This window comes from Barbus barbus (assembly GCF_936440315.1).
Source record: "Barbus barbus genome assembly, chromosome: 1".
NCBI lineage: Eukaryota > Metazoa > Chordata > Actinopteri > Cypriniformes > Cyprinidae > Barbus > Barbus barbus.
In genome coordinates this window covers 4,339,619-4,402,500 of record NC_136729.1, presented here as the reverse complement: position 1 = coordinate 4,402,500, position 62,882 = coordinate 4,339,619, and the positions used below count along the sequence as shown (strand labels likewise).

Here is a 62,882-nt window from a genome sequence, read left to right as displayed (position 1 = left end):
TCCCTAAACTCTGGACTTTTGGTAGTACCTCGGATAGCAAAGTCCACTAAAGGAGGTAGAGCTTTTTCATATTCGGCTCCCAAACTCTGGAATAGCCTTCCTGATAACATTCGGGGTTCAGACACACTCTCTCTGTTTAAATCTAGATTAAAGACACATCTCTTTAGCCAAGCATTCACATAATGCATCTTATAATCTTGCACTGCAGTTATATCTGATCAAATGTACTTTAGCTTGGGTTGAACAAATCATTTTTGCTTAGATGGAACAGCAGCTACGCTAATTATGTCTCTATTTCTGGTGACAGTCGTCACTGATAAGATACTCTGAATATAATGTAGAAACTTTCATTTTCAGTGAAGCTGATTTGCAATGAATTGTATCATGAAAAACACAAGTATTCAAAAAGACCAAATGATTTAAATGACCACCATCCATCTTTACATATGAATATTCAAAAGTGAAAACCACGAACCCTTCGATCCCTCGTTTTAAATAATGATATTATTGTAGAGTTGGTGCAAACCAATATCGGTCTATAAAAGTGAAAGTAGCCTACTTTCTATTACAAAACACACTGCATCATTACAATGAATCCCATCCTCATCTGAAAATAATCTGCTCAGATACTCAGAAATCTCTCTGTCTTTCTCGTATCCTTCTGTATCCTGGAGTATCAATGATGGTCAGAGATGATGGGTTTTCTTCAGCAAACTCCTCATAAACAGCAATACCACATGTCTGTTCATCTTCTGCTTCTTCTGTGATTTGATAAAACTCTTCATCCTCAAACTTGACTCCCAGTAAGTACTCGATCATGGTGTTGAGGATGTGTTTCTCCCACCATCAGTACGACTGTGTTCTGCTTGTTTCTGTCTCTTCTTCCATAGGTCCATCGTCTGAAGTTTCTCTCAGTCCCAGCGATATCTGTTCTTTCTGTGTTCAGATGGTAAACTGCTGGAGGACCTGGACTCATGAGGTGAGCTACAAAAGAGAAATTTAAGTTTAGAATCAACATTATATGATCTCAGATATTCATTAATCTGAAGTGCAACCATGTGCTGTTGAGTGGATCTTTTAAGTGAACATGCAATTTTTGCTAATTTCTAAATCTACAGGTACATCTAAAAAAATTTGAATATCATGAAAAAGGACAATATTTTTTGTCACTCATTTCAGAAAGTGAAACCCATATATTATATAGATTCATTACACAGAGTGAAATATTTCAAGCCTTTATTTCTTGAAATGTTGATGATTATGGCTTACAGATAATGAAAACCCAAAATTCAGTGTCTCAGAAAATTAGAATATTACATAAGATCAATAAAAAAAGGATATTTTAAACAGAAATGTCAAGCTTCTGAAAAGTATGTTCACTTCTATGAACTCAATACTTGGTAGGGCCTCCTTTTGCATGAATTACTGCATCAATGCGGCGTGGCATGGAGGCGATCAGCCTGTGGCACTGCTCAGGTGTAACGGAAGCTCAGGCTGCTTTGATAGCGGTCTTCAGGTCATCTGCATTGTTGGGTCTGGTGTCTCTCATCTTCAATAATACCTCATAGATTCTCTGTGGGGTTCAGGTCAGGCGAGTTTACTGGCCAATCAAGCACAGTAACACCATGGTCGTTGAACCAGCTTTTGGTACCTTTGGCAGTGTGGGCGGGTGCCAAGTCCAGCTGGAAAATGAAATCTGCATCTCCATAAAGCTTGTCAGCAGAAGGAAGCATGAAGTGCTCTAAAATCTCCTGGTAGATGGCTGCGTTGACTGTGGACTTCAGAAAACACAGTGGACCAACACCAGCAGATGACATGGCAGCCCAAATCATCACTGACTGTGGAAACTTCACACTGGACTTCAAGCAACATGGATTCTGTGCCTCTCCACTCTTCCTCCAGACTCTGGGACCTTGATTTCCAAATGAAATGCAAAATTTACTTTCATCTGAAAAGAGGACTTTGGACCACTGAGCAACAGTCCAGTTCTTTTTCTCCACAGCCCAGGTAAGATGCTTCTGACGATGTCTCGGGTTCAGAAGTGGCTTGGTAGCCCTTTTCCTGAAGACGTCTGAGCGTGGAGACTCTTGATGCACTGACTCCAGCTTCAGTTCACTCCTTGTGAAGCTCTCACAAGTGTTTGAATCAGCTTTGCTTCACAGTTTTCTCAAGCTTGCGGTCATCCCTGTTGCTTGTGCACCTTTTCCTGCCCAAATTCTTCCTTCCAGTCAACTTTGCATTTAATATGCTTTGATACAGCACTCTGTGAACAGCCACACCTTTCAGTAATGACCCTCTGTCACTTACCCTCTTTGTGGAGGACGTCAATGTTCGTCTTCTGGATCATTGCCAAGTCAGCAGTCTTCTCCATTATTAGTGAAGACGATATGAATTGCTCATTCGACTGTTATTGCACATATGCAGTGCTAGTGATATGATCAAACCTCTGATAGTTTGTACTGAAGTTCAGTGTGTTTGTCGTCCCACAGTGTTTGTGCTGCAGAAGTAAAAGATTCATCAAATCATGTCTTGTTGAGGAGAGTTGTGCCGTTTTACTTTTGTACTGTTTCATGATCCAGTAAACATCTAGACATCTAGTAATAATAATAATAAATATAGCTGGGTTCAAGCGCTTTAGGTATTTAAACACATCAGGAAAATACATTACATATTATTTAGCAAGCCTGTAACCACCTAAATCAATTATTAAAAAAGCATTTTTGGCAAACCCAGGTGATTGACCATAGAAATGTTATGTTAGTAAAGGGGTCATATGATGCGATTTCATGTTTTCTTTTCTTTAAAGACCGTGCACAAAGATGTTCATGTTGATAGGACAAACGGTTGCCTAATTACAGCCTTTTTGTTTTTTGTTCTTCTCGCTCTTATAGCGCCACCAAGTGGCCAATATCCGTAATTTTTCAGATCGGGCGAAAAACCTAGGGCTAGTTCGCAAAATTAGGTTTTGCAAAAAATGCGAAATACCCCAAAATTTAGCTCGGCTCACAATCGAATTGACGCGTTTGATCCGACATGAGCCAAGGATTCCAACAACATCAGACACTTGAGCCTGCGACTAAAGGTTTAGGAGATATGAGCGATTTCATACTTTCGATCGCTGTAGGCCGATTGGGGCGAGCCTTGGTCATGTTGTATCAGAATCAGATTCAGAATGAGCTTTATTGGCCAAGTATTTGTTGTAGTGACGAGCTCCACAGTGCAACAGAAAGACAGCAACAGGACAGGACACAGATAATAAAAGAATAACAACAAATAACCAAAAGGCAATGTACAAAGCAGCAAAAACACAATATATAATATAGACAACTATGTATGTACAGGTCAAGTATGTGCAAATTAGAAATGAGAAAATAAATATAAAATTAGTGAGTGTGGTGAATGGATAATGTATTATAGTTGTGTGTTCCACGTTTAGTGTCAAGTGTTCATGAGATGGATTGACTGAGGGAAGAAACTGTTTCTGTGTCTGGTCGTTCTGCTGCACAGAGCTCTGTAGCGTCGACCAGACGGTAACAGTTCAAGAGGTTGTGTGCTGGATGTGAGGGGTCCAGAGTGATTTTACCAACCCTTTTGCTCACTCTGGATGAGTACAGTTCTTGGAGAGTGGGGAGGGTTGTACCAATGATTCGCTCAGCAGTCCGGACTACCCTCCGTAGTCTTCTGAGGTCAGATTTGGTAGCTGAGCTGAACCAGACAGTTATAGAAGTGCAGAGGATGGATTCAATGATGGCGGAGTAGAACGGTTTCAGCAGCTCCTGTGGCAGATTGAACTTCCTCAGCTGGCGAAGAAAGTACAACCTCTGCTGGGCCTTCCTGACAATGGAGTCTATGTGAATATCCCACTTCAGGTCCTGAGAGATGGTGGTGCCCAGGAATCTGAATGACTCCACTGCAGCCACAGTGCTGTTCATGATGGTGAGTGGGGGGAGAGCAGGGGGGTTTCTCCTGAAGTCCACAATCATCTCCACCGTTTTGAGCGTGTTAAGACTTGTTGAGACTGCACCAGACAGCCAGCTCCTTAACCTCCTGTCTGTAAGCAGACTCGTCACCATCCTGGATGAGGCCGATCAGTGTGGCGTCGTCTGCAAACTTCAGGAGCTTGACAGAGGGGTCTTTAGATGTGCAGTCGTTGGTGTAGAGGGAGAAGAGCAGTGGGGAGAGAACGCAGCCCTGAGGAGCTCCAGTGCTGATGGTTCGAGTGCTGGATGTGAATTTACCAAGCCTTACTAACTGCTGTCTGTCTGTCAGGAAGCTGTTGATCCACTGGCAGACGGAGGTGGGGACGGAGAGCTGGGTTAGTTATTCTAAAGGGTTTCCGTGATGATGGTGTTAAAAGCGGAGCTGAAGTCCACAAACAGGATCCTCACATAAGTCCCTGGTCTGTCCAGATGCTGCAGGATGAAGTGCAGTCCCATGTTGACTGCATCATCCACAGACCTGTTTGCTCTGTAGGCACAGCTCCAGTGATCTATTGAAGATCTGTGTGAAGATGGGGGCCAGCTGATCAGCACAGGTTTTTAGGCAGGCTGGTGACACACCATCTGGACCAGGTGCTGTCCTTCTTTTGTTTTTCCTGAAGACCTGGCCCACATCATCTTCGCTGATTTGAATCGTAGATGTGGGGGAGAGAGGGGTTGCTGGAGGTGTTAATGGTTGTGTGGAGGGGTGTTCTGGGCGGGTGTGGGGTGATCTTTCAAAACGACAAAAGAACTTGTTTAAGTCGTCTGCCAGGTGTTGATTCTCCAGAGTGCTGGGGGTGGTGTCTTGTAACTGGTGATATCCTTCATACATTATTACATTATTCATTATCCACTGTAACCCGAAAGCACAATGCGTAATTTAAAATGCAATGCAGGTAAAAATCAATACGGAAAATTCTTTCATATTAACATAGAAGATTTTGCTCTATTTTTTACAGATTTTTCTTCAGAGTGTAGCATACTAACTAATACACTGCTTAAAGCATAATTGTTGAGAATGTGTAGTATTAGTTTACTAGCTATTTTTTTGTTGAGATTGGTGTGACAAGTTTGTGTCATGATTACGCAATGAGACTAAAGTGTTTATGAAGCGCTATTTGCAATGAAAAAAGTGAGAAAATACACTTACTGTACAACCTACAGTGCCCTGCGAAACTATTCATACCCCTGGTAAAAAAAAAAAAAGGTTTTTAACATCTTTGCAAATGTATTAAAAATAAAAAACTTAAATGATTCCATTGCATAAGTATTCATACCCTTATCTAGGACAGTTGGAATTGAGCTCAGGAGCATTCATAGTGCTTGTAGGCGTTACTAGACTTTGAGTGAAGGTAACCTGTGGCAAGACTCAATCCTCTCCTCAGTGTAGACACATGAAAACACACTTGGAATTTGTAAAAAAGCACCTAAAAGACCCTCAAGGCTATGATAAATAATATTCTCTGGTCTGATGAACCTCAATTCTAATCATCATGTTTGAAGGGAACCAGCTGCTCATCACCTGCAGAGTACCATCCCAAAAGTAAAGTGTGCTGGTAGCAGCCTCATGCTGTGGAGCTGTTTTTCAGCGGCAGGGACTCATCAGAATAGAAGAAAAGCTCAGTGCACCAAAATATTGAGATAGCCTTAATGAAAACCCAGTCCAGAGCATTCAGAACCTCAGACTGGGCAGAAGGTTTACCTTCCAACAGGACAGTGACCCTAAACACACAGCAAGAGTGGCTTATAGACAACGCTGTGAATGTCTTTGAGTGGCCCAGCCACAGCCTGGACTTGAACCCAATCAAATATTTCTGAAGAAACCTGGAAATGTGCGTCTGCCCCATTCAACCTGAAAGAACTTGAGAGGTGAAGAGGTGAGGAGAAGAATGGCAGATAATTGCCAAATGTTGATGAGAAAAGCTTGTCGCATCAAACAAAAAAGACTTGAGGCTGTAAAGGTGCTTCAGATAAATATTTAGTTAAGGGTATGAATACTTATGCAATGTACTTATTTGAGATTTTTATTTGTAATTAATTTACAAAGTTGTGACAATTCTGTTTTTGCTTTGTCAATAGCAAAGACATATTTAAAAAACAAAAAAGACACTCAACAAAATTACTAAAACTTTAAAATTATGATGAAAATATAATAACGTATCAAAATATGAATAAAATAGTATCTCAATCATACTAAAATAACATTAATGTGACGGCATTTTACTAATTTATGAATATGATTTAAGAACATTTTTGGAATTATAATGAATTCCCCAGAAAAACACAATGTTTGCATGTTTAAAAGAGATTTATTACTGTCATTTTATTATTTCAGGTGATATAAAAAGCAGATAACACTTTCAAAAATGACCAAACAAATTCACAATCCCTGCACATAAAGATATAAGCAACTGATGATAAAAAAACATTGCACTCTGCTAAGAGCTGAGTGAAGACTGGCTGCACAAATAAAGCTGAGGGACTGATGCTGAGAGAATATTTCCACCCAGATCACAGACGCAGAGCGCGGAGCAACGTATTGCTGTGATGAAGAAGAGCTGCTTTCACCAAACTGACTGATTCACGCAGAGAGAGTGTGCAGCACAAACACACACAGTGCAAACATCAGGCTTTATCAGCATTGACTCGCTCCGGAGTAATAAATGAGTGACTCCAAAAACACAGCTCAGGTCATCAGAGACCAGTACTGTCATTACATCTTTGGAGTTCGTCAGAATCAGATCAATCAACTTCTGCTGATGAAAACAGAAGATCCTTTAGTTTTTCACTGAAGAAAGACGAGTGCATGTCTGGAAGCCTGTTTCCAGAACAAAAGAAAAAAAGAAAAAAGCTAATTTTATCTTAAAATTCTGTGAAAAAACAATAGCAAGATGTAAACTCTGAACTGCAAAAAAATATATATTTCTGTAAATCTGAGTTTATATCTTAATATTAATTTTCTCAGAGCTGAGATAAAAAGTTGCAATTACCTCTGATTTTTTTTTTTATGTAAACTTAAAATTCAGAGAAAAAAGGATGAAAAAAGGTAATAATTGCAACTTTTTCCTCACCATTTCGAGAAAAAAAAATGACCAGTTTATATCTCACAAGTTTATATCAGAATTTTCACAAACCCAGAATTCTGATATTTTATTTTACCCCTTTTTATCTTGCAATTCTTAATGGTGAGATAATCATAATTAATTTTATATAAAAGTTAAGAAAATAAAAAAAAAGGTAATTGCAACTTTTTCAATAATAAACTGAACTGCAAAATATAAATTTCAATTCTATGAACAAAACAGAACTGCAAGATGCAAACTCAGAACTGCCAAAAAGTCAGAATTTATATTGCAATTCTGTCAGATAAAGGTACTTTTTTCCTTTTTTATGACTTGACATCTTGCCAATCTGACTTTTTTCTCTAAATTCTGGGTTTACATCTTACAGTAATGCTTTTTTGCTTCCGTCATGAAATAAAAAGTAAAAGGAAAAGTGTTTGTGACATTTTATCTCAGAATTCTGTCTTTTTTCTTACTTTATACCTCCCAAATTGCTCAGGATTGTGACTGTATATCTCGTAATTACAGCAGAATTATGAGTTATGAACTCTCAATTCTAAAAATAAAGATTTGAAAAAAAAGGCTTTTTTTTATAATTCTGAGTTAACACCTGTCAGTTCTGACTTCTCTCAGAATTGTGAGGAAAAAGTTCAAATTATGACATTAAAATGTGCTTATTGCTGATTTTTTGATGCTGTGGAGGAAAAAGGAGAGCGAGAAACTGCTGATAAGATTATCATTTCTAGCTCAAATATTCTTTCACTTCCTATTTAAGCTTCAACAGAACAGCTCTTGACACTTTTTTCAGTGCACAAACACACACACACGTGTCTGAAAGACACACACACTAGGTCCAGTATGAATGGCTGTAGCCCTGAGTCAGTCTGAGGAACACACTCTGCTCCCGCGTGACGCTCCGTCACACACTCACACACACACAGACACACAGACACACACACACACACACACACACACACACACACTAGATCAAACACTGCTGTTGGCTCGACGGGATGATCAGAGTCGCTGGCAGATGGATGAAGATCAGAAACGCTCCATCAGGAGTAGATGGTGATGACCTCACTTCCTCCTCCCCGCACCAGCAGGACCCTCTCCAGACCCTCGGTCAGCACCTCCAGAAACTCCATGTCTGAGAGATCCGTCAAGGAGCCATCAGAGACAAGCTCATTATTCCAGATTACTCAACACAATGTTTATTTATGCGCTATATAAATGCATCATTCATTCATTCATTTATACGCACCAAAAGGGTCTGAAACTAACACTGGAATGCATTTTAAAAACATGCATGCAGAAATGCATCATAAATCCTCGTAACGTGAAATGCAACACAAGCAGAATGTTTACAATGTCGCTACATTTTCAATAAAATATGCATTTATTGTAAATATGTGAGGCATCAGTCCGAGGATACAGTTCTCGTCTCCATCCGGGTTCGTGGGCGGCCCAGGCATGTTGAGGAGGACCAGCCGGGCGTCATGGGATTTATTGACAATTACCTCGTTGAGTTTGACGGCGGTGTGCATCCGCCGCACGTTGGAATGATCTCTGTGACAAAAACACGACAGACATGAGTAACAAACTAATAATAACATAATTTATTCAGCAATTCTTCTCCCCGAGTTACTGTCTTCTGCCATTACGTTTTCCAGAACGTAATCAATGTAATCAGCATTGTTTTTGTTCAGCGAAAGCACGTACATCGTTGAACACCTGATGTCACATGGACTGTTTTACCGATGTCCTTGCTACGTTTCTGGACCTGGGAACATTGCAGTAGTGTTGCTGTCTACAGAGGGGCAGAGATTCCATCAGTAATAACTTAATTTGTGTTCTGAAGATGAACACGTAAGGTCTTACGTGTTTGGAACGACACGAGGGCGAGTGATCTTTAATCCTTGATAAATTTCAGTCTGGCTTTCGTAAAAACCATTCAACTGAACCTGCCCTCCTTAGGGTCTCCAATGAGATTTTGATGGCTGCTGATGCAGATGAATGTTCTGTGCTGGTCTTGTTAGATCTCAGCTCAGCGTTTGATGCTGTTGGTCACTGTATTCTGATTAATGTAGTAAGGTCTGACTGTAGGCTGTATTCTCTAGTGGGCATTTCTGGGTCAGCTTTGGATATCTTCTCTTCAAGTTTTTCGAGGAGCATCTCGCTGCAGCCCACAAGATCCAGGGGGCATGGTTGGATCCAGATCCAACTCCTCCCGCCTTACACATACCTAAACCTACCCATCTCCACCCCCTGATCCCTAAACCCACCCATCTCCACCCCTAAACCCACCCATCTCCACCCCTAAACCCACCCATCTCCACCCCTAAACCTACCAATCTCCACCTCCTAGATGTGGATCCAACCACACCCTCTGGATCTTGTGGACTGCAGCGAGCCCTACTTGAGTTTTTCCTGTGTCCTTAGGATCTTACATGTCAGACTCCTTTGTCCTGTGGTGTGCCACAAGGTGCTGTGCTTGGCCCTCTGCTGTTTAGTCTGTACATCCTGGTAAGATTAGTAGTTTTAAAATAATATCTTATCATTGTTATAACGATTGTATTGTATATTTTATATTTCTTTTAGTCCTGATAGACTAGACAAACTGTCCCTTTTGCAAAATTGTTTAGTTTCCTATTAACAAATGGATGACAGACACTTTTTTGTAACTTAAAACGGATAAAACTGAGGTGATGATTATTGCCCCTGACAACATTACCCCTAAGATTAGGCAGGCTAATAGGGGTCTATCATCCTCTGACTGCAGTGACATAAGAAATTCGGGTGTTATTTTTGACAGATCTTTGTTTTAACAGTCATGTTATGTTTGTAGTTCGCTCATGTTTTTTCCATCTCAGGAACACTGCTAAGAGTAGACCTATGGTTTAAAAAAAAAGAGATGGAAATGCTCGTTCATGCCTTTATCTCTTTACGACTGGACTGTTGCAATGTTCTGTACACTTGTTTGAACAAATCTACCATGGATCGACTACAAGTTGTACAGAATGCAGCTGCAAGGCTTTTGACTAGGACCAGCAGGAGGTCCCATATTACTCCCTTGCTTAAGGCCCTTCATTGGCTTCCTATTAATTTAAGAGTGCATTTTAAAATTTTGGTAATTACTTCTAGAGTTTTGCATGGTCAGGCACCCTCTTATATCCAGGATCTACTACATGCACACTCCCCTGACCGGTCTCTGAGGTCCTCTAGCCTAGATCTTTTAACTATGGATACACCGAATGTTCGGCAACCGAAATTGTTCAGCCAAAAATAGCAAAAAAGCCTCTTTCGGTCTTCAGCCGAATAAGCGAAAAGACGAATAAATTGTACCGAACAATGTCGTGACGCGATCAAATAGAGGCGTGCACTAATGCAGCAAACACGTCTGCAGTGTTAAAGTATTTAAAACTGTCAGAGAAAGACGCAAAAATCATTACAAGCACGAAGCACCGACAGCAAGAGACTGCTTAGTGCTGCATCTCATTTCTCTGATGAGAAGAGGAAGGAGTGGTTGTTGCTGGTTACTATGATGATTGAAATCGCGAAATGGCCTCAAAAGATTAGTAAATAAACTGTAGAATGTTATGTTTTCTAATACACGCACGAATTGCATGTAGCCGCACTGCGCAAGCTCACGGTGCCAGGGTTCAAAGTCCAAAGCGTGAGAAAAATCTGCGCTAAAACATTTTTATAATTCATTCAAAGCCATGTGACAATGTGATACGTGCGACAAACATCTTCCTAAATTCATAATGAGAATTATTTAAAATATAGCATCTGCATGCTGTTGTCAACAAAAAGAAGCACTAAGATCTTCCTGCGGGTTTCTGCCAAAATAAAATCTTAGAAAGTCTGCATTTATCCCATCCAAAGTGCACACACACACACACACACATACCGTGAACACACACCCGGAGCAGTGGGCAGCCATTTATGCTGCGGCACCCGGGGAAAAAAGCAACAACTACATCAACATTCATAAATGTTAGAATTGTAATTTTACTGTTGTTCTGTAAAATAAAATAAAAAATAAGACAATAATAGTGAAAATAATAATTACCCTGCAACTTATTATAACATTCACACATAGTGTTCAAACTGGGATCCAGTTCTCACTGTAATAAACAGACACTTTATCAACTTCAAAATGGTTTGTTTGTGGTTGTTTTCCAGAACATGTTCAGTGTTTTGATGTTGCACCCCTTATTGTCCAGAGACTTAAAAGGGTTTGTAACGGTGTGTGTGTGTGTGTGTGTGTGTGCCTGCGTGCGTGTGAGTGAGTGTGTGTGTGCATGCATGAGTGTGTGTGTGTGTGCCTGCGTGCGTGTGAGTGTGTGTGTGCATGCATGAGTGTGTGTGTGTGTGTATGTGTGTGAGACTCACGGCTGGATGTTGAGCATGTCTCTGAACCCCTCCGGAGTGCTGCAGCTGGAGGCTGTGTGTGTGTTGCTGCGCAGCTGCAGGGTCTTGTCTTTGGTCCAGGTCATGTGGACTCTCCGATACTCTGCGCTGCGGTCTCCTGCGCCGTCGGTGTCCTCGTCCTCGTCCGAGCCGATGCTGGTCAGACGCAGCATCGAGTTCCTGTCTTTGACCAGCTGCGCCTGCGGACACACCGCACAAACACGGTCAGACTGCACAGCCTCAGCCAATCAGAGCACAGACTTCAGTCAGAGCTATGTGCAGTGGGATTCTGGGCCAATGGGATTCGGCTGAAGGCGGGGCTTTCCCGTTACAAACAAACCAGCTCATTACCGCAGAGATTCATCTGCTCGTTTTTCTGAGACTGGACAAAACTACAGCAAAAAAAACTGTTTTGTTGAAGTCCAAAATGACCAATGAATCTAGTCAAGCAGGAACTGACACTAAAATGAACACAAAATTTTTTTTATTTTTTTTGTACATTTTTTGTACTTCAACTTTAACTTATTTCTTTTAATATATTTATTTCTTTTAATTTTTTTATTCAAAATGTTAAAAAATTATTTTATATTTTAGTTTTATACAACTTAGGTTTAATCATTTTAATACTTCAACTCAAATTAAAAGAAAATAAGAAATGATTCTTTGGCAACTAGAAGAAATAATATACTTTTATATTTTATTTCAGTTAATGTTTCATTTATTTTTATTTCAATTATCAAAACTTTTTATAACAGTTCAGTTAGCTATAATAACCCTGCACAATCAAAAACCTAATAACACAATCTCTCTAAAGCTTGTATCGAAGTATAAACTATTCCGCTGCTGCTAACTTTGTCTTGTTTGTAGTTTGTGAGGAGTTTTACTGTGTTTTTAGGGTGTAAGGGACAGCAACACCTACAAGCAGACAAAATACTCACTAAACACAAACACAAACTCTCTAAAACACAGAAAGCCAGAGCCAGACGTTCCAGCGCTATGACTGCCTATGTCTGAAGTGCACTAGATTTGCGAGGAGTGAAGTGTGCACTTATGTCATCGAAACTCCAGCGCACTCGCTTGAGAGAGAGAGGAAATGAGGCGTGAGCGGATGAAGCGAGAGAGTTTGTCCGGTGGAAACGTCTCTTTCTCTGCGCACTCACCTCTTTCTCGTGGTCAGACTTGGAGAGACGCATCTGCCGCAGCATCTGAGACCTCTGCTCCATCATCAGCGTCCGCTCGTAAGTGTACGCGCTGATGTCACTGTTGTGCTGAAACACACAAACACACCCACACACCATCAACACTGCTGACTGAAACTACTGCACAATCAAAACACCAGTCATATCCAGAAATAAATATTACATGCATAATGTTTGACTTTTAACTATAAACAAGCCCAAAATGCACTGGGACTCTTATTTTTATTTTATTTTTTTGTCATTTTATCACATGTTGTTGTAATTTTTGTTAGTTTAAGTTTAGATTTGTTTTTGTCAAGGTTATTTTCGTAAACTAAAACGAAGACGAAAACGATTGATGAAAAAACTATTTCGTAAACTGAAATAAAATAAAAATGTCAAAATATTTGAAAAACTAAACAACGAAACTAACAACAGTTTTTGAAAAACTGAAATAAAATAATTTGTTGTTTTGTTTTTGTGTTTTATGTCAGATTTCATTTGAATTTTTTCAGTAATTTTATGTGCTTTTGTCATTTTTATTATTTATTTTATTTCTATTTAGCTTTAATTTTTTTTCAGCTTTAGTTGTATTCCTTTACCTTTAACTTATTTCAGTTCATTGCCAAAGTAACATTTCAAATTTGCATTATATTTTTTTTAAGTTTAAGCGCACATCTAAGCATTTATTATTCAATTTAATTTTAAGTGTTATTATAATATCATTGAGGTACTATTATAGCTTTCATTGAAACTTTGAATAAGTTATATATTTACACTTTTAGTATTTTTTTATTTTAAATAATTGCCTACTTAGCTTTTACTAATTATCTCAGTTTTAGTTTGAGCTATTTTAGTACATCAAGTTAAACTAAATTGAGAAATGTTGCTGAAATGTAAAAGAAAAAAGTGTTTGTTATATATATATATATTTTTTTTTTTTTTTTTTTTTTTTTTTTCTGTTAACGTTTATTCTATTTCAAATGTAACTTTTTTTCCTGACCCTAGATGCAATTAAATGTAGATCTATTTTGAGCCTGAGGTTGTGCGGGGATCCTGCAGGCATTTATAGGTGGAGGACAGGCTAATCTGTGAGCGTTAGCAGGATGATATTAGCAGGCATATGGATGATCGGGATCAGATGATGGATCAGAACAGGACTTGAGTGTCATGTGAAGCACAGTGGCGGTACAGAGAGAGCTTTACCATCTCCACCACCTCCACGTCTGCATCGATGCGCAGGTGATACAGGAACGTGGCCAGGTCCTTCTTCATCTGGATGGAGTTGTCTTCCATCTGCGCCACGGTGAAGATCCGCATGGCACACTTCCGCCACACCTGAGACAGCACACAGCGTTAGCGTTAGCGCAGCGGTATAGGAGCACGGTGGGATGTGAACGCACCTTGTGCTGCCGCAGCAGGAAAGGCAGCAGCATCAGCATCCCGCCGTCGTGAACGATCCACCACACGTCGATGAAGCCGTCCGCACACAGCTCGCTATTGCTGGGGAACAGAGAGATGTTCTTGGGCACCAGCAGAGCCAGATGAGCCGTGGTGGTGACGCGAACTGTGTCTGAACAACACAGAGAAGCCAGTCAGAGCTGAGAAAACACCAGTGTCTGATAAATCACATACACACGACCTGCCTCGTTTACACTTCAGTCTGATCCTCAACAAATCACTGTCTGGTCTGAGAATGAATCACTCCTGAGTCTGATTCTAAACGAATCATTGTCTGATCTGAGAATGAATCATGCCTGAGTCTGATTCTAAACGAATCACTGTTTGATCTGAGAATGACTCACTCTTGAGTCTGATTCTAAACGAATCACTGTTTGATCTGAGAATGACTCACTCTTGAGTCTGATTCTAAACGAATCATTGTCTGGTCTGAGAATGAATCACTCTTGAGTCTGATCCTCAACAAATCACTGTCTGGTCTGAGAATGATTCACTCCTGAGTCTAATTCTAAACGAATCACTGTTTGATCTGAGAATGAATCACTCTTGAGTCTGATTCTAAACGAATCACTGTCTGGTCTGAGAATGACTCACTCCTGAGTCTGATTCTAAACGAATCACTGTTTGGTCTGAGAATGACTCACTCCTGAGTCTGATTCTAAACGAATCACTGTTTGATCTGAGAATGAATCACTCCTGAGTCTAATTCTAAACGAATCACTGTTTGATATGAGAATGAATCACTCTTGAGTCTGATCCTCAACGAATCACTGTCTGATCTGAGAATGAATCACTCCTGAGTCTGATTCTAAACGAATCACTGTTTGATCTGAGAATGAATCATGCCTGAGTCTGATTCTAAACGAATCACTGTTTGATCTGAGAATGAATCACTCCTGAGTCTGATTCTAAACAAATCACTGTTTGATCTGAGAATGACTCACTCCTGAGTCTGATTCTAAACGAATCATTGTCTGGTCTGAGAATGATTCACTCCTGAGTCTAATTCTAAACGAATCACTGTTTGATCTGAGAATGAATCACTCTTGAGTCTGATTCTAAACGAATCACTGTCTGGTCTGAGAATGACTCACTCCTGAGTCTGATTCTAAACGAATCACTGTCTGGTCTGAGAATGACTCACTCCTGAGTCTGATTCTAAACGAATCACTGTCTGGTCTGAGAATGACTCACTCCTGAGTCTGATTCTAAACTAATCATTGTCTGGTCTGAGAATGAATCACTCCTGAGTCTAATTCTAAACGAATCACTGTTTGATATGAGAATGAATCACTCTTGAGTCTGATCCTCAACGAATCACTGTCTGATCTGAGAATGAATCACTCCTGAGTCTGATTCTAAACTAATCATTGTCTGGTCTGAGAATGAATCACTCCTGAGTCTAATTCTAAACGAATCACTGTTTGATATGAGAATGAATCACTCTTGAGTCTGATCCTCAACGAATCACTGTCTGATCTGAGAATGAATCACTCCTGAGTCTGATTCTAAACGAATCACTGTCTGGTCTGAGAATGACTCACTCCTGAGTCTGATTCTAAACGAATCACTGTCTGGTCTGAGAATGACTCACTCCTGAGTCTGATTCTAAATGAATCATTAGGTGCGTTCGACTTGAAGCACGGCTACAGACGGTGGTCAACGAGAGTAGCCGCTTGCAGTCAGGGGCGGAGTTGAAAACGGAGTCGTCAAGTCGGACACTTCGGGGGGTCTCGTAGTTTGCTGCATCTACCTCAGTCATGGCAGATCACGTGGCGTTTGCTTGCTTTATTGCAGACGAACTGGAAGCTATAGAAATGCCGTTATTGTTGTATGAAATTGAGCACAATGAGCAACGAAAGTGAGTAAAGGTTTAATGTAATAAGTATTGTTTTTATATATCCAAAGGGACATGGGACCATACCCAACACCAGTGTGACTCGTTATTTCTAATACTAACCAATCAATGCAATTACACTTAATTTTCATTAGAAGTGATTCTTTTTTTATTACTATGTTGGTTTATGTTTTAATAAACCTTTAAGATGTATCTAATATTTTGAAAGGGTGTCATCACGACAGAAACAAGTAAATAAACAGAACATATTGAAAATTTGACTTGTGCAGTATGATTCATTGTGTTTTTGCTACTGCAATTTAATAAAAATAATCTATGAAGATAATAATTGTATGTACTAAATGTGGTTTTCATTACAGATAAAATAATTAGGATGTTACATATTTGTTTACTTATTTTACTATTTCTCCAGTTAGGTAAGCACATTTTAGTAAGATAAAACACCATGAACATTCATACGTGAACACCATGAACAGGCCTACGGATAAGCCCAATTTATTTGCCTTTCTATTATGATTTATACCAGCTTATGAAAGTGATCTGAATGTTGTATTAAGTTGACATCCAGCCAGAGTTGTTGGCAGTAATCACATGCAAGTGAAGATGGATGAACCCAGCAACTAGACAATTAGTATCAATCAGAATCCATGATGACCACATTATATTAAAAGTCTGTAAGATTGACATTTGATTTATTCCATAAAAAAAGATTATCTAAATAGGTTATGCAGCTTAATACTGTAAAGGGTCTGTATGAAAAAGGTCCAAAATAAACCTATGCACAAAACCTATATAAACGAATTAACAAAAAAGTGATTGCAGTAAAAAAATAATTGTAATCTTTTAATAAACATGATTTACGAGATGAAGATGACATGAAAAGTTAATTTATTTTAATTTTTTTGAAAGTTCGTATATGAGCATTAGTGGGACTGAAGTTGTCAGAATAAACCCGAAATACACGTCGTTGTTGTCATGTGGTGAATTTGGCCAATCGTGAAACAGCTGTGTCGTCATCAGCGCTCCCGCAGTTGCTCTGGAGAAATTGCGCCGACTGAGTCAGCCGGCTGCTCTCGAAACGCTATCGCGGTACTTTGATGCCACACGTGACAGTGACGTGTGGTCGGCGCCGGTTCAAGTCGGACTAAATTTCTAACCGGCATGCACTGCTTCAAGTCAGCCACCGATCGGTCTGCTAAGTGCTGCATGAAGTCGAACGCACCTATTGTCTGGTCTGAGAATGAATCACTCTTGAGTCTGATTCTAAACGAATCACTGTCTGATCTGAGAATGAATCACTCTTGAGTCTGATTCTAAACGAATCACTGTCTGATCTGAGAATGAATCACTCCTGAGTCTGATTCTAAACGAATCACTGTCTGATCTGAGAATGAATCACTCTTGAGTCTGATTCTAAACGAATCACTGTCTGATCTGAGAATGAATCACTCTTGAGTCTGATTCTAAACGAATCACTGTCTGATCTGAGAATGAATCACTCCTGAGTCTGATTCTAAACGAATCACTGTCTGATCTGAGAATGAATCACTCTTGAGTCTGATTCTAAACGAATCAATGTCTGATCTGACTCACTGATGAAGGTCTTCCAGCTCTGCGGGTCTTCGCTCTGTCTCCAGGCGTGTGGCCAGCCCATGACCACGGTGTTGTGTCTCATGCCGCCCAAGCCGCTGGACTGGATCATGTGACTGATGCCCTCGCGCGGTTTCTGCGCTACGATGCAGTGCACGAAGCCCTTGATGCGCTCCTTCTCCATCAGGTGCCTGAGCGTCTGAGACACAGAGACAGTTAACCCCCCAATAAACTAGCCAGTACACCCCCCTAATTTACCCCCGTATTTACACCATGGCTAATGGAATCTTAGAATCACGCTATTAATCAATTATTTCAATCTTGCGCCTTTGGTGTTTTTATAAGCGCTAACTTCACAAACGAACCAAACTTATCAGCACAATATGACTGTTTATTATCAGCACACTCAAAAAATGTGGTAAGATTTGCGCGAGGCATTCCTATCATGAAGCTGAGGGTAAGATATGCGATCTATTTGAATTCTATCGAGAAACTGCCACCTTAAAATGCTATGGGGAAAGCCACACATTATATAAAAAGGCACATAAACTAAAAGAGACGAAAACATAATCTTACACCAGCACTAACTTATATTTAGTATGTTATATGATGAGAACCGAGAACAAAGCCATAAGTGATTTGCAATGCTCAGGTGAAATGCTATAGTAATATTATAAATCTGTGGAAGCATCTGACATCACGCATTAGGCGCCATGATTTCAGCAATGAATGAATGAATGGATGGCGGTTTTGTTTATTACACACATACTAAAGCGCAGACGACGCTCGTGGTGTTTTCAGCTTCTGCCGTCTCACTATTTGACGATAAAACACAAGAATATAATCTCCAGCTGCTATGACAGTCACTTAATTTGCATTGTACCGTTTAACTTGAGAAATCTACCATCATATCACATACACAGCAGCTGCAAGTTCCTCACGGCAACCCGTCAAAATAAAAGTTTAGTTTATCGTGCAGAAACTGTCAGAAATATTAGTATTTAGCAGTCTTAAGACTCAATGTCACAACAATGCTACTACTACTACTAATAAATATTAATAAATCTTTTATTTTTAATCTTATTTTTTATTTTAACAGTAAACCTCTGTTGTGCAGCACTAAAAGGGGTTTAATTTTTAGGATAAATGATGATAAATCTGATTTGGATAAATTAAATTAATGTTTTATGCCTTCATCTGATTACCATAAAAATTAAGAAGAGCATTTCATAGGGACCTATTTTTGTTTTTTTTAAAAAAGGACCTTATATAAAAAAAAGAATAAGTTTAAAATACAGGCCTGTCGCTCTTAATATCTTTATATTAATTCACCATTTGTAAACTGAAAATTATTTTTTTTAGAAATATCAATTGCATTTGTATTAAAACTATAGTCACTGAATGTAATAAAACAAATTGAGAATCGAATCGAATCGGGACATCTGAATCGATACCTAGACCTAATGTACATATTTCAGAAAAATATGTTAGGTTTATATATTAAAATATATTAAATATATTTATATACATTACAAATTTTATAATATATATACACACACATGTAAATATTTTCAAAATATATACTGGTAAATTTAGTCTAACTTGTAGAATTTATAATAGATAATCTGTTAAGGGGATTGATTTTTCCCTATAGATTAATATTATGACTGTGGCATGTTGTAGCTATTGTTTTTAAATGTGCAGGCTGTTTTTTAGCCTAACAAATGCTATATAGAAGTAATTATTGGCATGGTAATGTTTAATAGGCTAGGCTTATTACAACAAATGCAGCAGCTAAAAGTCAGAATCGAGAGCCGTGTGTAAATTGAGTTCTAATGATGAGTGATGGAAAACCAAGAGATGGCATAGATTCCATCATTAAGAGCCTGATGAACTGTTAAGGAGTAAGAAATAAACAATATCAATATATGAAAATGTAAAGTTAGATTGGCTTCCCATGGCATGTTGAATTAGAACATTCTGTCAAACTATAAAGTGTCTAAATAATATAAAATACATCTTATGTAAATCATGTAATTGTTAAATAAGCAAGTATTTTATTGCAGTTATGTTATCAACCAACTTTGCATGTGTTACCTTTTTACAAAAACAAACAAACAAATAAATAAAGCTTATGAGTGAGCATGACCCAGGACTCCACTAAAACTGAAAAAACTAGGCCATAGATAGAGACCTGCTCGGCCGCCAGAGCCTCGCCGTACGTCTGCAGGAAGTTCCCTGGGATGACGGTTCCCACGATGGTCAAACCCTTCCCTGCTTTCAGCTGAGAGGCGAAGGTCAGCAGACGAGGGGATTTGACGTGAGCGTCTTCATCCAGCTTCAGCAGAACCAGCAGCTGAGGCCTGGACACCCACAGAAAAACTGTTTAAAAGCCATTAAAACCCTTTAAAATATCACTAATGAGCTCTAAACAGAACAACATTTGCTCTGATTTAATGGAATTATTATTTATGAATACTTCTTATTACCAAAAAAAGAATAACAACACACAATACACAAATAATACATGAAAAATAAATAATTATTTGATATTTTATTACTTTAATTTAAATATTAATATTTTATACTTATTTTATTACTTATTATTGTATTTTACGAATTAATTATTATTCTTTACTATATCACTTTTCATAACTGAAAAAAGTATACTTTGTGTGAAAACAAACCAAATAATTGTGCTAATTATATGTGACCCTGGAGCACAAAACCAGTCTTAAGTGTCAATTGTTTTTAAATTGAGATTTAAGCATCATCTGAAATCTGAATAAATAATATTTCCACTGATGTATGGTTTGTTATGATAGGACAATATTTGGCTGAGATACAACTATTTGAAAATCTGGAATCTGAGGGTGCAAAAAAAAAAACAATACTGAGAAAATCGCCTTTAAAGTTGTCCAAATGAAGTTCTTAGCAATGCATATTACTAATCAAAAATTAAGTTTTGATATATTTACATTAGGACATTTACAAAATATCTTCATGGAACATGATCTTTACTTAATATCCTAATGATTTTTGTCATAAAAGACAAATGTATAATTTTGAGCCATAAAATGTATTGTTGTCTATTGCTACAAATATACCTGTGCTACTCATGACTGCTTTTGTGCTCCAGGGACACATATCAAATTATTTACCAACGCTTTTCAGCATAAAACATTAGTGCACTTTAGTAAAAATTCTGTGAAAAATATTCAAGTGAATAATGTACAACATATTGGGCCTCGGATGTATATTTCAGCACCGATCTTTAAAAAACTATTTAAAACAACATTAAACCTCTAAGACGCACACACAAAAATAAGGCAGGGATTTTTTGCAGATAGTTCCAGCAGTCAACTATCGGTCGACCTGTACTATTTTTTTATGTTATATTTGTTTATATCTGTATTGTCTTTAGTATTATGTATCTTAGACACAGATGAGTGTGTGTGTGTGCACCTCCAGTTCTTGGTGTGCGGCAGACCTTCCTCCAGCCGGAGCAGAGCGAACCGAGCCGCGCTGAGAGACAGACCTCTGATCCCATCACCCCACTCCTTCTCCGCCCTGCACACATACACACACACACACACAATTAATACAAACACACTCACACACACACACACACACACACACACACACACACACACACACACACACACACACACACACACACAATTAATACAAACACACACACACACACACACACATACACACACCCACAATTAATACAAACACACACACACACACACACACACACAGACACGATTAATACAAACACACACACACACACACACACACACACACACACACACACGATTAATACACACACACACACACACACACACACACACGATCAGAGGTGGGTAGAGTATCCAAAAACTGTACTCAAGTAAAAGTGATAGTCTGAATACTGAAGTTACTTGAGTAAGAGTAAAAAAAATACTCAAGTAGTTAGTTACTCACTACTTTGGATCATATACTGAATATAGTCTATTTTTATTTAGATGTATAGATATTTAGATAAAATTTATATACACACACACACACACACACACACAACTGCCGTTCAAAATATGTTTTTTTTAATGTAATTTATTTCAGTGATGCAAATGAATTTTTATCAGCCTTTAAGCCAGTCTTCAGAGTCACATAATCCTTCAGAAATCATTCCAATATCATGATTTATTATCAATGCTGTTTTTTTCAGCTTTCTATTCATAAAAGAATTGTGAACAAAATGTCACATGTTCCAAAAAAAGCAGCAAAACCTTGTTGAAAAAACCCAGCATATTCAAAACATAGGTATGTTTTGAAGCATGGGATGCTGGTTTGAGCTGGTTTAAGCTGGTCCTAAAATGGTCTGACCAGCTTAAGACCAGCACATGACCAGCATAAACCAGCATCACAGCTTCAAAACATACCAAACTAGCATATGCTGTTTTTTTCAACAACACTGATAATAAATCAATATATTAGAATGATTGCTGAAGGATCATATGGCTCTGAAAACTGGAGTAACAGCTGATAAAAATTCAGATTTGCATCACTGAATTAAATTATATTTTAAAGTATATTAATTAATTATTAATTATGTATTATTTATATATGTATATAACCTCTGACACGGAGAAGAGAGAAATCTCCTCACAAGACCGCTACAGAACATCTGAACATAACGAAATAAATGCATATGACGGATCTTCTTCCGTCTGTTCCGCAAAATGTAAACAAATGTGGCCTTTATTTCTGCAAGCGTAAATATTGTGAAAATATCAATATTAATTGTGTCTAAGCAAAGGCATTCCTCCTGGAACTAACGCGGGTTTGGAGGGTGTTCATTTCATACTCTGTGACAGCTTATTTAATGAATTAATTCTGGATTGTATTTAATGTATGGTACATTTACAAGAAACTGGTAATGTCATAGTGGTTCGTGTACTGTAAACGAATCTATACCTGTGGAACCGACCGCACACGCGGTGTTCATCTAATGAAGATCTTCATAGCTAGCAAACCAGCCTTTGCTTTGCAGATTTGCTTTCAATTGACTGTAGATCCAAAGCCACGTCTTCAATGCTCTTAATGTTCATAAACGTTCTGTTATCTGAGAGAGAACCGCTTCAGCGTGCGGCAGGGAACTGAATGAATCATTCAAATTGATTTGTGAACCGATTCACTGGTTTGCCAACTGGTTTGATCGAGCCTTCGAACAGAATCGACTCAAAAGAATGAATCATTCGCGAACGGACATCGCTCGTTGCCCAGAGAAAGGTAGACGGCGCGTTTGGAATAAATTTAAGCATTTTTAACTTTATTATTACGTATTGCAATAAGATAAAGTAACGAGAGGAGAGTCGCCCACAGTAACTAAGTAAAAGTACCGTTTTTTCACTAAAAATATACTTTTAAGTAAGAGTAAAAGTACCCAATTTTAAATATACTCTAAAAGTATTAGTTACTCAAAAAATTTACTCAAGTAAATGTAACTCGTTACTACCCACCTCTGCACACGATTAATACAAACACACACACGCACACACAAACACACACACACACACAGACAGACACGTGCACACACACACACACACACGATTAATACAAACACACACACACACACACACACACACACAGACACACGTGCACACACACACACACACACGATTAATACAAACACACACACACACACACAGACAGACACGTGCACACACACACACACACGATTAATACACACACACACACACACACACGATTAATACACACACACACACACACACACGATTAATACAAACACACACACCACTCACACACACATATACGATTAATACAAACACACACACACACACACACACACACGATTAATACCCACACACACACACGTGGACACACACACACACAGGGCCTGGTTCCCATGGCAACGTACCCGTGGTACTCGATGTACTTGTAGATCATGCCGGCGATCACTATAGCAACGATGGCGTAGTACCAGGAGGAAATGAACATGAGAGCCAGACAGATCGTCATGCCGAGAAACGACAGTGCCCTGACAAGCACAGGAAATGACATCATCAGACAGAGGAACACCCGTGGAGCGAGTGTGTGTGTGTGTGTGTGTGTGTGTGTGTGTGAGTGTGAGTGTGAGTGTGAGTGTGAGTGTGAGTGTGAGAGAGAGAGAGAGAGAAAGAGAGAGTGTGTTATAGCGTTTGTGTGTGTGTGCTATAGTGTGTGTGTGAGAGAGAGAGTGTGTGTGTGTGTGTGTGTGTGTGTGAGAGAGAGAGAGAGAGTGTGTGAGTGTGTGAGAGAGAGTGCGTGTGAGTGTTTGTGTGTGTGTGTGTGTTATAGTGCGTGTATGTGAGTGTTTGTGTGTGTGTGTGTGTGTGTGAGAGAGAGAGAGCGTGTGTGTGAGTGTTTGTGTGTATTATAATGTGTGTGTGTGTGTGAGAGAGTGTGTGTGTGTGTGTGTGTGAGAGAGAGAGTGTGTGTGTTTGTGTGTTATAGTGTGTGTGTGTGTGAGAGAGAGAGTGTGTTTGATTGTTTGTTATAGCGTGCGTGCGTGTGTGTGTGAGAGAGAGAGAGAGAGAGAGTGAAAGTGTGTGTGTGCATGTTTATGTGGTTTATGAGGACACAAATTTGTATAATGACATGGGTATGACAGAGGTATTACAATATGAAGGTGGTTTATGAGGACACTGCCTATGTCCCCGTAATTCAAAAGGCTTAAAAAAAAAAAACATACTAAATGGTGTTTTTTTGAAAATCTAAAAATGCACAAAGTCTCCTGTGAGGGCTAAGTTTAGGTGTAGGGTTGGTGTAGGGCAATAGCACACAGTTTGTTCAGTATAAAAACCATTACGCCTATGGAGAGTCCCCATAAACCACAAAAACCAACATGTGTGTGTGAGAGAGTGTGTGTTATAGCGTGCGTGTGTGTGAGAGAGTGTGTGTGTTATAGTGTGTTTGAGAGAGAGAGAGAGAGAGAGAGAGAGTGAGTGTGTGCTATAGTGTGTGTGTGTGTGTGCTACCAGTGGTAGTAGGAGAAGCGTGGTCTCCAGTTGGGCGTCCGGAGCAGGGTCTGCAGAGCACAGGCCAGATTCACGAACAGGTAACACATCAGGAAGAACCTGCGGACACACAGAGCGATCAGAGCACGAGTCAATAGAGGACCCTATGAAACACACATTTTTTTCCATTTTTAACATTACAATATTTCTCGATTAACATTTGTTTTCCATACTTTTGAATGGCTAAATTAATTTCATTCATAAAAAAAGTTAAATTAATTGAAATCCTGAAAAATACAATATTAAATAGCAATTTATTACAAGTTTAACAAAAAATACATTTTAAGGCCCTACGAAATGTATTTTATTTTTTTTTGTCAAATTCAGTTTTATTTTTTTTTACCAAACTCTGTTGTCTATTAATTCAATAGTTTAATTAAATATTAATAATCAAAAGCATATCTAATTCATTGATTTTATTTAAAAATATATATATTATTTTATTTATTTATTTATTTTCCCCCCAGAAATACTGTGCCTAAATAATTTTTCTGGTAAATATTCCTCCAAAAAACATGTTTTAATAATCATTTAATTATTAGTAGTAGTAATAATATCATTACAATAAGTAGTATTTCTGTCACCGTTTCTTCAAATTAAACCAAACTTTTATGTTGACGGGTTGCTGTGAAGACCTTTAAGTCTCTGTTTGTATATATGATGATAGTTCTTCTCAAAAGAATGGGTAAAATAGTGTGATTCTCAGAGCAGTTCTGGAGATCGTGTTCACGTGTTCATGTCCTCATATAGAGAGGTGTGCTTCAGTATGTGTGTAGTAAAGGAAAGCGCACGACAGTCTCATTGGTTAACATTCATTCTGAGCCTAAACGCTCTCACATGGAAAGGATGGGAGCGACGAGGTCCAGCGAAGCGATGAGGATCCCGAGCTCAGCCAGAACCGCCGTCAGCACCAGAGCCCACGTCGGCTCCCCGTTGGCTTTCCCGTGACCGAAGACCTGCGGAAACACGGCAAACACACAGATTTCGAGACACCTGTTCTCTACAGCACACTCCAGCAGGATTGTGCGTCACATGAGCCGACGGTCTTCATCAGCGTTTACACTACAAATGAGTTTCAGCGATCTGATCACACCCAAAACAAACAGACAAACACACACACACGATTAATACACACACACACACACACACACACACACGATTAATACAAACACACACACATGCTTAATACAAACACACACACATGCTTAATACAAACACACACACACGATTAATACACACACACACACACACACGATTAATACAAACACACACACATGATTAATACAAACACACATACACACGATTAATACAAACACACACACATGCTTAATACAAACACACACACACGATTAATACACACACACACACACACACGATTAATACAAACACACACACATGATTAATACAAACACACACACACACGATTAATACAAACACACACACATGATTAATACAAACACACACACGATTAATACAAACACACACACGATTAATACAAACACACACACACACACACATGATTAATACAAACACACACACTAACACACACACACGATTAATACAAACACACACACACACACACACACACGATTAATACAAATACACACACACACGATTAATACAAACACACACACACACGATTAATACAAACACACACACACACACAAGATTAATACAAACACACACACACACGATTAATATAAGGCAGCGGCTATTTGCACCAAGTGCAAATAGCATATTTTTTTAGTGACAGATTCTATTTACACTGTTAAAATAGCAAGATTTTCTGCTATTTATACTACTTATTGCAAATAGTGGCAATTATCTGCACCTCAGTATTGTAGTACATTATAAAACAGTACGCAATAATAACGTACTGAGTGTAAATTATAATTTTAATTCAAATTTATTAAATGGATGCCACCTTATTGGGACAATAAAGCCCTCCCTACACTTACCCTAACCCTACCCAATACTTTATTTTCAACTTTTTGATTATTTCCTTAATTTTTATCGAAAATAAATGCCTTTCTGATGCGATATGAGATTTGAAAAGGGAGAAAATGTTTGGCAAAAGTTGAGCTCGAACTCGGGTCGCTCGCGTCAGAAAGCATGTCTCTTACCATCTACACCACTGAAACTGATGTTGAACCAACTTCTTTTTTTAATGTTGACTAACCCAATCACACGTTAGTGGGCGGAGTTAGTGTAAATAGCCTTTGCCAACAAGATGGGCTATTTGCACTTAGTGTAAATAGACACTCCGTTAATACAAACACACACACACACACACACACAATTAATACAAACACACACACACACACACACACACGATTAATATTAATACAAACACACACACACACACACACACACACACGATTAATACAAACACACACACACACACACAATTAATACAAACACACACACACGATTAATACAAACACACACACACACGATTAATACAAACAGACACACACACACACACACACACACACACACACGATTAATACAAACAGACACACACACACACACACACACACGATTAATACAAACAGACAAACACTCACTGACACGCTTCTCAAAGAAAACACAACAAACACAGCAGATATTCAAAACCAAGCAAATCCAATCGGGTTCAGCAGCCTCACAACACCTGCTTTATGACTAACTCCGTTAACAGCACTATAAAGAACTTAATTCAGTGTATAATTTAGAAATGACATAGTTAAACATATAACAGAAAATTACACATGTAACCCTGGAGCACAAAATCAGTCATAAGGGTCAATTTTGTGAAATTTGATGAAATACATAATCTGAAAGCTAAATAAATAATCTTTCCACTGATGTATGGTTTGTTAGGATAGGACAATATTTGGCTGAGATACAACTATTTGAAAATCTGAGGGTGCAAAAAAATCTAAATACTGAGAAAATCGCCTTTAAAGTTGTTCAAATTAAGTTGTTAGCAATGCATATTACTAATCAAAAATGATTTTGACATACACTGAATGAATGAATGAGGCATTTATATAGCACTTTGTGTATTGTTATACACCCAAAGCGCTTTACAATCATTTAACTGCTGCTCAAAAGTTTGGGATCAGTAAGATTTTTGATGTTTTTTAAGGGAGTCTCTTCTGCTCAAGGCTGTATTTATTTGATCAAAAATACAGAACAAACAGCAATATTATGAAATCGTATTTCAATTCCTAATATTGGTTTCCTATTTTAATATACTTTAAACTGTAATTTATTTCTGTGATCTGCAGCTGTATTTTCAGCATCATACTCCAGTCTTCAGTGTCACATGATCTTCAGAAATCATGCTAATATACTGATTAATTATCATGCTAATATACTGATTAAGAGTGTTGAAACTGTTGAGCTGCTTCATATTATTTTTTGGAACATGTGATACTTTTTCTTTGATTCTTTGATGAATTTAGAAAGAACAGCATTTGTTCAAAATAGGAATCTTTTCTAACAATATCTTTACTATGACTTTTTATTCATTTAACACATCCCTCCTGAATAAAAGTATTAATTTATTTCAAAAAAAGAAAAAGAAAAAAAATGTACTGACCCCAAACTTTTGAATAGCATTGCATATTGTAACACAAAATTTATTTTTTAAATAAATGCTGTTCTTTTTAACTTTTCATTAATCAGAGAATCCTAAAAAAAAAATATTACGGGTCCCAAAAACAATATGAAGCAGCACAACGGTTTGACTCTGAAGACTGGAGTAATGATGCTGAAAATTCAGCTTTGATCACAGAAATCAATTATATTTTATAGTATATTAAAATAGAAAACTTTTAAATAAACTTAAACTTTTATAAAAATAAATAAATAAAAAAAAAATTAAAAAAAATTATATAATATATATATATTATTATTTTTTTTTTATAAAAGTTTACTCTCAGCCAAATATTATATATTATATTGCTACAAATATACCTGTGCTACTCATGACTGCTTTTGTGTTCCAGAGTCATATATAATACTAATGTTAGAGTTAAACAGAATTTAATTAAATATAAATTATTTGTAATTAAATATATACTGTAAAAGTAATTAAGAACATTACATTAATATTATAATTAAAAAAATTATAATATAATAATTAATTAATATATTATATAATTAACAAAATACATTTTATAAAAAATATTATTGAATTAATGAAATATATCAAATAAAAAATGTAATACATATAAAATTAAACAGAATTTATAATAAATAATAATGACTATATAAAATAAATTAAATATAATAATTTTATAATGAATAAATTTAATTTAATAAATTAATTATACTTAATATAAAATTAAATATGTACTATTAGTGTACTATAATGTCTAGTGTATAATTAAAGTCTGACCCTCAGGAAGGGGATGATGTTGTCTTTAGCGATGGCCTGCAGCAGGCGAGGAGCTCCGGTCAGTGATTGGAGGCCGGCGCCACACGTGGAGAAAAACGAGCCAATCACGATCACCCAGGGGGAGGGCCATGAGAGCGTCCCGACAACCAGGTTCCCCCTCACCGAGTCTCCAAACCTGAAACACAGACAGACGAGGAGAACACCAGATAGTCTGCATGCACTCGTTTCCAGAGGAGAAGCAGAAGAACAGAAGAGACTAACTTGTCTCGGAGAACAACGCCCTCCACACAGGACCCAAACAGCACCACACAGCTAAGATCTGAGCCTCGCGTTCAGGAAACATCCGCAGCGTTTATCACAGAAAATCATCTGGAGACATCATCTCAACTCCAGAATAATGCTCCAAATCTACATTTATATTTAGTCATTTAGCAGATGCTTTTTTACAAAGTGACTTACAAACGAGGACAATAGAAGCAATCAAAACCAACAAAAGAGCAATGATATGCAAGCGCTGTGACAAGCCTCAGCTAGCTTAACACAGTACACGTAGCAAGGTTTTTTGTATTTTTTATTATATAATAAATACAAAAATATTAGAGAAGCTAGTGTTAGTTTTTGTTTGTTTGTTTTTTAAGTTAGTAAATAAACAGAGTGCAAGTCTAAAAGGGGCAAGTGTTTTTTGTAAAGAATATAATTAGAATAGAGAGTGCTAGAATAAATATATTAAATATTACTTTTGTTCATCTTTGGATAAAGGCGTCTGCATGCATCCATGTGAAATATAAATGCGAAATTAAAATAATTATAAAAATAATAATAGGGATGTAACGATATACTCAACTCACGATTCGATTTTGATTTCACGATTCAATTTTCACTTTTTTTTTTTTTAACAACATGAGATTGAAGACATTATACGGTAAAAGAGAAGGTGTCCTTTTATTTGGCTATTGCTGTTAGCCTGGTAATACCAAACTCTGCTACTTCGCTTTGCTTTGTAGACAGAGTTTGACAAGCGTTTACTTTCTCGTTGGGGGGGGGGTGCTTGTCGGAAGTTTAAAATCATTGGTGTACCCGTAAACCAATCACATAACGTTTGGTTATGACGTATGTTATGCGCAGCTCAGCCGCCTTGAACTTCCGCTGTAGACACAGGTATGCGGCGAAAACAAAACCAGAGCGAAATACTGGTGTGATGATGGCTGTGAACAACTTTTGCAGATTATGTGAAGTAGAACAAACAAATTAGAGCTGCTTATTTTTACCTGCATATGTAAGGTCACTCACTATCCGGGGCCGCGATTGTTATTTGAAAAGGTTAACTTTAACGGATGAAACCAGATTGACCAATCCACACACACTTTCACTCAAAGGATGGACGATCTGACAGGATTCCCTTCAGTTGAGTGACTCACATCTAACCTGCATAGTTAAGACAAACTCACCATGTCTATCTAGTCATGAAGATGTATATATATACAGGTACATCTAAAAAAAATTTGAATATCGTGAAAAAGGACAATATTTGTTGTCACTCATTTCAGAAAGTGAAACCCATATATTATATAGATTCATTACACAGAGTGAAATATTTCAAGCCTTTATTTCTTGAAATTTTGATGATTATGGCTTACAGATAATGAAAACCCAAAATTCAGTGTCTCAGAAAATTAGAATATTACATAAGATCAATAAAAAAAGGATATTTTAAACAGAAATGTCAAGCTTCTGAAAAGCATGTTCATTTCTATGAACTCAATACTTGGTTGGGCCTCCTTTTGCATGAATTACTGCATCAATGCGGCGTGGCATGGAGGCGATCAGCCTGTGGCACTGCTCAGGTGTAACGGAAGCCCAGGCTGCTTTGATAGCGGTCTTCAGGTCATCTGCATTGTTGGGTCTGGTGTCTCTCATCTTCAATAATACCTCATAGATTCTCTTTGGGGTTCAGGTCAGGTGAGTTTGCTGGCCAATCAAGCACAGTAACACCATGGTCAATGAACCAGCTTTTGGTACCTTTGGCAGTGTGGGCAGGTGCCAAGTCCTGCTGGAAAATGAAATCAGCATCTCCATAAAGCTTGTCAGCAGAAGGAAGCATGAAGTGCTCTAAAATGTCCTGGTAGATGGCTGCGTTGACTGTGGACTTCAGAAAACACAGTGGGCCAACAGCAGCAGATGACATGGCAGCCCAAATCTTCACTGACTGTGGAAACTTCACACTGGACTTCAAGCAACATGGATTCTGTGCCTCTCCTCTCTTCCTCCAGACTCTGGGACCTTGATTTCCAAATGAAATGCAAAATTTACTTTCATCTGAAAAGAAGACTTTGGACCACTGAGCAACAGTCCAGTTCTTTTTCTCCACAGCCCAGGTAAGATGCTTCTGACGATGTCTCTGGTTCAGAAGTGGCTTGGTAGCCCTTTTCCTGAAGACGTCTGAGCGTGGAGACTCTTGATGCACTGACTCCAGCTTCAGTCCACTCCTTGTGAAGCTCTCAAGTGTTTGAATCAGCTTTGCTTGACAGTTTTCTCAAGCTTGCGGTCATCCCTGTTGCTTGTGCAACTTTTCCTGCCCAAATTCTTCCTTCCAGTCAACTTTGCATTTAATATGCTTTGATACAGCACTCTGTAAACGGCCACATCTTTCAGTAATGACCCTCTGTGACTTACCCTCTTTGTGGAGGGCGTCAATGTTCGTCTTCTGGATCATTGCCAAGTCAGCAGTCTTCTCCATTATTGTGGTTTCAAAGAACAAGAGATACCCGGAAGTTATACTGTAGAGATGGTCATTAATTGAAACTCAAATGTAAATATTCTAATATTTTGAGAAACTGATTTTTGACTTTCATGAGCTGTAAGCTCTAATCATCAAAATTAAAACAAAAAAACTTTTGAACTGTTTTACTTTACATGTAATGAATCTAAAATACATGAAAGTTTCACTTTTTGAAATAAGTTACAAGAAAAAATTAACTTTTTCACGATATTCTAATTTTTTGACATGTACCTGTATATATTTCAGTCAGGAGGCAACTATTTTTACAGCTACATTTTATTCCAGCCACAATTAATCACAACAATGTATATTGTTTTTTACAGATGATTAAGCATATAAATCGTCAGTTTGTTGTTATACACACATGCACACAGACATTATTTCATACACAACATAGTGAGATGCATAGGAAATCTTTAGACGCGCCCATAACAACAAAAGACAATACTTTACTGAACCTTTTCTGATAAGAAGATTGCGCTGCAAACTTGAGCATTTTTGACGATCGTTTGGGTCCAGTCCGCTCGTTTTATCTTGTTTCACCACAGCTTTTGTAGTTTTTTTTTTGTCTGGCAGTGGCATCAGGTATGCGTTAAAATTTCAAATTGAAGCCTCTACTACATCGATTCTGGCACCCAATATCACAACAAGATGATATTTTAAGCTCCTTATGTAGCCGAATCTGCGCTGGTTTGAATGGGCCCCCTCCAGTTCTCGCTTTATTTTGCCTCCAGCTAGCGCTGTGACGTAACTGTGACGTCGGCCCTAAAAGGGTCTATATTTATATTTATATTATATTTAGTCATTCAGAAGACGCTTATATCCAAAGCGACTTACAGATAAGGACAATGAAAGCAATCAAAACCAACAAAAGAGCAACAACATGGAAGTGCTACGACAAGTCTCGGTTAGCCTAACGCAGTACACATAGCAAGATTTTTTTTTTTTTTTTAAAGAAACAAGTAGATAGAATAGAAAAAAGAAAGCTAGTGTTTAGTTTTTCAAGAAAAGCTTGCAGTTAGAGAATAAATATGCAATTGATAGAGGGTCAAGTGTGTGTGTGTTGTTTTTTTTTTAATAAAAAGACAGATTGATGAAATAGAATTAGAATAGAGAGTGCTAGAGTTAGAGGGTCAAATAAAGATGGAAGAGATGTGTTTTTAGCCGTTTCTTGAAGATGGTTAAGGATTCAGCTGCTGGGATTGAGTTGGGCAGGTCATTCCACCAGATGGGAACAGTTAATGAAAAAGTCAGTGAAAGTGATTTAGTGCCTCTTTGGGATGGCACAATAATGCATTGTTCACTTGCAGAACGCAAGCTTCTAGAGGGTACATAGGTCTGAAGTAGTGAACTTAGGTAAAGGGGTGCAGAGCCAGTGGTGGTTTTGTAGGCAAACATTAATGCCTTGAATTTAATGCGAGCAGCAATTGGTAGCCTGTGCAAATTGATAAACAGAGGTGTGACATGCATTCTTTTTGGCTCATTAAAGATTAATCTTACAACGGCATTTTGGATTAATTGTAGAAGTTTGATAGAACTGGCTGGAAGACACGCCAAGAGAGCATTGCAATAGTCAAGTCTGGACAGAACAAGAACTTGAACAAGGAGTTGTGAAGCATGTTCCGAAAGAAAGGGCCTGATCTTCTTAATATTGTATAAAGCAAATCTGCAGGACCAGGCAGTTTTAGCAATGTGGTCTGAGAAATTCAGCTTATCATCAATCACAACTCCAAGGTTTCTGGCTGTTTTTGAAGGAGTTATGGTTGATGTGTCTAACTGGATGGTGAAATTGTGATAAAACGATGGGTTTGATGGAACCACAAGCAGTTCTGACTTGACTAGGTTGAGTTGAAGGTGATGGTCCATCATCCAGCAAGAAATGTCTGTTAGACACACTGAGATGCGAGCAGCTATTATCGGATCATCAGGATAGAATGAGAGGTAGAGCTGAGTGTCATCAGCATAGCAGTGATATGAATGAATGAATGAATGAATGAATACCTTTATTGTCACTGCACACACATACAATATGCATGTACGGTGAGATTTTTTAAGAGCATCTCCCCACTCAGTGCAAAACATGTAGAAATATATTTCCATTACAAAAAACAATAAGTAAGTTCAGTAAATAACTATGGATAACGATAAATAATAATACAAATAAGGGATAAGAAGGGTATAAGATGAGGTAGGGGTAAACAGCTCTGTGGTAGAACGAGAGATAATTTACAGGTGGTATTCCATAGCAATTATGAAAGAATATAAACAAGATGGATATTCACATTCAACTGTCCATGTATTGCACATTGAGAGAAAAATAAAGTAAATAAATAAATAAATGATATTGCACAATGAAAATTGTATATAGCATAAAGTCCAGTATAATTTAAGTCAGACCATGTATGTGCGAGTATGGAGTCAGTGCATTCGTGAATTAAGGATGGTAATAGCTTTTGGGAAAAAGCTGTTCTTAAATCTATTTGTCCTCGTTCTGATGCACCTGTAGCGCCTAACTGAGGGCAACAGGTTGAACAGGTCGAAAGCAGGATGGTAGCTGTCCTTAATGATATTCTCAGCTCTGCTAAGGCAGCGGGAGATGTAAATGTCCAGCAGAGAGGAGAGAGGGCAGCCGATGATCTTTTGAGCTGCTCTGACTACCCTCTGAAGCCTCTCTCTGTCGGCCATGGTACAGCTACCGTACCATACCGTGATGCAATATGACAGTAGACACTCAATAGACGCACGGTAGAAGATCAATAACAGGCTGGGGTCCAGGTTGTGCTTCCTGAGAACTCTCAGGAAGTGCAATCTCTGCTGGGCCCTTTTAATGATCGCTGTGAAAACCCATGTTTCTGAATGACAGAACCTAGTGATGCCATGTACAGAAAAAAGAAGTAGTCCAAGAACTGAGCCCTGAGGCACCCCAGATGTTGCGACTTGGATACCTCACCTCTCCAAGATACCTTGAAGGACCTATCTGAGAGGTAAGACTCAAACCACTGGAGTGCGGTTCCTGAGATGCCCGCCAATAGGGTTGACAGGAGAATCTGGTGGTTGACCATATCAAAAGCAGCAGACAGATCCAGCAAGATAAGTATTGAAGACTTGGAAGCCGCTCTTGCAAGTCTTAGGGCTTCAACAACTGAGAGCAAGGCAGTTTTATTGAATGTCCACTTCTGAAGCCAGATTGGTTGCTGTCCAGGAGGTTGTTCTGTGTGAGAGAGGCTTGGTTGAACACAACTCGTTCAACTGTTTTTGCAATGAAAGGAAGAAGGGAAACCTGTCTATAGTTCCCTAAACGAGTTGGGTTAAGAGTGGGTTTTTTTAAGAAGTGGGGTTATAAGAGCCTGTTTAAATGCTGAGGGAAAACTTCCAGTGTGAAGGGATGTGTTAACGATGTGACTGAGCGCGGTACAACTGCAGGAGAAATGGCTTGAAGGAGATGAGATGGAATAGGATCAAGCAGACAAGTAGTAGGATGACTGGAAAGGATGAGTTTAGAGACTTCTGTCTCAGAGAGTGGAGAGAAGGATGTGAACGAGTGTATATTTGCTGGTAAGATGTGTTTGACAATTTGTGGTATGGAGAATTGTGCAGTGAGATTTACAATTTTATTAATGAAGAATGTGGCAAAGTCGTCAGCTGTTAGATAAACTGTTAGCTGTTATATAAACTCTTACCCCTAATTGTATTGTGATTTGTTTGGCATCTCAACTGATTTGAATAGTCACATATTTGAATTGATTTTCAAGCAGCTCGCGGTTAATTGTTACATCCATAAATAAATACTAAAACAAATTCTTTTAATTAGTTCAATTTAAATTATAAAATTGTAAAATAAATAATTAATTAATACATAAATAAATAATGTGCGTGTGTGTTAGAGTAAGGATACAGACGAGCGAGGTGGTGAGGATGGCCAGTATGGTGCCGATGGGAATGGAGCGCTGGGCATCCTTCAGATCTCCAGAGCGGTTCGATCCCGCCATGATTCCTGACACACAGAGCAGCGGATGAACATCAGTGATTCACAACATCAGCATCATCTCACAAACTATCACAGATCAACTCACAATTCACAGTTCATTCTGGAAATGGAAGGTCAAGCCGAGCGCATTGTTTTATGAATAAACGTAAATTTCCAAGTGAACCTCCAATTGACAACACCGTCAATTCATGATATTTTTTCCTTTCTTTTAAATTGTTGAAATTGTGCATAATACATATAATTTATAAACTATAGAGTTAAATATATTATTAAAAAATTAATGTTAATTTTGAAATATATAATTTAATTAAAACTAATTACATCAACTGAATACATAATATTAAATAAAATAATATTAATTTTAATATTAAACATAACTTAATAAACTAATATACAATTAATCAAATATTTTATAAAATATATAATTGAATTATCACTAAATATAATATAAAATCAAATAGTAATGTTAAAATAAATTACATATTAACTCTAGAGTTTTAATTTATTAAGTGTGTGTGTGTGTATAACTAAAATTAAACACTTATTACTTTAAAAGTCAATAAATGAATACATAAAAGACAGATTACTTAGCAAGTATTACGATTAAAAGTTAAAAATATAATGCTTGTTATGCATTAAGGGGTTAACTCTAAAATCATTTATAAATTATTTAAATAAATTATATAATTTAATAAGTAATTAAACAGTATAAAATTAAATGCATACTATTATTAGAATTATTTTAAAAATTATATTAATTTTTTAATTAAATTAAATAAACTGATTAATTTAATATAAATAATGAATTAATTATGATGAATAAATATATAATATACGATTAAATACAGCTGATCACAGTTGCATTGCAGGATACATTATCATCAGCAAAATGTGTTCTAGTTGCAACTGCATATTTAATTTTTTGTTTGTTTGTGTTTGTCCAGGTATTCCATGCCTCATTAGTATCCAGTGCACACTGTGATGGCTCACCAGTCACGGAGGGGAAGAAGATCCCGATCAGCAATGTGAAGGAGGTGGTGATGTCAGCGAAGACATAAGGAAAGTGATTGGACACAGCGACTCTGTGGGCGGAGTGATGCGCGCCGTGCTCCAGCATGTCTCCTTTAGCCGAGTACGAGCTCCAGAGGTTCTCTAGATGCGGGAAACACACGCAGTTAGTGTGAGTGGCCAGTAATGCCAGATATCACAGTCATGAACATGCACCATATTGCTATCATGAGCACTTCAAAATACTGTGAATAATTATTCATTACAAATGATTCAGATGTTTGAATGCATTTTAAGAATACTTTTCCCATCGACTCGTCACAATGCACAACACCGCCGTATGCTGCGTGAAAGCACTTTCTCTCTCTGACAGCAGATGGCGCTAAACAGCAGAAACCCCGGAAACAAAACAGCTGCTACTTACCTTCTTTTTCTGAAATGTGTTTAAATGATTTAGCCATTCAGATTTGTGTGTTCATCACAGCGCCAAATTCTTAAATATTTAGACTTGATAAGCTATTTATTTTCAAATATTTTTACATTTTAATCTGGACTGCAACATACCCTAGATATTGTTTGAACACTTACAATAGATAATTGTTTATTGTTCGGTCACACTTTACATTAAGACTTCATTAGTTAACATAAACTGCCAATGAGAAATTCTTCTAAACATTCATTAATCTTAGTTAATTTCAATATTAAATAACACGTTGTTGAAATCAAAAGTTGCAAATGTGTTATTTAATGAGCTAACGTGAACTAAGAGTTGTATTTTTTAAACAAAGATTAATAACTTCTGTAGCAAATGTAGCTATTGCTCATTGTTAATGCATTAAAGGGGTAGTTCACTCAAAAATGAAAATTCTGTCATTAATTACTCACCCTGATGTCGTTCCAAACCCGTAAACCTTCGTTCATCTTCAGAACACAAATTACGATATTTCTGATGAACTCCGAGAGCTCTCTGACCCTCCCATAGACAGCAAGGATCCTAACACCATCAAGGCTCAGAAACGTAGTAAGGACGTCATTAAATTAAGTGACATCAGGGGCTCAACTGTAATTTTACAAAGCTACGAGAATACTTTTTGTGCGCAAAGAAAACAAAAATAACAACTTAACGTTGTTTACATATGTGATACTCTCCAAAAATGGTGCACAACAGCTTCCCCTGTTGTGAAGGGGTTTGGAGTAATTAATGACAGAATTTTCATTTTTGGGTGAACTATCCCTTTAACTAAGGTTAACTAATGAGATCTTGTTGTATTGGACTTCATAATTATTTTACACTTTAATCTGTGTAAAAAAAATCTTTTTTGTGTATTGCTTTATTGTATTTAAATGTTCTGTTCTTTTTGTTATGAGAAAATAGTTATTAAAAGAACACTCCACTTTCTTTGGAAATAGGCTCATTTTACAAGCTTAAAGTGTTTACCTGTGATCACGCCGCTAGCGAGCCCCGGGATGCCCTGGATCTGTGTGATGTTGTTGTGTTGGAAGTATTCGTCACAGGCGGCGCTCAGCTCCGAGCTGTTGCAGAAGTGCCTCCACAGGTCTGTGGTCTTCTCCAGCGTGGCAGCGGTGGTGACGGGAGGAGTGTCTGTGCCGTTGAAGCTCTCGCTAGCGTTAGCAGCGTCCAGCGGCGGCTCGCGCAGCATCAGCAGGGTCTTCGCACAGTGACCGTCCTTCAGCTCGTGCTGAGACAGACTCCGGTTCCCCAGCATACACACTCTGCAGCACAACCATTGGTCAGTCAACCTGTCAATCACTCTCAGCAGCCAATAGGACGCCAAGAACCACATTAGCATACATCTATATGTTTTTAAACACACTAAGTGACGTCATGTTTCCAGTGAAAATGATAAGAAATTGTACATTATGCATGTGAACTGCAAATATTGTTGATATGCTCTGATGACAAATTACTGGTGACATTCGTAATCTGTATGTAGCTTTAGATGAAAACAGCTGTTATATGAGAAAACATTCAAGTGAAAATCGACTGACAGCTACTGACTTAAACGCTATTAAATAAATTATTATATAATTAATCAAATGTATTATTTACAAACTATATAATTGAACTAATTTGCAAATCACTTTCGAACTACTGGTAACATTTTCAATTTACAATAAATTTCAGATTTTGTTTTTTTATTTGAGTACAAATTAAGTATATAATATTCATTTTAGAATGAATGAAGTAACATTTAATAGATTAATATGTAATATATATAATAAATCAAATATTATTTACAAAATATACAATAAAAAAAAAAAATAGTACGTCAGATAAAAACATGATTTTTTTTATTTCAAGTACAAATTATATAATTTCAATTTTAGAATTAAGTAAAATGTAATAAATTAACACATAATATTACAAAATCAAATATATAATTTACAAAATACATAATTCATTTTTTTATAGAAATTGTGCAAAATAATGTAATTTAAGTAATTGTTTGTATGTATATATGTGCTTTACATTGGTCATCACAAATACATACGTTATTTCAGAATTCTCTGATGAATAAAGTTTAAAAAAAGAATTTATCTGAAATAGAAATCTACTGTAACATTAGAAATGTCTTTACAATCAGTTAAAAGCATCCTTGATGAATAAAAGTAAGAAATCCCCAAACTTTTAAAAGATAGAGTACTGTGCATCACGACCTGGCTTTGATTTAAAGGCTATTTAAATATATATTCAAAGGTGAAAAAGGGTTTGAATTGTTGTTTTTCAATACATTAGAAAGTGGTCTGTTTAATTAAATAGTTTTTTTCTGTGCAAAAAATAAATATCATACACTTTTACCATGATTTACAGAAAACAGCCACTAAAATGTCATTCAGTGTAACAATCTTGTCAGGCATATTTACCACAAGAATCAATTTATGATATATTAAATGTCTAATTCATTTTTACCCCAAATACTACTTATAACTTTTTAAACTTTGCCACTATCCCATTTTGGCCATTTGTCACAATGATTTTTTTTTTTACTTATTTAAAATGCAATAAAGCCAGTGGCTTTTTTTTTTTTTTTTTTTTAATAATCAAACGTCTCCGCGTCGCGCGACACAACGAATCAATAAAATTTAGTATGCTCACTTTTATATGTGACCCTGCAGCACAAAAGCAGTCATGAGTAGCACAGGTATATTTGTAGCAATAGCCAACAATACATTGTATGGCTCAAAATTATACATTTCTCTTTTATGACAAAAATCATTAGGATATTAAGATCATGTTACATGAAGATATTTTGTAAATTTCCTTCCATAAATATATCAAAACTTAATTTTTGATTAGTAATATGCATTGCTAAGAACTTCATTTGGACAACTTTAAAGGTGATTTTCTCAATATTTAGATTTTTTTGCTCCCTCAGATTCCAGATTTTCAAATAGTTATATCTCAGCCAAATATTGTCCGATCATAACAAACCATACATTAATGGAAAGAGTATTTATTCAGCTCTCAGGGTCACATATATTGTAATATGTACATTAGAAAAAAACGTCCTCTGTCTGATTGCCTATTCAAGATTAATCGCTTTTTGTATTCCCCAATTGTAAGTCGCTTTGGATAAAAGCGTCTGCCAAATGACTAAATGTAAATGTAATTAGTATGGCGGTGTTATGGAGACTCACGGGAAGGATGGCGGGCTGAAGGCGGACACCAGCGCTCCGGTGTAGATGGACAGGATGGACACGATCACGCAGGCCAGAAACACAGATGCCAGCTTGTTGACGTATTTGACTCCCACAAACACCAGCAGCGACATCAGCAAGAGGAAGATGGAGCCGTAAACACGCATGTTGTTGAGCATGGCCGCCGCCTCGCCGTCTGGGCTGTCCGAGACGAAGATAGCAGCTCCGGGGGCCATGTACATCTGCACACCGCAAAGGAAACGAGCAAAGACACATCAGACTCAAAGCAATGCTGGATAACGGATATAATAGCGTTAGATATGAAGCTCGTCGCACCAGCAGGATCTCGATGGCCCCGAGGATGTACATGGAGCCGGCGAAGGTCGTTCCCAGATAGAAGCAGGAGCCCACGGCCCCGCCGAACTCGGGCCCCAGAGAACGAGAGATCATGAAGTACGAGCCGCCCGCTGGAGGAGCGGAGACAGACACACACACACACACGCGGACGGACAGACGGGGGGTTGTTAGTCACTATGTTAACTCTACAACAGCAAGAGAGAGATTCATCAAACCTACAACAGCAGAACCAGCTCAACACCAGCAGAGTCACACACTGCTCTAAAATCATCATCATTAATATTATTATACATGCAAATCATATTAATCGCTAAGCTCTGACTGTATTGCTTTTGCTCTGAGATCCCATATATTATGAATAAGGTAGTTTACTTATTTATGTAAATAAATAAACAAAATATATTTATAATAGTTATTTATATATAATAAATTATTGTAGATATTAGGCAAGTTTATTTGATGTAAACATAAGTTTGCATCAAATAAATGTGCCTAATTTACCAAAATAATTTAATAGAATACACACACACATATATATACACACACACACACACACACACACACATCATTATATAAATATTACATTCATATGAATAGATACACAGATATTAAAAAAAAAACATTAATATATTGATTAATCACACTTATACTATAAATTAATATTAATATATATATATATATATATATATATATATATATATATATATACACACACACACACACACACACACACACACACATATATTTAAATAAACAGTTTCATATTCTAATATGTTAATACACTTATATTATATAAAAACAAATTAATTGTTTTTTATAGTGATTATATACTACATATGTACATTATACACACACACAGTATATTATATATATATATACACACGTGTATGTTTTTTTAAATGTATAGTATATAATAATAAATAAATAATAAACATATAACTAACTAAACTTAATGTATACAGCCTTATATAAGAAATTACTCGTGCATTTTGCTTGGTAAAAAGATTGCTGTGGCTTTACTGTATTTTTGGTACTATATTTACTGTATTAAATTTATTTAAAAATCCTTTTATTCCCCTTTTATTATATAAAAAAAAAAATCTCCAAACAAGCAGGACTTGTATAAATAAAAGAGCAACCAATGCAGCAATGGACAGATGGGTAATATGTTAAAGTTCAATGAAAGATCAGTTCATTTGCCACACTGATACTGATGCTTCTAGACTGCACAAAAGTGGTTCAAATAAGAAATTACCACCTAAAATCTTGATGCTGAACATTCACAATCACACTGTAACTTCACACACAGTAATCAGATCACAGACGCACTGAGGCCTGCAGATTTCTGCGCTGTAAAGCACGGCTATCGTCTCCTGACACACTTTCTGAGCTTCTCTAGCTGAACAGAACAGAAAGTTCACCTGGCACGACTCCATTAGTAGCAATGGCACTCATAGATATTGCAGTCAGCAGCGTCTGTATGAACAGAGAGTCAACGGTCAACATAACACACATGCACAGTTCCTGTGTGTGTGTAAGCGTGAGTGTGTGTGTGTGTGTGTGTGTGTGAAAGTGAGTGTGTGTGTATGTGTAAGCGTGAGTGTGTGTAAGCGTGAGTGCGTGTGTGTGTGTGAGAGAGTGAGTGTGTGTAAGCGTGAGTGTGTGAGAGAGTGTGTATGTGTAAGCGTGAGTGTGTGTGTGTGTGTGTGTAAGCGTGAGTGCGTGTGTGTGTGTGAGAGTGAGTGTGTGTAAGCGTGAGTGTGTGAGACTCACGCAGCAGCAGCAGATGAAGACGATACACAGCGCCTGCAAGACTCCGGCGGTACCGACGACCCAAGTCAGTCTGAGGAACAGAATCACACCGAAGATGTTCTGCAGACACGGCAGATACACGCCCATGAAGGTGCCCATCTGCGGAGACTGGTGCCAAACACAGGGAATCATGGGAAAACACTCATCAGCACCGAACCAGCATGATCAATGTTTAGAATGCTGTGTGCAAGCGTGTGTGTGTGTTTCACCTTGCTGCTCTTGCGTTTCTCGCCGATGCTCTCGGCCTCTTCGTGCTCTTTGGCCCCCTGCATGAGGTTTGTGTAGTTCGCCAGACGACTGAGCAGAGACGACACTTTGGGACGAGTGTCCATCTCCTCCTACAGAGAGAAGCACACACACACACACACACACACACACACACACACACACACACACACACACGTCAGACAGGAAGCAACAGATGAAAATAAAAGAGAAAATAAAGGCTAATTTTAGGACTATAAGGATTTCTTGTTTTATGATATTATTTCCATAATTAAGATTTCCGCCGTATTGTAATTAGTTTAATTTAATTAAAAAAGATTTAATATTTATACTGTGTACATTCTTTAAATTTTAACTGTAAATATGCATTATGGTTATTATTGTTTTGCATTGAATTTTATTGAAGTATTTTTATTTTAATTAACACTTAATTAAAATGTTATTTTATTTTTAAAAAACGATGGCATGACTATGACGATTAATTTTCATGAAAATAATATCACAATGCAAAAAAAAAACTAATCGGCCTTACAAATTGGCTTCATTTTCTTTCTTTAAGTCATTTTTGAACACGTAAATATGAGCATATTTCCCCCATTTTAGCTTCGTTTCACTGGCTGCCCGTACATTTTAGGATTCAATTTAAAATTCTTCTATTTGTTTTTAAATCCCTAAATGGTCTTGCCCCGCCTCACATTTCGGAGCTGCTACACCCGTACATGCCTACCCATTCTCTCAGGTCAGCTGATCAGCTGTTCCTGAATGTGCCAAAAACAAAGCGTAAGCTTAGAGGGGACCGTGCCTTTGACACCTGATGTTGCTTTTTTTTTTTTTTTTTTTTTTTTTTAAATGTTGCCTCTTAGTGCTGTTTTAATTGTATTTTATGTTTGTATGAGTTTTATTTTTTTTTATCTTTTTAATCTGAGGTCAATTTAAATTTCAAATCATTAAAGGGGTGGTTTACTGCCTTTTTTCTTTGCTTGATTGTGTTTATGGGGTGCAATATAACATGTCTTCGTGTTTCGTTTGTTAAAAAACGCCTTATTTTTCATAAATTTCCCCTTTATTGTAAGCCGCTTTCTCCTCTGTCATTTGAACGACCGGTTGACTTCCTGATTCTATGAAACCACTCCCTCAGAAACAGGCAATGGGCTCTGATTGGTTAGTTGGGCCGGTGTGTTGTGATTGGCTAAACTGCGTACTGCACATTGTCCGGAAACTTCACGCCCATTACCTTTACGGGCGACAGTTGCATGTGCTCCGGTCAAATGTAAATAATGGTGTCAATATTGCCGTATCAGTTTGAGCCAGAATCAGACCCAGAAAGCGGTAATGAAGAGAGTCAAGCAGAACCTCCGCAAACACGGCTCTTACAAAACGTTTCTGAATGGTACATTTTTTTATTATTCTCTCAAAGAATTTCGATACGCTGTTACTTGAAAATGCTACTGCTGTTTGTTAGCTTTTGAGATACGGGTTTCTCCTGATTAAACATTTAATATAACTGAATACATGACTGAGTAATTGCATGAAAAATTACATCATAAAGTATACATGGAAAATACATTTACAAAATTAGTACATAATTACAAATTCGGGTCCAAAATGTTTGTACGCGTTTGTCATAGACACGAAATAGCATAACTAACTGGCTACCAGCATTGGCATTTGTTTACGTCCTTGATAAAAAATGCAAAAATACATTTAAAATGATTAAATCTTACTTACAGGCTGTGGCCCAACAACTGCTGCCTCTGGTTTTAAAGTTGGAACTGCTCCATGTTTCAGTAATAGTTTCTGGTTGAATCCGGCATTGAACTCGTGTCGATTCTGGAAGCTGTCTTCCGTAAAATGCGCAGCACAGAGAGCTAAGTTACGATTGTAATTGTCAGGAACATTTAACCATTGTTGACGAACTACAGCGTCCGTAGGAAGCCCGAACACAGAAGACCTGACAGCTGGGTGAAAATAACACTTTCGACGGCATGGCTACAGCTCTCCACTATAACGCTTCCTCTTCGACAAAGCCGCAGAACATGGCCTTGCCCCCTTTTTTGCATGTTCCGGAGGGAGGGTTGATGTAAATTTATGGGTTTGTTACGTATAAAACCCGGGAAGTATCTCGTTGTAGTCCCATTTGAGTCGTTTTTGTAGGCATTAAACTTCCTGATTTTTAAAAGACGATATCTCCGCTTACGCTGAACTTTGCAGATACTGTTCATGCACCAACAGCAACATTACACACTATTTCAAATGAAAAAAGTGAATCTCAATCAACCTCCCCTTTAAGTAGTAGAACTGTACATATAAATCTTAATTGTTTTTGTTGTAGTGAATGCAATTTGCGAATGTAATTGAATAAAATATAAATGATTACAATATAAAATAAGTCATAAAATTCATTGCAACATTATGTTTTAATGTTTTTTTCATTAATGTTTTTTTAATAAAAATCTTTGCTGTCCTAAAAACAGGCTATTTTCTGTTTCTTGTATGTATTTATTTATTTTTTGACATCTTAGTGAGAATCAGCCGACAAAGATGAGAGATTATAAATAATATCCATAGAGCAAACCTCAAAGAGAGCCAGATTCCTGTCGTAGAAATCATCGTCATCGATGGCGTGAGAGTTATTGATGTAAACGCTGGACAGCTTCACACCGCAGTCACCTGACACACACACACACACACACACGTATTATTGATGTTTAGTACGAGTACTTGGGAAACCTGTTTGGAAACAATCATTTTACTTCCTTGTCTGTTATTCTGTTCACACAGAAATTAGATAAAACTAAAATGTTTGGGTAAAATAAATATGCATTTCAATGCAGTCAATAAAGAACAACAGAACTGGACAGATGTTAAAGAACAGCCACGGATCACATGGCACTATGTCGCCATCAGCAAACACACTCTCACTTCCCTAACACACACACACGCACATGCGCACACACATCCGCACATGCGTGGGTGTCACACAGAGACACAGACACAGACACACACACACATGCCCATCACTGTGTCACTGCATTATTCACTGAGGTGTGTCGTCCACATGTGAAGCTCTTAAAGCCACATAATGACTAGAAAGAGTTTCTCATCTGTGTGTGTGTGTGTGTGCGTGTGTGTTTTCTGTGCATTAGGGAGTGCTGCAGCTAAACTCACAAGACAATCAGAACTGTCATTTCTCTGAAAGGAACTTCCTGTTTCATAATGATGATGTTGCATATTGAGCGAGTCACACCCTCATTAGGGGATGCTGCTTACTGCGCAGTATAGCCTTCTAGTATACTTTACTGATACAATAAACGTATGTTTAAAGAAAAGCAATGAAAAGATTATTATGCTGATATTTGTCAAATCTAAATACTTGTGTTTAAAAAAGGCTCTTAATCTTTCCTACAAGAGTTTACACTGAATTAAATGCTTGATAGTTTATTGTGCAAGTAAAACGGCAAAAATGCAGGTTCCATTTTATGCCTAACGCACTATTTTTAATTAATAACAAGCAGGGAATCCACCAGAACTCTAATTTTGAAATAGCTATCAACATTAAATCATAAGAATAATGTCATAAATTTGCAATATTCATTCATTGCGAATTGCTTCACTCTCACTTCACTTACTTCACTCTCAGCGTTTCTTTAACTCTTTTATATACGTGGCGAGCATTACAGATAGGAATTAATCATCTAAAAACATTAATCACATATTATTAGATATGAAATCATTATGTTCATGTTTTCCTTGGAAAGAAACTTAATATCAGTGTCAACTAAAACTACTGAAAATAGTTGTTGTTATTTTAAAGTCATGCAAAACTAAAACACAAATTAGAAATGCTACCTTGGCAAATAAGCAAAAGTACAAAAAAAATGAAATAAAGCTTTCAAAATATTAATAAATACTGTATACATAATAATAAAATAACACTGATTAAAATATTTTAAATCACACAACCTGCAACCGTTACCTTCATGAGTTATTTCTACTTGATTTAAGCCAAAAATGGGTTTTGCTGTTATAAATGAATGTATTTGATATTTAATAATATTTTTGACGGTTAATTTAGATGTTACCATTTTCATGTTGCATTTTTTGCTTGTTTTTTTCAGTGCAGTGTTATTTTAGTATTTAAAATTTTTTTTTAAATATTAAATTTGTTTAAAATTTAATATAAAAACTCATGCATCACAAGCAGAATCATCTTAGACCTCTTAAGCCCCGTTCACACCGAGCACGATAACTAATAAGCTAATATCTTTATAGTTATCGTTCTTGGTGTGAACGGGGATAAATGATCATTAAGAATTGTGTTATACCGTTCAAAGTCAATTGAAGATTTTTTAAGGAGCAGCAGGAACCCTGGAAGAAACTCTTTTGCTGGTGTAAAAATCACGGTCCTAGGAGTAGTACACAGAGCTGGGTAGTGACTGATTGTAATGTAATCTGGATTACATGATCAGGGTAAAGTACTTTTTAAAATACTCGTAATCAGACTAAAGTTACTTTTTTATTGACTACATATTATTCACACAATAGCAATACATTATTCATAATTTACTGGTTCTTCCTAATTTATATTTTTCATCTTATAAATGTTTGTTTCTGAAATAGCCTGCTGCTTATATACAGTCAGAAAGTGTCCAGTTTTGTGGATATTCACACAGAGATCAGTCATAAATCAGGTGCTACGCTGCATTTAAACACTGGGTTTACAAAAATCATTCCAGGTTTTAGAAATGCATTAAATACTGATGAACATTCATTTTTAGTTGAATTATCATTCCGTAGGTTATTTAAAATGTATTTCTCTTTCTTTGGAAGGCGTTTGTCTTTCAAACACATTAAAATGCACTATTTTTTTTTTTTTTTGTCATCTGATCCTCTTTCACTTAATATATTTACTTACTGTAAGTACCCCTGAATTTTAAAATACATATTTTTATAATTAACTCTCACATTTGCATGTTCATGGTTATCTGATGATGGTTAATGGTCACATGATATGCAGGTAAACAAATAAAATATGTAGTGTAATGTTTAATGCACTTCATGTTTTTAAGGCCATATTTTCTTGAACTTTGTATTTTTATATCAATGTGGTGCGGGATTATCCTATTTAAAATCAATGTGATAAACAAGATTAAAAGTAATCTGATTATGTTACCAAAAACGTGACCCTGGAGCACAAAAGCAGTCATGAGTAGCACAGGTATATTTGTAGCAATAGCCAGAAATACATTGTATGGCTCAAAATTATATGACAAAAATCATAAGTAAAGATCGTGTTCCATGAAGATATTTTGTAAATTTCCTACCGTAAATATATCAAAACTTCATTTTTAATTAGTAATATGCATTGCTAAGAACTTCATTTTCTCAGTATTTAGATTTTTTTGCACCCTCAGATTCCAGATTTTCAAATAGTTGTATCTCAGACAAATATTGTCCTATCCTAACAAACCATACATCTTATTTATTCAGTTTTCAGATGATGTATTACTATTACTCTCTAATTTGACCAGGGTCACAAATGTATAGCGTGATGGATTATCAGTAACGGATTAAAATTAGTAGGTAATCTAGCCAGCTCTGGTAGTACAGTAGTGTGTTGATCAGAACATCAGTGACCTGCTTTCTCACACTCATTAATCACAGATAACAGCAGCAGAGCGTCTCTCACCGTGCTCGAGGTGGCTGCGCTCTGGCGTGTCGGCCCCGGCCGAGGTGGTGGCCCCTCCGGACGCTTCGCTGCGGTTCACGCTCTCTCTGGAGCCGAAGCGGACCCTGGCGCTGGAGCGCGAGCTGATGTCCGGAGACGTGTCCGGCAGGTCCTCGGCTTTGATCGGCGTGACGGTGAAGCGCACAGACGAGGCCATGGCTTCCCGTGCCGCCGGCTGCTGTGGCTCCGACAGGGTGACGGCCCCGGGGCCCTGCTGCAGTGAGGAGCGTGCTCGGCTCAGCTCACGGCCCGATGCACCGCCATGAGACTCTGAGAGTGTGTGTGACGCTTCTGTGATCGACTGCTTGTGTGTTCACTGGATACGAGAGCGAGGAGACCGTGTAATCAGGAGGGAGCTGTGCATTCAGTGCAAATATCTCCAGAAAAGTGCTGATTTGTGCTCAGATCAGCTGGTGTGGCTTGAATCTGGTTTCTGACGAGTCAGCAGAGACTCGGGCAGAGACATTTATTCCTCTGCACTGAACCACCTGACAGCGTATGAAAAATTAACCTTCCTCTGCTGGAACCCAAAATAAATGAAGGATGATTGATGCAGCTGTCATGAGAAACACAGCAATCTGACAGATAAAACGAGTGTGTGTGTGTGAGAGAGAGAGAGAGAGAGAGAGAGAGAGAGAGAGAGAGAGAGAGAGAGAGAGAGAGAGAGAGAGAGAGAGAAAAAGGGGGAAAAGAAACAAAACAAAAAAAGCAGAGTCAATACACCAAAATACCAAAACTAAACACAGGAGACTGGTAATAAATGGTTCTAGATCATTTATTTAGATTATTTTATTTGTATTACTAGTTTAGACTTGTATACCTGTTATACTCTACAACAAAATAAAATTATTACAGATAGTTATAGTTTACACATATGATTATACATATAATGAATAACGTTAGCCATATTATAGTAGCTCTCCTACTAGACATCTATTAGGTGTGTGAGCTTGTTAGTCAGTATTGTTGGGCATCTCATTGAGTCCCAAAGACAGCATTTGTTTTACCATCACTGTACCATAGTATTACCATAGTAGGTTTCTTAAAGTATGACGCCCAAAAACGTCGCTTCGCAGTGCTGTCTATGAAGGGAGCTAGTTCCTGCGACACTTTCTACCAGCGACTCCTTTAAGCCAATTATAATCAGATCACAGACACACACCTGACAGAAGCCCAGTATGTAACTTATCATATTCATAACCAACTCTTTATGAAACGAATAAAGCGGTTTACCTCAGGAGCCGCGTGCGCGAGACCCGCATTAACGGTTACATTACTCGCTCCTGACCAACAACACCGGCTCGGTTCAGACTGCAGCCGCTCGTTTACCTCCGCACCGTTGGACACCGGCTTCTGGGCGAATGAAACCCGCTCCGTTTATCACCCCGGTTTCTGACCGTCCAAATCAGCACGTCTGACTGACTGCGGCGTAAAGCGCGAGACACGCTCTTTGGCGCCGTGACGTAAGCACGCAGGATGCGTCGCTGGGAAATGTAGTTCTATGCGTCATTTTTCTTTTTTTTATGAAGAATACTAGCTTCTCATTTTTAAGTTCCATATTTTTTTTATTTAAAATGTAACTTTTAACAAATAAAATGTAAAAAAAATACAAAAACAATTTCCAAATAAATTTGTAACGCAAATACACAAATCACTTGTTTTAATTTTACTGCACATGAAGATTCATTCACATGTTTGTAATGTGAGAAAACTAAACTGAACAAACAGAGTCAACAACATAAGGATGCCACACGTTTAGTAATGAGAAAGTAAACTCATTATTTGATTAAATAATGAATTGTGTGAAGTCCATTGACGGTGGGCCCTGGGGCCCGTTCAGAGCACAGGTCGTGGTTGTGGCCCCGGGGCCCGTTCAGAGCACAGGTCGTGGTTGTGGCCCCGGGGCCCGTTCAGAGCACAGGTCGTGGTTGTTGGGTCAGCAGCAGACCGAAGCGTTTCTTGATGGTCACTCGGTGTCTGGAGAACTTGTCGTCCGGTGAAAAGCGGGCCGGATGCGCAGAGCTGGTGGGCTGACTGCTCGGGTCCACTTTCTGCAGAAAAATACATATAAATAATTTCTTCAAAACATGCCTTCAAACTATAGTTCTTTATTTCATAGCTGAGACTGCATTAAACAACAAACAATACCAAAAGCAGCATAACACCATGTTTTTTGAGAAAGAACAATAAAATACTATTCATTATTAAAATTATGACTTTAAATGTTATTTATTATTGCTTAAATTACTATGTAATAATTCAGTGCCACCCCAATAAACAAAGAACGCTCCCATTGGGTTATTTTTGGTAATCCAAATAAAAACTTCCAGGGAACCAAAAGCTGTTTTATCAACCGAGGTCACTTTTCTAACTAACAAAATACTTTAAGACATATGCTATCGTTATAATATAGCTTTAACACGGAACTATGAGTTTAAAACACTATATTGTCTGTATATATATGTCGCTTTATGGCCAAATGTGGCGTGTTTCCAGCGGAATAAATGAAGTCACCTTCAGAGTATAAACTCTGTCGCCGTTCTCGTTCAGATAATACTGCAGGAACATGATGACCGGGTTATAAGGTTATTTCGGTGAATACCGAGCTGAAAGCAGGTTTATACTCCGCTGCGTAGCGAGCCCCACGTGTGCGCGAGAACACAAAACAAACCGGAAGTGTGAGACACCGCGCAAAGGAGGATGGGAAATAGAGTTTTTAATAAAAGTCACATGTGTGAAGAAACACCGCCACCTACTGCACGACATAATAACAATAGTAATTATTAATGTAAATAAACATCGTTACGTATAATAAATGCTAATCATATGTTTCAGTATTACTTCGTTGTTTTTGTAAAGTAACATGTCATGTTTGTTTTTGAAAGTGTGTATGCTGTGTCTCACTGAAGCAGGTGTTCGCTCTTCAGACCAGGGGCCCTGATACTCAGTCAGTTACTGTAGTAACACTCTGCCTGGAGCTGGTTTTCTTCGGTAAACCCGGAGTTTATTTCCGTCTCCTCTCCCTTTTTGTAGTGTTAGCGAAGTTTAAACCCCTCATTCATTCACGCTGCAAAATTGATTCTTACCGAGTATTTGTCTTATTTCAAGTACAAACGTTTAAAAAAAATCTTAAGTTAAGATGCATTTTCTATAGATGAAAAATTATCTAGATACTTAGTTTTGTTCAAATATAAAATTGTTCTCCATAGGGTAAGAAAAATAATCTCAATGCAAACGGAAACGAGAATATTTTAGGAGGTGGCTAATTCATATGAATGGCCTGCACCTAACCCCGTCTCCTGGGTTTAGACTAATCCGACTCAATCGTATGAATTAGCCACCTCCTAAAATACCTACGAATAGCGTTGGATAATTTGGAAAATAAAATATTTTAAATATTTTTTTCCCTTCATGGAAACAAGACTAAATACCTTATAGCCTATTATTTATGTTATAATGTATAATTTTTTTACACCGTATTCATGTGCATGTTTATTTGAGCGGTACTGTTTTAAATGGTATTGGGTTTAAAACATGGGAGATTTGAAGGAAAGAGTGCATCCTTCTCAAGCTCTTCCTGAGGATGTTTTCCTGCACAAATCCGTCAAAGAGGAGTTTCACAGGACTGTAGGTCAGTGGTGTAGCAATGGGTTTAAATGAGGCTAATCTGTATGGAGTTTATAATATGACAAGACTATTTGAATTTGATTTGTGTAAATTTGAATTATTGACAGCTGTCATTTAACAAAACTGAATACGTGGCATTTAACAGTTCTGAGTTTGAATTTTTGTAAACTTGAATAATGAACATTTGAAATTTTTTTTATGGCAGTTTTTTTTAATAGACATGTATTTTCAAACAGCATTTTTTTTGTTCTGAATTCTTAGACTGCAAATATCCAGTTTTCAGTTTTAAAAAAATACAGCTTCAAGTTTTCAAGATGAAGAAGAAATTTGGAATATCAAATTCGATATTTAAAATTCAAAGCGCAGAAATTCAGATCGTACAGAAAGTAGGTCATCCACAGGGAAGAGTAGATGATTTCCGAAAAGTCGAACGAAGCATTTACTGCGACCGGGAGGGGATATGTTCGGTTCACTAAGGCTAGTTTTGTCCTGGCCATATTGTCAAGTTATCTAGTGTTTCTTCTTAGCCTCAATGTCTGCCCAAACTTGAAGGCTTCAATCAGCTTCAGAGGGTGCATGGAATAACTCAAAACATCTGATTCCTCATCATCGAAGCAATTTATTGAAAATCTTTCAGCAACAACTTGATCTTCCTTTGCTTATTTTCAGAATTTAATTCAGATGCTTAGCTCAGATGCTTAGCTTAATAACCTATACAGAGAGAATATACAAATGAGTCACTACACACAATAATGTGATCATTTAAGGATGTTAAACATTTAAATTACAACCAGTGTTACTAAAATACTCACAAAGCACAATACATAGCGGTTCAACAGCAACACTAAATCAAATGCATTTACTACACATGGAAAATTAGCATATTAGATGCTAAACCCGCTAGCTTTAACAAACAACTTGCAAGATATTCACAATTGGTCTTTTAAACAATCTGTAGTCACAAAAGAAATGAGTCTTTATCCTACCAGTAGCATCTCAAAGTTGATGAACACATTGTGGCTTTTCCCAGCTGTCTCTGAACAAATTGAGCATGTGGTTTTCTTCAAACTCAGTGGCTACATCCGTGCATGCTTTAGCAATCTTTCTCCTTTGGGTTTATAACCAGTTTCAACACCAAATTAGGTATGAGAAGCACATTAACTTTTCCAACAGAGATTCCTCTGCACGCTGATAATCAAACAAGCACACCTGGTTTTATGTAACATGTGAAGTTTCAATGGCCAATCAGCTTCCTTGTTTCTTCCAGGTTGCTCTATGTGGCCACAACCAATAGTATTCATTAATTTTGATCTCAAATCAAACTCATTCATCTGATAGATTTTTTTTCTTTATTTAACAATGATGAATATTGTTTTTATTTTTTTCTTTAAAACCACAAATTCAAGTTTAGCTCTACACCTCCCACTTGAGCTCCTGGTCAACTGACCCAAGGAGGTCACACACTTCTTGGCTGACACTCAATCTCTTCACTGTTCCTCAATGGGAATCAAAACAACCAAGCGTCTAACATCCCTATGAAGAATCATAGCTGGGATCTTATCACAAAGCTTTTTCATTGGTTTGACATCCTTGGCTGTTTCTGCTTGTTTTGGTTTAACAATCGAGACAGGATAACTGGTGAATACTCTAACCATTACATCTCTTACTATTCCTTTCTTATCTGCATTTACACTGACAACTCTGGCCAACTTGAACTGACCTCTAAGAGCATTCTGGTCAACCAACCATACCACATCTCCCATGGCAACATTGCGTTCTTTAGTATGCCACTTGTTTCTTACAAACAGGTTAGGACCTGCCAGCTGACACCATCTTCTCCAGAACTTGTTGACTTCTTCCTGGATAAATCTTAATCTTTTGTATGGATAACCTTCAAATTCGAAACTTCCTTGATCTCCTCTTTTCCCAGTACGTCCCAGAAGAAGGGAGTTTGGACTCACATGTTCCACGCAGTCTTCCCGACTTTGTGTCCTTGCATCGATAGGCCTGTCATTTACCAAATTAGCTGCAGTGTAAAGAAAGGTTTGAAATTCCCCCCAAGTCATAACTCCATTACACCCCAGATTCTGGAGGGCTCGCTTAACCAGACGAACAGCTGCTTCTGCTGCTCCATTTCTGTGAGGGGAATCTGCAGGATGAGTTTTCCAAGACCACTCCGTGCTATACTTGGCTGCCTCAGTTTCTAACTTTACTTTTACTTACTTACGTCATTTAGCAGATGCTTTTGTCCAAAGCGACTTACAAATAAGAAAAAGTAACTAAAAAGTTACAACTCTATAAATACTATCTACCCACATATTTAAGAAAATAAAGAAATTAAATAAAATTAACACATGCATATAACAACAACATTTCAATAATAAACATATCAATGAAAAAATTTAATAAAAAGCTACTACTGTCCCTTGCCGGTGTCCCTGCCCGGTGGAGTCGCACGGTAGAGTCGATGGTCTTTACACTCTTTGGTCTTCACACTAAGAGGGCTTCACACGACGACTGCCGCGGTATAATAACCTTTATTATACCAATCCAACAAATGATCATTTCAATTCAGCTGGACCCACTTTCCTGTTTATCAACTACAAATGGCCAAGCAAGACTTGTAACTTTACCTTGTCTTGTCGTTCTAGAAACTTGTGAAGATCTTCAAGAACAGACTTGACCGCTATGAAATTTGACCCCGAGTCGGACCACAATTTTCTTGGATGTCCCCTTAAAGCTGTAAATCTTTGGTATGCCAGCAGAAATCCTTCTGTTGATTGGTCACTAACAGTATCAGTATGGATAGCTCTTGCTGCCATACAACAGAAGACAATTCCCCAAACTTTGAGTCCTGTCCTTTTCTTTACTTCATCTTTTACCACATAAGGTCCAAAAAAAATCCAGAGTTGTGAACTCAAATGGTGAAGCTGGTTCAGACCGCTCCGGTGGAAGGTCTCCCATAATCTGTTGGCATTGCTTTGCCCTTGCCTTTCTGCAGGTCACACAGCAGTCTACAGATTTCTTTGCTAATCTGCGGCCTTTTACCACCCAAGCTTTTCTTCTCATTCTCAACAAAGTTCCAGCCACTCCTTCATGGTTTACTTGATGAGCTTCCTGAGCCAACAGTGTAGACACATATGCATTATATGGTAAAATTGGAACTGAGGAGGAAGAATTCAAATCTTCAATGAGGACAAAACTGCAAACTAAAAGTCCAGAAATTCCATCCTTGTACACTGCCAACCTACTGAGGGTAGTATCAGGAAAGACTATATTCTCCTGAGCTGCTAAAAATAAATCTTCAAGAGCATCCTTCTATTCGCTTACTGTCAAAATAGCTTCTTTGAATCTTCCCTCCAAAGGCTTCACCTCCCACTTTGATGAACCAGAGGTCTTAGTTCCTATCTTCAGCCATTTCTTGACCGCTCGACGCACCCAAGCAGTACCTCTGACCAGTCTGGACAAGCTGCTAAATTTTTCAACATTAAGCAACTTACTTGCTATTAAGCCATCAAACATCCTTCCTGATGAAACATCCATTCGCCTTTCCTTTTCATCTGCAGAGGTGCCAGAATCTACAGTGAGGTGATTTAACTCAGATTTTTCCCTATCCTCATGAGCTCCCACTTTAAGTTCCTCAGGGGGGACTGCATCTTGTTTCCCCTTGGTCATACGTCTGGTTAATACTGCAGAGAATGTTTTTTTCTGGAGTTTATTAATACTCTCTCTTGCAGCAATTGCAACCTCAGCAGCTGACTTCATCGGCCACAGTATGTCCAAACACTAGGTCAGCAGGACTAAACCCCAAACTATCCTGCACTGCTTCTCTTACAGCAAACAAAACCAAGGGTGTGCCCTCGTCCCAGTCCTTTCTAGTCTCCATACAATACTTACGAAGCATAGATTTTAATGTCTGGTGAAATCGTTCCAGTGCCCCTTGACTTTCTGGATGATACGCACTTGCAGTTCTATGAGAAATTTTCAGAGTAGTTAGTACTTGAGAAAAAAGCTTTGGCAGGAAATTAGTACCCCGATCAGTTTGTACCATCCTTGGTAACCCAAACGTTGAAAAGAACTTCACGAGTGCACGAATAATTACAGGAGCCGTTATTTTCCGCAACGGAATCACCTCTGGAAAACGTGTTGCCGCACACAGTATCGTCAATAAATACTGATTCACAGTCCTGGTCTTAGGTAAGGGACCAATGCAATCAATGATGACGCGCTCAAATGGTTCCCCCATCACAGGTATAGGAACAAGCGGTGCACGCGGAATGACTTGGTTCGGCTTTCCTGAAAATTGGCAAGTACGACAAGTTCTACAATATTTCGTTACATCAGATTTTAATCTTGGGCACACAAAATGCTTCAAAATTCGTTGATAAGTTTTCTTAATGCCTAGGTGTCCAGACAAAGCATGGTCATGGGCCAACGAAAGTACAGCTGGTCTGTAACACAAAGGAACAACAATTTGATTAACAGCAGACCACTCAAAATCCTCCGAGACACTTGTACACCATCTACGCATTAGCAATCTGTTATCCACATAGTAAGCAGTTTTTCTCTCATGTGCTATCTCCAAAGGCACAACAGAAGAGAAACATTTACGCAAGGTCATATCAGCTTCTTGAGCTGCAACAATGTTATTTCGAGTCACTGGTAATTTTACATCATTCAAAACGAAATCAGATTTTTCATCTGTTTTATCTTCATCAGCAATCAAGATACCACGTTCCAAAGTAGATGCCATGAAAGTGGAAGCCAAATCATCTGCATCAACAAGTTTAAGAGCTTGTGCTCGAGTCACGACACAGACAGGAAAGACTTCAGGGAATCTTTCAGACATTTCATCAAACTGATTGAATAAATCGGGTTTGTCACAAACTTCTAAAAAAGTACAACCTTTCCACCAGCCACATCATTACGCAGGATAAATTTTACCCCGCACACTGGCACACTTTCTCGTACTCCGACCTTAATCATTCCTGTGTACAACTCTGACCGCAAATGAATCTGATGCAAGGGAACTCTAACAGTTTTCATCCCAATGCCACATACCAAAACATAGCTACCGCAAAAAGTTTGGTCAGAAAAAGGAAATGCATCTTTAGCCACGATGGTCTGCATGGCACCTGTGTCATGCAGCATTGTCACCTTAACCTGGTCTGTAGACTGAGCATCAACAGAAACTAATCCTTCCATCAAAAAAGGTTGATAGCCCACATCTATTTTATTATGATTTTCATCTTCAATCACGTCTATGGTCCTTACAAAAACAACACTTTTAGGAGCATTAGTTTGCTGCTTGCGTCTTAAAGCAAGACAATCTACAATCACATGGCCAGTCTTGTGACAATAAAAGCAGTCTCTCTCTTCCCTAACCTTTATACCAGTAGACTTAAAACGTGTCTGCTCCTTCAAAACAGGGGAAACGGAAGGAATCTTTTCAGTACGGGCAGTAAAAGTAGTTTTGTGAGTCAGCATGAACTCATCAGCAAGAACAGACGCATTTGACAATGAGCTTACTTTCTGTTCATTTAAATAAACAGCAATACAATCAGAAATGCAACCCTTAAATTCTTCAAGCAAAATTAATTCACGTAGGGCCTGAAAATCTGTAGCTTTGCTTGCCACACACCATTTGTCAAACAACATAGACTTTTCACTCGCGAATTCAACGAATGTCTGGCTCGAGTTATTTTTATAATTTCTGAATCGCCGCCTGTAAGCTTCAGGTACAAGTTCGTAAGCTCTCAAAATCGCTGTTTTAACAACATCATAATTCAAACTGTCTTCCAGAGATAAGACAGCACACACTTCCTGGGCTTTTCCCATTAACTTACACTGTAGTAACAAAGACCATACATCTCTAGGCCAGTTCAAACCTGAAGCAATTCACTCAAAAACGTTAAAATACGAGTCAACCTCGATCTCTCTAAACTGTGGAACAAGAGCAATGTGTTTACTCGCATCAAATGTGCTACCGGACACACCTACCCTCATCGCAGCATCAGCGCCTACTGCAGGTGCGGGCTGAACAGGCGCAGGAGAAACCACCGGCACAGGAGGAGTAATTTGTAACGGAGCAGGGGCTATTGGAACATGAGGACCTGGTGCGTCTCTGGCAACTCTCAATTCGAGCTCCCGCAACTTGACCTGCTTTTCCGCATCAATTTCCAGACGGCGGATTTCAAGCTGCAAGTCCAGCTCAGCCCGATGCTCAGCTACCCTCACGCGCTCTTCCATCTGGATTTTAGCCAGACGTAATTTAAGACGTGTTTCACTTCCAGCCCCAGACAGGACAGGAGAAAGAGGATCGAAAGGCGGCAATGCAGCTTTGACTTTGGAATCCTCCACCTCAGCCGTTTCGCTCGCTTCTTCCTCACCATGCATAAGAGGGTGGGCATCATCACTGAGCGAATCTTGCTCTACTTTGTCAGCCAAAGCCAACACACCAAGCTCCTCTAGTCCCTTCACCACAACGCTCTTAATCTCCCTCTTCAGCTGCTGCCTATTAACCTTAATTTGGAAGTGCTGAGCAACACGAATCAAATGATCCTTTCTACAGTTATTCAATTGCTCGATCGTCGGACTACTAACGAAGCTACTCAAATCAAAATCAGCCATTCTAATTAATTAATTAAACAACAAGCAAGCTCAAAGTCAACCGCCATTCAACTATCCCTTTTTTTTCTTTAACAATTATTTGCTCCACGGCCACTAGTTACCTACAGCAACAGTGTATCTCACAATTTTTATCCCCTAAATGATTGAATACTCATAAATGAGTATCCCACCGCTGCCACCAATAAATGTTACAGGTTAGATATTTTTGGGGGATATTTCGTAACATTTAAGTGAGGTACAACTGTCACTGAGGCAAACCATAAAAGAAAATATCCGGGAGACAAGTAAACATCGTTATCACAAGTTCAATTTATTTGGAGAAGTACTAAGCTAATCACAATCATTGAAATATGAATTCGTTAAATAAATAAGGAAAAGAAGAAAGAATGAGTGACGCCAAAACAAAGAAATTATCAAAACAAAACAACACTAATTACTAAGCCCCAACCCAACTAACCTAACTACCAAAATAAAAATGTAGAAATAAATCTGCGAGCTTCGGCGTATCCGACGCCCAATCTAAACTACTCTCATTAATAATAAAAATACACAAGTGGCTGTCACTCCTTACCTGCAACTAACAAGAGAAGGAAACTAAACTTAAATACCAAGGCTTACCTATCTCCTTTTCCCAGAGCTATTCTAACCGGTCACAGGTGACAAAAGCCATACTGGTCTGAGTTAAACAATCTAAATTACACAGCATATTAAGACAATTAACGTAACCTACTAATCGTGCAATAGCCCTATAAGTGTTTCTTTTAATCTGTTTTCTACTGCGTCTAGAGGAAGATTCAAAAGTCTCAAATTAACAAGTAACAAAAAAGAAAAGATAACAGATTAACTGGACAATTCAACAGAACTCAGCTAAACGAATTCCATAACTCAATTAAACAGAATGAATACGGTCGACAACAAATGGACAGCCGCCCGCTGGCTGGAGCGCAGGACAACTGACAACAGCCAGGAAGGCCCGGCCCCCTTTTATAACGAATAGGTCCAGTCTAATTGGTCGACCCGTGGACTGAGTCAGCCAATAGATGAAACCTAAGAATCAAGAAGAAAAAGCAACAGAGGGAAAAAAGAACGAACAAGAATACAAGGACAAGCAAATACAAACAAGGAACATAACACTTCCACCCTTAAAAAAAACAATATAATTTTACAAATTATATAAGTTTTTAAACAAGTTATTACATCACTAATCAAGCTCTAGATAAGGCATCAGCAATGATATTTTCTGACCCTTTTTTGTGTTTAATCACCAAGTCGTAACCTTGTACGATTAAAGACCAGCGCATCAATGGTTGATTATGGTTATACATGCAAGCTAAAAACACCAAAGGATTGTGGTCAGTATGTTCTGGTCTTTAAGATTTAATACTCATATTTGTATTCTTCTATCAGCCAAGAAACACTGACAACGCCAGAGAAGAGCAGAATACCTAGATGCATTATTGATAATACCTAGAATATCAAAATCAATTGCGGGCGGGAGATTGATTTCCTATTTAGCACCCGAACTCTGGAACAATCTACCTAACACTGTTCTGGAAGCAGACACACTCTGTCAGTTTAAATCTAGATTAAAGACACCTCTCTTTAACCTGGTTTACACATAATACACTATTGCATTTCTATAATTCAGATCCGTTAAAGCATTGTTAGGCTGCATTAATTAGGTCAACCGGAACTGGGGACACTTCCCAAAACACCCGATGTAAAAAAACAACCCTACCTAGTACAGTTTTCCTCAGCGTTTGCAATGTCTGCACAAAGTTGACGTTGGGCAACTCTCGCCTTTGGAGAAGACTGTTGATTTTACACTATAAATGTAAGTATTACAACTTAAAAATTAAGATTACCCCAGAATGAATTGCATCGCTAGCCAACCCCAACACTTACAGGCAATAATAATGATAACCAATAATTAATTACATTACTTTTTCCCCCCTAAAAATTACACATTTGCGTAAAATAAGCAAAATGTAATTTGTCATGTGGCATAGATATACCTGAATATACACTAGTTAAACAAATGCAGTCGATGTGAATACATACATTTTCAGTCAAGCAATTAATGCATGAATAAAATAATTTATTTACTGACAACAATAAGAAACTTAAAAAAAAATGAATAAAAGCATCCCAATAAATACATATCATACATATACAAGTCAACAACAGATAAAACAAAGCTTCATTCAAACTTACTGTTCTAACAATCATGTATTTACAGACAGTGAACCCACTGTCTACATTAACCCAATGAACCCAATGTTCTTCATGAGCACGACTACCTGTAAAACATTTAAACATTTTACAATTCATGTTGTCAGCTTTCCATTTCTTGCCAAATTTCATTTCATGTTTACAATTACATATACATTTTTGTTGTAGCTTTATTACTTTTGTAGTGGGCTAAACCACTGAACTGGTGAGCAAAAGATTACTGGTTCACAACCACCAGTGTGTCCTTGAGCAAGGCTCTTTTCTCCAGGGGATTGTGGGTCCCTGTAATAAGAGCACTATAAATCACTTTGGATAAAATCTTCATGACATTTTTTTTAATCAGGCTTTTAAAGCTTCTGAAAGTCAGGCTTCATTGTATGAACAGAAACCAGCTGAACAAACTTGACCAAAATCACATCCTCAGTGTCTTTTGGTCTTTCTCTAGATGCTCTTGCTGGCTCTGGGCTCACTGAGGATGAAGAGACCACAGCAACATCTGGCTCAGATGAGGCAGTAAAGGCAGGTGGAGTGACGGAGGGTCTCATCCATGGCACTGGACCATTTCCAGGATGCTGCTGTGGACTCTCCATCCTCAGTGCTCACACCAGTCTGCAGACATTTCAGATCATACAAAAATGCACAAACAATACAAAAGCAGCCATTTTAACAGCACAGTGTCATTTGAATTCTGTATTAGAAGTAACACAATTATCATACTTTATATTTTTGTTTCAGGTTTCCCCCCCTTTTTTCTCTCACAAATGCTACTGTCACATTGTCTTACAGGTTCTGCTCCATCACAGAAGATCTGCAGCAAAGGAACAGGAATAAGAATAAGAAAAGTGCTATAATAACTTTGTTTGAAATTACAATAATTAAAATAACCTACAAATTAAGATTTAAAAGATGTTTAATTCATTTCATTAGTATACTCACTGAGAGGCTTTGATAGCAGCATTCCTTCATCAGTCACTCTTCACCGGATAAACACTCGTGTGTCTCATCAAAACGATCAAATATTTTCCTAGCAATCGTCTTTAAGATGAATATATGGTTTATGTAAATCCACTTTGGAGACACTTACTGGAGCTCCCCTGTTAGCTATAAAATGTGTTTTTGTAGCAAAACCACATATATACTATATTATTTAGGCCTGGTTTCACAGACAGGGTTTAAATTAAGTCAGGATTAGGCTATAGTTCAATTAGGACATTTAAGTAGCTTTTATAAACATTCCTTGGATAAAAACACTACTGATGTATATCTTGTATATAGTCCAAGTTTCTTTCAGTTAAAACAAACCAGACATGCATTGCATTTTAGCCTTGTCTGTCAAACCGGGGGATAGCACCTTTACACCTTTTGCTTATATATTGCTTACTTTACACCTTAGTTTTAGTAAATTATTAATTACAGAAACAATACTACTGTTTTAAAATGACTTGCTTCAATTTAATCAGTTATTTAGGAAAAAATATTCTCACCATTGTCTCTGTACAAGCAGCCATCTTGCCAACAACATCTCGTTTTGACATCTCGCATGGTTCTGTGTGATTTGGACAACTTCAAGTTACGCCTCCTTCTTGTTACGCCTCTTCTTGCAGTCCACAGACAGACGCTATTGCAATTTTCAGTTGTGGGAGTTTTCCACAGACAACACCTTTCACATTGCTCACACCAGGAATTAATTTTGCAATGCATTTTCACCCCCCCAAAAAACCAACAAAAAAAACTCTCCCAGAATAGACATGGGGTGCACATGAGTCCCAAATGACCAGAGTCATCATGAATACTTGTTTAAGCCGAACTGTAACACCTAACGTTTTGATGCCACATAAAG

The 62,882-nt window shown here is 37.8% G+C and overlaps 2 protein-coding genes across 3 annotated transcripts; both read right to left on the bottom strand.

The window, feature by feature from the left end:
- Positions 1-5,983: 5,983 nt before the first annotated feature.
- LOC306873888 (solute carrier family 12 member 6-like) lies at positions 5,984-50,022 on the bottom strand. Of its 2 annotated transcripts, none has more exons than XM_079423418.1 (25): positions 49,787-50,022; positions 48,515-49,131; positions 45,401-45,495; positions 42,810-42,938; positions 42,562-42,708; positions 42,210-42,264; positions 40,768-40,898; positions 40,432-40,673; positions 38,210-38,505; positions 36,754-36,915; positions 35,671-35,769; positions 29,258-29,315; positions 28,997-29,171; positions 25,447-25,565; positions 24,571-24,669; positions 23,472-23,591; positions 21,011-21,115; positions 19,740-19,908; positions 17,549-17,744; positions 14,040-14,209; positions 13,843-13,974; positions 12,619-12,726; positions 11,441-11,658; positions 8,478-8,611; positions 5,984-8,192 (listed from the first exon to the last, which is right to left on the bottom strand). In XM_079423418.1, exons 2-25 carry the CDS (start codon positions 48,708-48,710, stop codon positions 8,101-8,103), a joined length of 3,447 nt encoding a protein of 1,148 aa, XP_079279544.1. In that variant the 5' UTR covers positions 48,711-49,131; positions 49,787-50,022; the 3' UTR covers positions 5,984-8,100. The 2 variants fall into 2 exon arrangements, with proteins under 2 accessions (XP_079279544.1, XP_079279545.1); XM_079423419.1 differs by having other exon boundaries at positions 5,985-8,192; positions 11,441-11,652; positions 49,787-49,977.
- Positions 50,023-50,322: 300 nt separating this feature from the next.
- LOC306873900 (H/ACA ribonucleoprotein complex subunit 3-like) lies at positions 50,323-51,212 on the bottom strand. The gene is made up of 2 exons (XM_079423437.1): positions 51,068-51,212; positions 50,323-50,604 (listed from the first exon to the last, which is right to left on the bottom strand). Exons 1-2 carry the CDS (start codon positions 51,119-51,121, stop codon positions 50,464-50,466), a joined length of 195 nt encoding a protein of 64 aa, XP_079279563.1. The 5' UTR covers positions 51,122-51,212; the 3' UTR covers positions 50,323-50,463.
- Between the last annotated feature and the right edge of the window lie 11,670 nt (positions 51,213-62,882).

Excerpts from the sequence above, each read along its gene's own strand:
- LOC306873900 (XM_079423437.1), bottom strand. The coding sequence starts at position 51,121 with ATGTTCCTGCAGTATTATCTGAACGAGAACGGCGACAGAGTTTATACT. Across the intron at positions 50,605-51,067 it reads ACAGAGTTTATACTCTGAAG|AAAGTGGACCCGAGCAGTCA; the intron begins GTGACTTCATTT and ends ATTTTTCTGCAG.
- LOC306873888 (XM_079423418.1), bottom strand. The coding sequence starts at position 48,710 with ATGGCCTCGTCTGTGCGCTTCACCGTCACGCCGATCAAAGCCGAGGAC. Across the intron at positions 29,172-29,257 it reads GGCGTTGTTCTCCGAGACAA|GTTTGGAGACTCGGTGAGGG; the intron begins GTTAGTCTCTTC and ends TCTGTGTTTCAG. Across the intron at positions 25,566-28,996 it reads ACATCATCCCCTTCCTGAGG|GTCTTCGGTCACGGGAAAGC; the intron begins GTCAGACTTTAA and ends GTGTTTCCGCAG.